This window comes from Mesoplodon mirus (assembly GCF_964341445.2).
Source record: "Mesoplodon mirus genome assembly, chromosome: 14".
NCBI classification, from domain to species: Eukaryota; Metazoa; Chordata; class Mammalia; order Artiodactyla; family Ziphiidae; genus Mesoplodon; species Mesoplodon mirus.
Window position 1 is genome coordinate 23,634,741 of NC_138990.1, and position 72,089 is coordinate 23,706,829.

Consider the following 72,089-nt stretch of genomic DNA (forward strand, 5'->3'; position numbering starts at 1 on the left):
TGTCGTCTACACCATCTAAATGACCAGCTACATAATCACGTCCCCTCCTTTCTACCAAGCTCCTCGGAACCCAAGGGAACCTATGAAAACAAAGCCACAGGAGGAGAGGAAGCTGAACTATGTGCCAGTTAAACTCAACGAGTGGCAGTGAATTTTTGGATCTGACAGGCAAAGCAAAGGCAAAAATAAATGTGTGGAACTACATCAAAAGAAAAAGCTTCTGCACAGCAAAAGAAGCAATCGACAAATGAAAAAGTAATCTGTGGAATGGAGAAAATATTTGCAAACCATATATTTGATAAGGGGTTAATATCCAAAAAATAAGGAACCCATACTACCCAATAGCAAAAAATCAAACAATCCAATTAAAAAATGGGCAAAGGACCTGAACAGACATTTTTCCAAAGAGGACATAAAAATGGTCAACAGGTACATGAAAAAGTGCTCAACATCACTAATCATCACGGAAATGCAAGTCAAAACCACAATGAGATGTCACCTCACACCTGTTAGAATGTCTTTTATCAAAGAGGTAAGAGGTAAATGCTGTTGAGAATGTGGAGAAAGAGAACCCTTGTGCACTATTGGTGGGAATGTAAACTGCACAGCCTCTATGGAAAGCAGTATGGTGGTTCCTCAAGAAATTAAAAATAGAGCTACCATATGATCCAGCAGCCCCACTTCTGGATTTATATGCAAAGGAAATGAAATCATTATCTCAAAGAGATATCTGTATTACCATGTTCATTTCAGCATTATTCACAATATCCAAGGTATGTAAACAACCTAAGTGTCCACTGACAGATGAATGGATAAGGAAAATGTGATATATACATACAGTGGAACACTATTCAGCCTTAAAAAGGAAAAAAAGAATCCTGTCAACCTTTGTGATAATGGAGATGCAACTGGAGGACATTATGCTAAGTGAAATAAGCCAGACAGAAAATTCTTGATACTGTACAGTATCACTTCCATGTGGAATCTTAAAAAAAAAAAAAGTTGAACTCATAGAAACAGAGAGTAAAATGGTGGTTGCCAGGGGCTTGAGGGTGAGGGAAATAGGAAGAGGCTAGTGAAAGGGCACAAACTTTCAGTTATAAGATGAATAAAGTCTGAGGATCTAACGTATAACACGGTGACTATAGTTGATAACACCATATTGTATAACTGAAACTTGTTGAGAGTAGAACTTAAATGTTCTCACCAATAAATTAAAAAGGTAAGTATACGAGGTGATGGATATATGGTAATAACTTGCTGGTGGAAATCCATTCACAGTGTATAAGTATATTAACTAATCACGTTGTATACTTTAAACACATTATAATATTGTCTATTATACCTCAATAAAGTTGAAAAACAACCCAGCTATCAACCTCACTGTATTTCACAGCTGCTTTCTCCCACCCAGTTCTGTGTTCTACCCTTCAGACCCAAAGTGCAAGCCCTCATGTCTCTGAGTCCCGATCCTGTAATGCTTTAACAGGACTGGGTGGGGAGGGTGGAGAGCCCCAAAATATGTCATCTTATCCTTCCAAAGTCTTGACTCATTTTTATTTCTTATGTGGGCTCACCAGCAGAGGGCCCCCTGATACCATTTTTCTTCTCCCCCTACACACAAAACGATTTGAACAAGTGGCCAGAAAAATCAGAATCCACTTGATTGCATAATATAGATCATTTATCATCCTTAAAAGCAATCAGAGGTGCTTGTAAGGTCACAGAACATATGCGTGTATCCTTCTAGATACGAAGACAGGCTGTGTGTCATGCAGGACACGCTAAGGGGTGGAAGGTAGTTTGTAGCTATTCCAAGGAACACCTAGCCTGACTTGACAAACGTTATTTAATATGAAATTCTTGCAAATGATATTTCAGGATTAATATCAAAATGCTTGCTTTTGTAAAGGGTCTGATTTCTTCGCAGGCTAAGTTAGCTGAGAATTTAGTCTTCAATCAAGTTGGAGAACCCAAGGCTATTACTTTGCATGATTTCTTCGTAGGCTAAGTTAGCTGAGAATTTTGTCTTCAATCAAGTTGGAAAACCCAAGGCTATTACTTTGCTTGATTTCGAGTCTAGGTTAATCAGTTAAATCATGTTATTTGCTTCCAGCCTACTTTTAATTAGTCAGTTTGAACTTTATAAATGCAGAGTGTTTTCACCATGTCTCTTTTGGGGGTAAACTATTCTAAATCCATAAACTACCTTATTTCCTATACTGATTTTTGTTTCTCAAGGCATTTAATGAGGAATAAGGACTTTACTTACCTAACTCATTTTCTCTAGGAAAACCCTGTGGTCTGTAAATGTTAATTTACTTAAAATTAAGTTTTGTGTTCTGTCTGATACTGTGTAGACGGATACATGACAAAATCCACAGAACCAAACAACAGAAAGAGTGAGCCCCCACGTGAATTATGGACTTCAGCTAATAATAGCACATAAATGTTGGTTTATTGGTTCTAACAAATATACCACGATAAAGGAAGATAATAATAGGGAAAACTGAGTGATGGGAAGAGGGGTAGTTTTTCTAAAGAGCTAATCTGCTCTAAAAAATAAAGTCTATTGACAGTCTTAAAGTAGAGAGAGAGAGTGCTTCCCTGGTGGCGCAGTGGTTGAGAGTCCACCTGCCGATGCAGGGGACACGGGTTCGTGCCCCAGTCTGGGAAGATCCCACATGCCGCGGAGCGGCTGGGCCCGTGGGCCATGGCCGCTGAGCCTGCGCGTCCGGAGCCTGTGCTCCGCAACGGGAGAGGCCACAACAGTGAGAGGCCCGCCTACCACAAAAAACAAAAACAAAACAAAACAAAAAACTGCAAGCCAGTGAATGTAGTTTTTTGGTAAAAAGTAAAGATGAAGAGCTTGAATCTGGGTCTATTACTGACAGTCTTCAATGTTGAACAAGTCTCTTCTGTAGACTCTGTTCTTATCAGTAGAAAAATGCTCCCAGCCATTGTCAGAGCACTGTATTGGGAAGATGGTGAGATGCTACTGACAAGGCTTTGTGGCTTCCTCAACTGCTTAATTTCAATGCCATCATGCCACAGACGATTCTTATTCAACAAGCAAGAATATTTTATCACCTGTCATGTTAGCCTGGATCATAGTTGGTCCACATAACACAAAGCAGTCATTAGAGGGAGGATGTCAACATCTGAAGGGGAGACTTGCCTTCATTTGGTGCCTTTCCAATAAAATGAAGACTTCTGCAAGTAGTAAAAAGGCAGGTCGTTAAGGAAGATTTCAGTCGATGGCCTGCCAGGTCCTTTCTTCTAAAAAGTGGTGAGCAAGTTTCAGAGCAAGGTCATACATTGCACAGGAATCAAGTGAGAGATGGTAGGGAGAGGCTGTAATTTTCAGTTACTATGTTATGGTGTCTCAAAGGAAAAGATGGACAGAAGTTGATGGTTTCCCTTTTTGTTAGTATAAACCAATGTTTCCCAAAGAGTCATTGGGGAACGCCAGTTTATTAAAATGTTCTAAAAAAATATTAAAACATAACATTACATGTTTAGGAAATGCCTTCTCACCTTTAGCATATCAAGGGCTCTTAGATATCCTTTTTTAAAGAAATCCCTTCAGACATCATTGGACAAGCAATTCCCAAACATACACGGCCACATATCAATTTGAGGAAAACTGGCCTAAGCCTTCACTTCTCACTGTCAAATTTCAACAAATGGGAATCTACTGAACTCTATTTCTTTTTACTGTACTTATATTTATTATTATTATTATTATTATTAATTAAATATTGGTCTGTACGAGTCCTCCTCGATGTGATTACATTCTGCATGATGTGCTTATCCTAGGTGAACTCGTCCTCCCCTGTGAGGTTGTCTGGAAAGTTCCATCTCTGGGACGTGAGCAAAAGCAGGAATATAATGTCCATTGGGCAGTCAGTTAGTTAAAGCAGTAGCTGCTCAGATGCCATGTACCTTAAACCTTGTCACAGAGAGTGAAGAAAAAAGGACCCATCCTGTGTGTTCAAAGACTCTACAGGGACAGAGAGAGTGTGGACTCGGCAGTTATGGAGACTTGCATTTGAATCCTGGATCCACCGGTCACTTACTTACCCTCAGGAGGCCTTGGTCCCCTCCTCTGCAGAATAGGAACAATGTTACCACCTCATATTGCTTTGGGAAGGTTAAAAGAATTCACGAATATAAAGCAACTGATACATAGTAAGTTCTCTTCTTCTCATTCCTTTTCACCTTTTTGTCCCAGGCCTGTAGAACGAGCGGTGGTCAGAAAGTTGAATACATGGGCTAGTTCATATCGTTTGGGAATTAGGCCATCATCTAATCCAGTGGCAATGATTTCAAAATTATACACATGGATATTCAAGAAGATATTGAGCCTTAAATGGGTTTTGTAATGTTCCTCAGGAAAGAATAAATTTATTAAGGAGTGTTGTCTTTGAGCACTGCTTAAGCAGGCAGCCTTTTCTATAATATTTTATTCAGGTGGTACTTTTAGCTTATTACCCAGACATCTAATAATAACTTAATTAATGTTACTATGAAATGAAAATAATTTATAGATGAAACTGAGTATGAATGAGAATTACTTGCAAAGATCATTTGCTTGAAGAGTTGTACAAAGAAACCAATTCCCAGTGTGGTTAGAAGCAGGCTGGGCAAAAGATTTTACCCAGTAAATTAGAAAATATTGACAAAATTTTTAATATTTCCAATTTCTGACATGAGAAACAATATTTCAGTGGTATTATTTTAGGAATTATTAATGTGATCTGCATTCTAAAGAGGAAAATGCTGTCGGCAGTAAAAAGCATTCAAATGACAGTACCCAGTTCCTTCCAGAGTCACAAAGGACGCCAGATTAAATGTTTGCTTTTCTCACATGATCCTAAATTATTACAACAGTTTTGCTTTAGTCATTTTTGAACAGGAATGGTTTTTTTGGTTTTATGGTTTTTTTATTTTTTTATTGAAGTATAGTTGATTTACAATGTTGTGTTAGTTTCAGGTGTACAGCACAGTGATTCATTTATACATACATATACATCTATTTTTTTTCCAGGTTCTTTTCCTATACAGCTTATTACAAAATATCGAGTACAGTTCCCTGTGCTATACAGTAGGTCCCTGTTGGTTATCTATTTTATGTATAGTAGGTGTATGTGTTAATTGCAAACTCCTAATCACTAATGAACTTATATACAAAACAGAAGTAGACCCACAGACATAGGAAACAAATTGAATGGTTACCAAAGGGTAAGGGGGGAGGGATAAATTACAAACAGGAATAGTTTTAAGAGAAGAAAGGAAACAAGAATACGGCTGTGTTGTAGGGAAGGCAAATTTCTGATGGCTTCCCTGAGAATTCATCTAACTTCCACCATTGTTACCTAGCAACTGGTCTCAGAACCAAGCTGTGGGATTTCTCTTTTTTTTTTTTTTTTTTTTTTTTTTTTTTTTTTTTTTTTTTTATTGTACAATGCAGTTTTTTTTTTTATTTTTATTTTATTTTTTTGCTTTATAACAAATATAATCAGTTATACATATACATATGTTTCCATATCCCCTCCCTTTTGCGTCTCCCTCCCACCCTCCCTATCCCACCCCTCCAGGCGGTCACAAAGTACTGAGCTGATCTCCCTGTGCTATGCAGCTGCTTCCCACTAGCTATCTACCTCACGTTTGGTAGTGTATATATGTCCATGCCGCTCTTTCACTTTGTCACAGCTTACCCTTCCCCCTCCCCATATCCTCAAGTCCATTCTCTAGTAGGTCTGTGTCTTTATTCCTGTCTTACCCCTATGTTCTTCATGACATTTTTTTTTTCTTAAATTCCATATATATGTGTTAGCATACAGTATTTGTCTTTCTCTTTCTGACTTACTTCACTCTGTATGACAGACTCTAGGTCTATCCACCTCATTACAAATAGCTCAATTTCATTTCTTTTTATGGCTGAGTAATATTCCATTGTATATATGTGCCACATCTTCTTTATCCATTCATCCGATGATGGACACTTAGGTTGTTTCCATCTCCGGGCTATTGTAAATAGGGCTGCTATGAACACTTTGGTACATGTCTCTTTTTGAATTATGGTTTTCTCAGGGTATATGCCCAGTAGTGGGATTGCTGGGTCATATGGTAGGTCTATTTGTAGTTTTTTAAGGAACCTCCATACCGTTCTCCATAGCGGCTGTACCAATTCACATTCCCACCAGCAGTGCAAGAGTGTTCCCTTTTTTCCACACCCTCTCCAGCATTTATTGTTTCTAGATTTTTTGATGATGGCCATTCTGACTGGTGTTAGATGATATCTCATTGTAGTTTTGATTTGCATTTCTCTAATGAGTAAAGATGTTGAGCATCCTTTCATGTGTTTGTTGGCAGTCTGTATATCTTCTGTGGAGAAATGTCTATTTAGGTCTTCTGCCCATTTTTGGATTGGGTTGTTTGTTTTTTTGTTATTGAGCTGCATGAGCTGCTTATAAATTTTGGAGATTAATCCTTTGTCAGTTGCTTCATTTGCAAATATTTTCTCCCATTCTGAGGGTTGTCTTTTGGTCTTGTTTATGGTTTCCTTTGCTGTGCAAAAGCTTTTAAGTTTCATTAGGTCCCATGTGTTTATTTTTGTCTTTATTTCCATTTCTCTAGGAGGTGGGTCAAAAAGGATCTTGCTGTGATTTATGTCATAGAGTGTTCTGCCTATGTTTTCCTCTAAGAGTTTGATAGTGTCTGGCCTTACATTTAGGTCTTTAATCCATTTTGAGCTTATTTTTGTGTATGGTGTTAGGGAATGATCTAATCTCATACTTTTACATGTCCCTATCCAGTTTTCCCAGCACCACTTATTGAAGAGACTGTCCTTTCTCCACTGTACATTCCTGCCTCCTTTGTCAAAGATAAGGTGACCATATGTCCGTGGGTTTAACTCTGGGCTTTCTATCCTGTTCCATTGATCTATCTTTCTGTTTTTGTGCCAGTACCATACTGTCTTGATTACTGTAGCTTTGTAGTATAGTCTGAAGTCAGGGAGCCTGATTCCTCCAGCTCCATTTTTCGTTCTCAAGATTGCTTTGGCTATTCGGGGTCTTTTGTGTTTCCATACAAATTGTGAAATTTTTTGTTCTAGTTCTGTGAAAAATGCCAGTGGTAGTTTGATAGGGATTGCATTGAACCTGTAGATTGCTTTGGGTAGTAGAGTCATTTTCACAATGTTGATTCTTCCAATCCAAGAACATGGTATATCTCTCCATCTATTTGTATCATCTTTAATTTCTTTCATCAGTGTCTTATAATTTTCTGCATACAGGTCTTTTGTCTCCTTAGGTAGGTTTATTCCTAGATATTTTATTCTTTTTGTTGCAATGGTAAATGGGAGTGTTTTCTTGATTTCACTTTCAGATTTTTCATCATCAGTATATAGGAATGCCAGAGATTTCTGTGCATTAATTTTGTATCCTGCAACTTTACCAAATTCATTGATTAACTCTAGTAGTTTTCTGGTAGCATCTTTAGGATTCTCTATGTATAGTATCATGTCATCTGCAAACAGTGACAGCTTTACTTCTTCTTTTCCAATTTGGATTCCTTTTATTTCCTTTTCTTCTCTGATTGCTGTGGCTAAAACTTCCAAAACTAGGTTGAATAAGAGTGGTGAAAGTGGGCAACCTTGTCTAGTTCCTGATCTTAGTGGAAATGGTTTCAGTTTTTCACCATTGAGGACGATGCTGGCTGTGGGTTTGTCATATATGGCCTTTATTATGTTGAGGAAAGTTCCCTCTATGCCTACTTTCTGCAGGGTTTTTATCATAAATGGGTGTTGAATTTTGTCGAAAGCTTTCTCTGCATCTATTGAGATGATCATATGGTTTTTCTCCTTCAGTTTGTTAATATGGTGTATCACGTTGATTGATTTGCGTATATTGAAGAATCCTTGCATTCCTGGAATAAACCCCACTTGATCATGGTGTATGATCCTTTTAATGTGCTGTTGGATTCTGTTTGCTAGTATTTTGTTGAGGATTTTTGCATCTATGTTCATCAGTGATATTGGCCTGTAGTTTTCTTTCTTTGTGACATCCTTGCCTGGTTTTGGTATCAAGGTGATGGTGGCCTCGTAGAATGAGTTTGGGAGTGTTCCTCCCTCTGCTATATTTTGGAAGAGTTTCAGAAGGATAGGTGTTAGCTCTTCTCTAAATGCTTGATAGAATTCGCCTGTGAAGCCATCTGGTCCTGGGCTTTTGTTTGTTGGAAGATTTTTTATCACAGTTTCAATTTCAGTGCTTGTGATTGGTCTGTTCATATTTTCTATTTCTTCCTGATTCAGTCTTGGCAGGTTGTGCATTTCTAAGAATTTGTCCATTTCTTCCAGGTTGTCCATTTTATTGGCATAGAGTTGCTTATAGTAATCTCTCATGATCTTTTGTATTTCTGTAGTGTCAGTTGTTACTTCTCCTTTTTCATTTCTAATTCTATTGATTTGAGTCTTCTCCCTTTTTTTCTTGATGAGTCTGGCTAATGGTTTATCAATTTTGTTTATCTTCTCAAAGAACCAGCTTTTAGTTTTATTGATCTTTGCTATCGTTTCCTTCATTTCTTTTTCATTTATTTCTGATCTGATTTTTATGATTTCTTTCCTTCTGCTAACTTTGGGATGTTTTTGTTCTTCTTTCTCTAATTGCTTTAGGTGCAAGGTTAGGTTGTTTATTCGAGATGTTTCCTGTTTCTTAAGGTGGGATTGTATTGCTATAAACTTCCCTCTTAGAACTGCTTTTGCTGCATCCCATAGGTTTTGGGTCGTCGTGTCTCCATTGTCATTTGTTTCTAGGTATTTTTTAATTTCCTCTTTGATTTCTTCAGTGATCACTTCGTTATTAAGTAGTGTATTGTTTAGCCTCCATGTGTTTGTATTTTTTACAGCTCTTTTCCTGTAATTGATATCTAGTCTCATAGCATTGTGGTCGGAAAAGATACTTGATACAATTTCAATTTTCTTAAATTTACCAAGGCTTGATTTGTGACCCAAGATATGATCTATCCTGGAGAATGTTCCATGAGCACTTGAGAAAAATGTGTATTCTGTTGTTTTTGGATGGAATGTCCTATAAATATCAATTAAGTCCATCTTGTTTAATGCATCATTTAAAGCTTGTGTTTCCTTATTTATTTTCATTTTGGATGATCTGTCCATTGGTGAAAGTGGGGTGTTAAAGTCCCCTACTATGAGTGTGTTACTGTCGATTTCTCCTTTTATGGCTGTTAGTATTTGCCTTATGTATTGAGGTGCTCCTATGTTGGGTGCATAAATATTTACAATTGTTATATCTTCTTCTTGGATCGATCCCTTGATCATTATGTAGTGTCCTTCTTTGTCTCTTCTAGTAGTCCTTATTTTAAAGTCTATTTTGTCTGATATGAGAATTGCTACTCCAGCTTTCTTTTGGTTTCCATTTGCATGGAATATCTTTTTCCATCCCCTTACTTTCAGTCTGTATGTGTCTCTAGGTCTGAAGTGGGTCTCTTGTAGACAGCATATAGATGGGTCTTGTTTTTGTATCCATTCAGCCACTCTGTGTCTTTTGGTGGGAGCATTTAGTCCATTTACATTTAAGGTAATTATCGATATGTATGTTCCTATTCCCATTTTCTTAATTGTTTTGGGTTCATTATTGTAGGTCTTTTACTTCTGTTGTGTTTCTTGCCTAGATAAGTTCCTTTAGCATTTGTTGTAAAGCTGGTTTGGTGGTGCTGAACTCTCTCAGCTTTTGCTTGTCTGTAAACGTTTTAATTTCTCCATCAAATCTGAATGAGATCCTTGCTGGGTAGAGTAATCTTGGTTGCAGGTTTTTCTCCTTCATCACTTTAAGTATGTCCTGCCACTCCCTTCTGGCTTGTAGAGTTTCTGCTGAGAGATCAGCTGTTATTCTGATGGGGATTCCCTTGTGTGTTATTTGTTGTTTTTGCCTTGCTGCTTTTAATATGATTTCTTTGTGTTTAATTTTTGACAGTTTGATTAATATGTGTCTTGGCGTATTTCTCCTTGGATTTATTCTGTATGGGACTCTCTGTGCGTCCTGGACTTGATTAACTATTTCCTTTCCCATATTAGGGAAGTTTTCAACTATAATCTCTTCAAATATTTTCTCAGTCCCTTTCTTTTTCTCTTCTTCTTCTGGAACCCCTATAATTCGAATGTTGGTGCGTTTAATGTTGTCCCAGAGGTCTCTGAGACTGTCCTCTGTTCTTTTCATTCTTTTTTCTTTATTTTGCTCTGCAGCAGTTATTTCCACTATTTTATCTTCCACCTCACTTATCCGTTCTTCTGCCTCAGTTATTCTGCTATTGATCCCATCTAGAGTATTTTTTATTTCATGTATTGTGTTTTTAATCGATGCTTGATTCATCTTTAGTTCTTCTAGGTCCTTGTTAACTGTTTCTTGCATTTTGTCTATTCTATTTCCAAGATTTTGTATCTGGGAAATAGAATCTTGGATCATCTTTACCATCATTATTCTGAATTCTTTTTCAGGTAGAGTGCCTATTACCTCTTCATTTGTTAGGTCTGGTGGGTTTTTATCTTGCTCCTTCTCCTGCTGTGTGTTTTTCTGTCTTCTCATTTTGCTTATGTTACTGTGTTTGGGGTCTCCTTTTTGCAGGCTGCAGGTTCGTAGTTCCTGTTGTTTTTGGTGTCTGTCCCCAGTGGCTAAGGTTGGTTTAGTGGGTTGTGTAGGCTTCCTAGTGGAGGGGACTAGTGCCTGTGTTCTGGTGGATGAGGCTGGATCTTGTCTTTCTGGTGGGCAGGTCCACGTCTGGTGGTGTGTTTTGGGGTGTCTGTGGACTTTTTATGATTTTAGGCCACCTCTCTGCTAATGGGTGGCGTTGTGTTCCTGTCTTGCTAGTTGTTTGGCTTAGGGTGTCCAGCACTGTAGCCTGCTGGTCGTTGAGTGAAGCTGGGTGCTGGTGTTGAGATGGAGATCTCTGGAAGATTTTCGCCGTTTGATATTATGTGGAGCTGGGAGGTCTCTTGTGGACCAGTGTCCTGAAGTTGGCTCTCCCACCTCAGAGGCACAGCACTGACTCCGGGCTCCTCAATTTGGGATGATGTGTTGTCTATTCATGTATTCCACAGATGCAGGGTACATCAAGTTGATTGTGGAGCTTTAATCCGCTGCTTCTGAGGCTGCTGGGAGAGGTTTCCCTTTCTCTTCTTTGTTCTCACAGCTCCTAGGTCTCAGCTTTGGATTTGGCCCCGCCTCTGCGTGTAGGTCGCCGGAGGGCGTCTGTTCTTCGCTCAGATAGGACAGGGTTAAAGGAGCAGCCTCTTCGGGGACTCTGGCTCACTCAGGCCGGGAGGGAGGGAGGGGCAGGGAGTGCGGGGCGAGCCTGCAGCGGCAGAGGTCGGCGTGACGTTGCACCAGCCCGAGGCGCGCCGTGCGTTCTCCCAGGGAAGCCGCCCCTGGATCCCGGGACCCCGGCAGTGGCGGGCTGCACAGGCTCCCGGAAGGGCGGTGTGGGCAGTGACCTGCGCTCGCACACAGGCTTCTTGGCGGCGGCAGCAGCAGCCCCAGCGTCCCACGCCTGTCACTGGGCTCCGCGCTTTCAGTCGCGACTCGCGCCCATCCGTGGAGCCCCTTTAAGCAGCGCTCTTAATCCCCTCTCCTCGCGCACCAGGAAACCAAGAGGGAAGAAAAAGTCTCTTGCCTCTTCGGCAGCTCCAGAGTTTTCCCGGACTCCCTCCCGGCTAGCTGTGGCACATTAGCCCCCTTCAGGCTGAGTTCTCGCCACCAGCCCCAGTCCTCTCCCTGCGCTCTGACCGAAGCCCGAGCCTCAGCTTCCAGCGCTGCGTGCCCCGGCGGGCGAGCAGACAAGCCTCTCGGGCTGGTGAGTGCTGCTCGGCACCGATCCTCTGTGTGCGGATCTCTCCGCTTTGCCCTACCCAGGTATGTGGGGAGTTTCTTGCCTTTTGGGAGGTCTGGGGTCTTCTGCCAGCGTTCAGTAGGTGTTCTGTAGGAGTTGTTCCACGTGTAGCTGTATTTCTGGTGTATCCGTGGGGAGGAAGGTGATCTCCGCGTCTTACTCTTCCGCCATCTTACCCGGAAGTCCTCTGGGATTTCTCTTGATCCCCACTATGTTTCTTCATCTTGGAGCATCTCTAGCCTCACCTTCAACCCCCTCAACCTCAGTGTCGAGATGACCACGCTCTCAACAGAGCAATCACTTAGGGCTTTAATTGTAAGAGCTTCGGCTGAATCCACTGCCACTGTGTCTTACGAACTGATTTCTCTCCTGTGAGCTCTTCCAGTGGAAGGATTAAGAAATAGAAACCCATCATTCTGTGAATCCCCACGGTATATAATGAAAGTGTTGAAAGTTAGTGATGGTAAAGCCTGCCTGGAATTATGGACGTTTTTTCACTTTCTTTCCCAAACAATATGATAAATCCATTCATGGATTTGACTGATGTTCAAGTAATGACAGATGAATTGATCAATTTTTTCTCTGGTGGAGTTTTTCCTTTTCTCTGGGTATTATCTTATAATTCTTGCCAGGAATTACTTTTTACTCAACAGAAATCATCTTAACCTCCTCAATAAATCAGTTATTGGGTTTTTTTCACATACACTATCAATAAGTTTTGGAAAATTTGTTTGTAGACTTAAATGAAGAATACCTTTGAATAAGTGAGTTTAGGTTTTGGCCATGATCTAAAGATTAGTGTATATTTGGACTAACAATTAATGACACGGGGAATTCAGCACTAGTTCAGGGGATTATCATGCAACACACAATAAAAAGAGGTACATTTTAAAGGATGAAAAATGAATGAGGAAACAATTATCAAGGATTTCGACTGTAGTTGCCTGGACCACGAACTCCTTTATAAAAATATCACATCTCATTCATTTCTGTGTCCTCAGGTCTTAACGGAGGGCATGAGCTCTCATTAATTCAATGTCCACTGCACTGAATTTAGCTAATGAAACCCACAGCACACATACATACACGAGTGCATATTTATTCAAAATAATGTTCAGGTACAGTGGAGGTTACCACTGAAATATGCACATAGTACAATTAGTGAGAGGGAAAGAGAGAAACAATTGACCCTCTCTGCCCATCTTTTATTTTCCTACTTTTGGTAGATATTAATTCAATAAACAGTGCATTTTTCTCCAAACCCTCACTCTTACTCTAAAATGCAAAGTAAAGATGTAGAATTAAATGCAAAGTGACACTTGCCCTTGGCCTCAGGAAAGCAAGAGCCGTCAGTGAGGCCCGTGGCTCCACACTAAAAGGGAGCAGCGACCATTCTACCTGAGCCATCATGTCCTTCCCTGTGGAAACCCACAAAGCCAGGCCAGCTCGTCAGCTCTCAGGAGAAATCTGAATTTTGGGGGAAATCTGGTTTTAAGGCGTTCAGATATGTCAGAATTCTGTGACTAAAACACAGCAGACCTGCAGACTGAACCCAGCTCATGGAACATCTCCCTGCTCCTGGGAGAGCCAGAGAGTTGAGTAAGTAGGAGCTGAAAGCTCAGTGAAAACATGTCCGTCACCAATCCCAGTAACGATCGTAACAATAAACCATTATCTCTCTACTACTAATACAGGTTTAGGTGCACATGACTAGTATAAATTATTGGGATGGAAAGAGAAAAAGATCCTATCCACCTGCCCAAGATTTTATTCCCCAGATATAATGACATACTTTGGCGAGGTGGAGAAAAGAAAAGAACAGACAAATGGGCCGAAATTCAGGCTCTCACCTCCTTAGCCACTGCCCAACAGCATTTAGTAAGCAAAAGAATCAAGTTACTGAATTGTTTGCTTTTTTAAATAAAATACTACCCTTTCTATAATAATGCCACATTTATTTTTATTTGAAATACTTAAGTAGACAAATTAAAAGAAGAGTGCAATGACAAGTATTAGGCCAAGGATTAGGAAAGCATGGCTAGCAGGACCTTCTGTGGTCCATGTGCTACAGCACCTAAAAGAGCACGTAGGGAGCTCTGGGTCAGCAAGGAAAGAGAGAGGTAAACAATAATACACACCTTGTCTTGCTTACTCACAATACCAGCACAGTGTGAACCAGTGCTTATTCCGAGAGGATCACAAGTGCATAATTACATGTGTCTTTAAATAAAATTTGACTCTTATGACTCAACTTTCATGGCATGCAAAAAAAAAAAAAGATTAAAAAGCTATTATGGGGGGCTTCCCTGGTGACGCAGTGGTTGAGAGTCCACCTGCCGATGCAGGTGACACGGGTTTGTGCGCTGGTCTGGGAGGATCCCACATGCCATGGAGCGGCTGGGCCCGTGGGCCATGGCCACTGAGCCTGCGCGTCCGGAGCCTGTGCTCCGCAGCGGGAGAGGCCACAACAGTGAGAGGCCCGCGTACTGCAAAAAAAAAAAAAAAAGCTATTATGGGGACTTCCCTGGTGGCACAGTGGTTAAGACTCCGTGCTCCCAATGCAGGGAGCCCACATTCGATCCCTGGTCAAGGAACTAGATCCCACATGCATGCTGCAACTAAGAGTTCACAAGCCACAGCTAATGAGCCAGCGAGCCGCAACTAAGGTCCAGCACAACCAAATAAATAAATAAATATTTAAAAAATAAAAATATAAAAATAAAATATTCTTAAAAAATGTTACTCTTAAAAAAAAGTTATTATGCACATAAGCCTGGCATACAATTGGTGATCAATATATATTTGTTGAAAGAATGGGTTGTTTTCTTACCATGTCCAGCACAAGAGCATATATGGGTCTTAGACATTTATAACTAAAATTAACAGGAACATACCACTGGGTCTGCTTATGTAACAATTTAAAAGCCATTGATTATAGACTTATTGCAGCTAATAAAATTCAGTCTGAATATAAATATAAAAATATATACAATAAAGAAATACATAGAAATTATAGGTTAAATTGCTTTACTATTATTTGGACCAAAGGTGAAATCTTTGCATACAGAATAAATCTTCTTTTAATAATCCAGGGTGTCTAAAATTATTTTACATTAAGAGTATAGGTAAAATGTTTATCCTTAATAAAATTTGGAAATCTATTGTTTATTTATTTTAAGGAGTTAATCAGTAATATAAATAATTACAGTGTTGGGCTTCCCTGGTGGCACAGTGGTTGAGAGTTCGCCTGCCGATGCAGGCGACACGATTTCGTGCCCTGGTCCGGGAAGATCCCACATGCTGCGGAGCGGATGGGCCCGTGAGCCATGGCCGCTGAGCCTGCGCGTCCGGAGCCCATGCTCCGCAATGGGAGAGGCCTGCGTACCGCAAAATAAATAAATAATTAATTAATTACAGTGTTAATTTCTGTTCATTTTTATATCAGATATCTTCTGAACATCCACATCTATTAAGTTGTTGAATCATGGGTTGGATAGTGGTAAAGATAACGTTCATTTTTGTTTTCTTCCTTACTGAGCAGTAATGTCAGAAGCACTTACGTACAGAATGTGTTTACATTCAACATATGAACAGAGTAAACGATCAAAACCATCAGTTACAATGTGCAGAACATGACACCCAATCCAGACGATTCTCACTGTGACTAAGGAATGATTAATGTCTCACTGCTATGAATCACAGAAGAGGCACCACATGGCCCATTACACTCACATTCACAGACTCACTGTAAAATTGAATTAAATGCTTACAGAGTTATTTATCTCTAAAATAGCAAGATAATTATTAGAAAAAAGCTAGCAAAGAGACCTATCTTTAGTTTCTAGTTTTTATGATATTTATCCCCTAAAAATCTAGGATTCCACAATTTTAAACATAATAGTCCCCAAAAGATAGCGTATGTATCTTAGATGACATCAGGCCTGCTTGGTGATACTGGGAATAAAAGAAATTGTCTTATACAGCATTGTAAATCAGCAGTATTTCAATAAAAAATTTTTTAAAAAAGAAACTGTCTTCCGTGGTTAAGGAGTAAGTCTTCACGTCTGCTGGATTAAAGCTGCAGTATCAAATTTCTCCTAACAGGAGAGCATGATTTCTCTCTGGCAACAAGAGTGGTGGATGAAGAATTGGCTCATCTATTTTCCCCTTCACTTCTAAGTAATACTAATAATACTAATAATATTAGTACTGATACTAATAATAATTCATGTGAATAGCAGGTGGAAAACTAAAGTCCATTCCCAATTATTCATCTTAACTGGGTTTCAATTTCCTTAAATGCATAAAATATTTCTTGTGAGTACGTAGTACAGAATCCTTTATGTTACGAAAGAAAACTACACAGAGTTCAAGAATCTCCTGGGCTAACACAATTTTGTTTTGTCATTAAAATATGATGTTGAAATTCTGAAACCTCTATACACGTGTACTGGAAGTGAACAACTAAGCAAGTGATGGAAGATGATGGAAATCAGGTATCTCACTGTTGGAGTTGGAGGCTGCAGAAAAGTGAGGGGAAGAGGCTCAAATGACCCCTCGGGAGCTGGACTAGATTGGGGGGCATCAGTATGAACTGGTGTTTCAAAACACATTCAGATGGATGTACCGATACAGATGGACCTATGTAGACTATTCATAGATATGTTCATAAACAGTGGTTAGTATTCATACATATTTCCAAACTCTTTTATCTGAAAGGAGCTAGAAGAAATGATATTCCAGAAACAATGAGCTCACCCACAACCATTGTCCATAAAACAAACTAGGGTTCTTTGGCAAAAGGGCTCATTCTACAGCAGGGGTGGGAGATATACAAAATGAGTTTGGAACACCTTGTAGTTGTAGAAGGTAAAGAAATGCTAACACACACACACACACAATTGGGGACATCAAAGGGGCACAGTAGACAACTGTAAAGCTCCTAATTCTAAAGCTGGAACAACTTAAGCAACAAAATAGATAATTCAGTTGAGATAATACTAATATAAATAAATAAATGTTTATTTATTTATTATATCTATATTATATTATATATATATTATATATAATATAATATAATATATATTATTTTATATATATATATATATATATATATATATATACATATATAGGGTAAAATAGACAAATCTTCCATGCAGAAGAATTCCAAGTAATGTATGTAGCTATTCCCCCCAAAAAGAGGTACAGTATAACTCCTCACCCCTTAAACGTAGGTTCCTATAGCAAATTTTCCAAAGAATATAGTGTGGAAAGGGGGAGAGGAGGGGAGGGGAGAGAAACTTTTCAGTGGAGATAACGTGACAACACGACCTCAACCGAGTAATTAGGGTCAACATCACCAGTGGGTTGACAGCATGTATTCTTTTTTTTTTTTTTTTTTTTTTTTTTTTGCGGTACGCGGGCCTCTCACTGTTGTGGCCTCTCCCGTTGTGGAGCACAGGCTCCGGATGCGCAGGCTCAGCGGCCATGGCTCACGGGCCCAGCCGCTCCGCGGCATGTGGGATCCTCCCAGATTGGGGCACGAACCCGCGTCGCCTGCATCGGCAGGCGGACTCTCAACCACTGCGCCACCAGGGAAGCCCCAGCATGTATTCTTGATACGATACGAGAAGAATGGTATTTTACCTCTGTGATCTTCCTCCCCAAAACCTGTAATCACAATCTGATCATGAGAAAAACATCAAACAAACGCAACTGAAGCACATTGTATAAGTTACCTGATCAGTGCCCTTTCAGATGGTTGAGGTCATCAAAAACAGGAAAAAGTCTGAGACACTGTCACAGCCTAGAGGAATCTAAGGAAACATGGGGACTCGATGTCACACGGTATCCTGGACAGAAAGGGTAGAGACTAAGGGTATCTGAATAAAGCATGGGTTTTAGTTAGCAAGAATGTATTTTAGTTCAGAGTGACAACATTACCACACTAATGTAAAATATCAACAATAGGGGAAGCAATGTGGGATATATGGGAACTCTTTTATCTATTCACAAGTTTCCTGTCATTTAAAAATATTCTAAAATAAAAATTTACCGAAAAAATATAGGATGTTGATTTTTCCCGTATTGGAATAATGGTAGATTTTTGGAATCTACCATATTGGAATAATGTAGATTTTTTGTTTGGTGTTCTCCTACATGAGCGCTTGCTTCCTCTCCGTGTTGCTGACATTTACAACCTCTTACTGACTGCAATGCTGAAAACTGGCCCGTGCTGCCAGCCATTTCCCAAATCCTTACTGACGATACCTAGGATATAGACAGTGAATCTCTATTATGCTTTTAATTATATTTACAACAATAAGAAACGTGTTAGTTATCAACGTCAAAATCCAGTACCGGCACATCTCAGAGATACTGCAGGTTTGGGTCCAGACAACCTCAATAAAGCAAATGTTGCAGTAAAGCCAGTCACACAATATTTTGGGTTTCCCAGGGCATAAAAAAGTTATGTTTACTCCATACTGTAATCTATTAGGTGTGCAAAAAACCAAGTAAGCATCCAAAAAACAATATAGATACCTTATTAAAAATACTTTATCACTCGGGGCTTCCCTGGTGGTGCAGTGGTTGAGAGTCCGCCTGCCAATGCAGGGGACGCGGGTTCGTGCTTGCGCATCCGGAGCCTGTGCTCCACAACGGGAGAGGCCACAACAGTGAGAGGCCCTCGTACAGAAAAAAAAAAAAAAAATACTTTATTGCTAAAACATGCTAACCATCATCTGAGCCTTCAGCAAGTTGAGGTAGTAACATCAAAGGTCACTGATCACAGACCTCCATAGCACATGTAATAATAATTTTAAAGTTTGAAATACTGTAAGAATTACCAAAATGTGACTTAGACACATGAAGTGAGCAAATGCTAAAATTGGCCCAATAGACTTGTTTGATACAGACTTGCCACAAACATTTAATTTGTTTTTTAAAAACATTGGAATATCTGCAAAGTCCAATAAAACAAGGTGTGCCTGTGTTACTACTGCCCTCACAAACTTGTCCAGGCTGGATGTTCTCAGGAAACCCATCCATCACATATCCTATTCCTATGTTCTCTGCAAGAGGCCTTTGCAATCAATACAAATGCACATGTAAAACTATTTTCTCAAAAGAGCATAATTTAAAGTTAATGGAGAAAGTTCTCAAAAGGATGCAAGAAAAATGTTACTCTAGTTTTGAAAAATAAAGTCTTTCTACCTTTAAAGTAACATATAGTACAGTCATATAGTCTCACTTGTACTCAGAGAAAAAGAAATCAATATTATTATTAAGTATAACAGAAGTCTTTATTTTCTAACTGTTTAATAGTTTAACTGAAAAAGCACACTCTTTTATATCAAACAATCAAGCAAATATAAAGGGGAGAAATGGAATGTAATCATAACTTGCTAACAGTAAGTAGCATTGAAACTTATTAAAATTAAATTTCTGGAAAGAAGACTAGTAAAGGTCTATGAAAGAAAGTGTCAGGTGTTTACACATTATGAAATGCAAGCATACAATTTTGGCTAACATGTTTTTCTTTATATTACAGCCAATTACCTTAATAAATCTTTTTGTACTGGGCTATGATTTTTGTTTGTTTGTTTTTGCAGTACATGGGCCCCTCACTGTTGTGGCGTCTCCCGTTGTGGAGCACAGGCTCTGGACGCGCAAGCCCAGCGGCCATGGCTCACGGGCCCAGCTGCTCCGTGGCACGTGGGATCTTCCCGGACCGGGGCACGAACCCGTGTCCCCTGCATTAGCAGGCGGACTCTCAACCACTGCGCCACCAGGGAAGCCCTGGGCTATGACTTTTAAAGAAAATTAAAGCATTAAATAATTGTCCCAAAAATGTTTATTTCAGATATCACATTTGTCTTCAATTCAATTCTATAAACCAGGGTCCCTGAAGCAGAAAACTAGGATCAGTGAGAAGATTTTGAAATTTTATCTGGTAAACCTCCGGCCGTTTGCTGATACTACAGCCATCTTTGTTTCCATGGTTTATTTGAAACCCCAGCTAGAAATAAAGATGTGGAGTAGCAATACTAACTCTGTTTCTAAAGACTGAAACAAGAGCACTGCACAGAACTCAGGGTGCTACCAAGGATTGTGTAGAAGTTAAAAGTGGCTCTGGGCCACTTTTTTGTCTTTGTTTCTGTTGTCTATTGCTGGCCAGTGGTTTCAGCAACATCCATTGAAAAGGCTATTCTTCCTGCATTGAATTGCTTCTGCAACTTTATTGACAATCAGTTGAGCATTTTTGTGTGGGTCTATTTCTGGGTTCTCTATTCTGAGCCATTGATCTGTGTCTATCCAGCTGCAATATCACATACTCTTGATCACAGTAGCTATACAGTTAAGTCTTAATATCAAGTAAAGTAATTTAGCGCACCTTATTTTTATAAAGATTGTTTTAAATATTCTAAGGCTTGTGTTTTCCATATAAATTTTAGAATAAGCTTGTATAAGTTTATTTTTTTTAAGTTTTTCTGTGATTTTGAAAAGAATTGCACTAGAACTTGGGGGAGAATTTACATATTTAGTCTGTTGAGTCTTCTAGTCTATAAACATGGCACATCTCTCCATCAGGTCTTTGATTTTTTCCATTGGTATTTTGTAAGTTTCAGCATGTAAATTCTGTACATGTTTTGTTAAGTTATACTTCAGTGCTGATGTTGTTTGGGATAATAGTAAATGATACTGCTTGTTAAACTTTGTTTTCCCCACATTTATTGTACATATGTAGAAATATAATTGACTTCTGAGTATTTATCTTGTGTTCTGTGACCTTGCTGAACTCATTTATTGGTTCTTAGAGTGTTTTGGTAGAATCCTCGGAATTTTCTACATGGATTTTATGGCAGTTTTATTCATGATCCCCCAAACTTGACAGCAACCAAGAAACCAGGATGTCCTTCAGTAGGTGAATAGATAAATGAACTGATACGTCTGCACAATGGAATATCATTCAGCACTGAAAAGAAATGAGCTATCAAGCCATGAACAGTCATGGAGGAAGCTTAAATGCATATGACTAAAGGAACAAAGCCAGTCGGAAAAGTCTGCATACTTTTTGATTCCAATTACAGTGGCTCCCCCTTACCTGAAGGGGATAAGTTCAAGACCCCTAGTGGATGCCTGAAATTGAGGATAGTACAGAATCCTAAGTATTCTATGTTCTATCTTATACATACATACATATGATAAAGTTTAATTTATAAATTAGGGCACAGTAGGAGATTAACAATAACATAATAAAATAGAATAATTATAACAATATACTGTAATTAAAGTTATATGAATGTAGTTCCTCTCTCTCTCTCTCTCAATATCTTATTGTACAAATTCAATGCCTTTTCCATCTTAACTAAGCACTTGTCATGCACTGTGGCTGTAACTTTTGCAGTTTGAGGTGCAACAGCAAAACCAGAACAAATTTCTTCTTCTTTCTTCACAGTTTTCATTGATAGAAAATTAATTCTTACCATAGATCTTAGCAACCTCAACATACTATTTTTTTTCTTTCCTTATTAAGTCAAGAACTTTCACCTCACTTAAAGGAAGCACTTTACAGCTTCTCTCTGGGGTATCCGAATTGCCAGCATTACTACTCTTACACTTTGAGGCCATTATTAAGGAAAATAAGGGTCACTTGAGCCCAAGCCCTGAAATACCTTGACAGTCAATCTGATAACCCAGATGGCTAATAAGTGGTTAATGGGCAGATCTGCTGGACACAGGGATGATTCACATCCAGAGTGGGATGAAACAAGATTTCATCACGCTAATCAGAACAGCACACAATCTGAAACTTATAAATTGTTTACTTCTGGCATTTTCCATTTCATATTTTTAGATTGGGGTTACTGAAACCATGGGAAATGAAACCGTGGATAAGGGGAGACTACTGTACATTCTGGAAAAGGCAGTATGGAGACAGTAAAAAGATCATTGGTGGCCACAGGTTAGTGGGGAAGCAGGGATGAACCAGTGAAGCACAGAGGATTTTTAGGATAGTGAAACCACTCTGTATGACACAATAATAGTGGACACATGTCCTTATACATGTGTCCAAACCCACAGATTGTATAACACCAAGAGTGAACCCTGAGGTAAACAATGGGCTCTGGGTGATGCTGTGTCCGTGTAGGTTCATCCTTTGTAACAAGTGTACCATCCGGTGGGGTGTTGATGATGGTGGAGGCTGTGACTGTGTCAGGGCAGAGGGAGTATTTCAGAAATACTTTCTTCTTCAATTTTGCTGTGAAACAAAAACTACTTCTAAAAAAAAGAGAAGAAAAGAAAAAAGAGAGAAAGTCTATTAAAAAAAGATTTCAACTCTTACCCAAGATCTCCTGAACCTGAATTCTTGTGGTGGGGCCCTAGGGTCTGAAATTTTTAAAGCTCTGTGATTCTGATCATCACCCTGGTTTGGAAATGACAGGCCAAAATTGCAACGGAAGCTGAATGCAATCAACTAAAAACTGTGAAAGTTCAAGTAGAAATTGTATGAGGAAACTAAGACATGATGAAAGACAATGACTTAAGGAAAATGGATCCTCAAAAATCTCACTGTGCATTTTCATTCCTATCTGAGTCAGGTTCAGTATGTATAAGCCAAGTGATGTCTTTCTCAAATTACCAATGTTATTAAAAAGGAAAAGGTGATGCTGGTGACATTGCTTTGAGGACCACACTTTGAGTAGCAAGGCTGCAAACTGTAAGCCCGCTGAGGACAGGGCTCTTTTCCTTCAAGTCACTTGACTATATACCTACCACAGATCAGAATTCCTGGTGCATAGTGGGTGCTCACCATGTGTTTGTGGAATGAATGCTCCCCTCCTCCAGGGAGAATATCCTATTCTGTTTAAGGCCTTTTGTTTGTGTTTTCCCTGAAATCCATGTGTATAGATGATACATCTTTCCCAGTGTTTATAAGAATATACTGGAGGACAGCTTTTTCTTGTTTCCTTCTTTCCTTTCACTAATGATAAATTGCATAAGAGCAGAGGCTATATAACAGTCTGCATGTTTCTCTGTACTCAGGACAGTGCTTGGAACATAAAAGACACTTAGGAAATGTCTATTAAGTAAATGAATGATTTGGAAAGGCAATCCCTGCTTTTCTATCCACCAAAGCTGCAACTGATCTTCCACTGACATGAATTTCACTAACTGCATGCGTGATCACGTATTCTCTGGAGCATGGACAGAGAGATGGTGCATATTGAAGACAAAAGAGGAATGGGTGTCAGGGAGAGCACGTCCTGGAGCAGAAATTCACAAGCAGCGTCATCCTGAGATCAGGCGGAGAGGCTCAAAGGACACGACAAATGAGCAAATGTCTCCCCAGAAGTAGACTCAGTACGTCAGCTGTTGTTATTTTCAACTGGTGCTCTTTGTCATAAAGGACAGCTCCTCTGCCAGGTCAGAATTTGTTTGGCCACCTTCAAGGTCATTGTACCTCCCAGATCTGGCACTGAATCTGGACTCTGGCAAGTCCAGCTTCTTAAAGTGGATTAGGTGGGCCCCACGGAGAGCCCACATCCTGGCTGCATTCAGACGCTTATACCTTAAACCCCTGGTTATATTTCTCTGAGGACAGCCTCCTATTTCGTCCCTCCCTGGATCTGAGTCTACTTCCTGACCTTAGCAGTGGACACTACTTCACACACTGCCATTGCCCATGCCGGGCCTGCTACAGTCACACGCTTTCTGCCATCATCACCTGAAGTATATTCTGGTAGGAAAGACCGAAGTTAACCTGTGGCCAATGTCCAGAAGCAGAAATTGAGTCATAACTGTCAAAAACAAAATGAATGAATGAGTGAATGAATGAATCTCTGCTAAAAGCACTTGAGTCATTATATGAAACTGCATCTCTGTCTTCCCTCAATCAGTTTCTTAAAATTGCTTAAATTAATGTAAATGTAAAACTGTAAAAATGGAGTTATATTGTCAGGCTATGCAACTGTTTTCCAGAGAAGCCGTGAGCTAATCATACAAACCAGACAAGAAAACCACACACAGGCCCTTCTCCTCTATCTGAATTGTTTGACCTCCGTAGCTTTATCTCAGCCAAGGTGGTTGGATGCTGTCATTGTGTATACAGAGAACAAAGAAAACGAGATAAGTGTGAAAGTTCATTTCCAAATCCAGTGTAAGAAAATGGGGGATGATCTGAAGTCTTGCGCAGAGAGAGGTGGACAGTAGTTAAGGAACACTCATTTATTCGATCTTTTACTAGATTTTCATATATCACTGTTTAATTCACTGACACAGCTGGTGGAATATGGGGCCGAGAGAACGGCCAGTTGGTGGAATATGGGGCCGAGAGAACGGCCAGTGGGGCTGTGGCTCTATGGCATGCTCACGCTCTCTCTCTCTCTGTCTCTCCATCCCCTACACTCACACACTTACAGATATACACACAGATATCTGTATCTATCTATATAGATACATAAATATAGCTAGATGTAAATATAGCTACAGATATGCACCTATACCCGTGGATATATAAGGTAGGTGTTAGATATAGATGTCTAGGTGTGGATAGATATTTAAAACGTATATAGCAAAATTTTGCAGCACTGGAATAGCGTACTTTGGTGGGCAAGCAACCTTGCTGGCTCAACTTGTCTGGCTTACCTGCTACCTCCATTGCTGTTGTGGACGACTCCTACAGTCTTTCACTTTGATCCCATTTTTAAGAGGAAAGGGTATGAATTTAAAAATGACTCTCGAAACCTTCCCAAAATATCTCCCTCAGAGAACACCTTGCAGGGAAGCCAGAATCAGCCTCCACCAGAGACCGGGGAGGGAGGCAGCCCCTGAGCACCAGTGAGAGGCCCCTCAAGAAACCATTCCCGCAAAAGTCTGGGCAAACAAAACCCCTCGACCCCTCCTCTCTGCTGCACCTCCAGCGGCTGCACCTGAAAACAACTTCCTGAGACCCTCCCCGTCTCCCCATTCCCTGCTTCCAACCAGAGTCGTGGGAAGTAGGCATTGGACATGACCCTGGGGAATCACGCCCTGCTTCCAGGAGGAGGGGAGCGCGAGTGGCAGCGCCGCGCCCGTGTCGTCAGGCCGGGACCCCGCCGGGCCGCTGGCCGGGAGCCCAGAGCCCAGCCCGGCCTGGTGGCTCCGGCGCGTCCCCTGCGCCCCACGCCCGCCGGCTCGCGGGGCACTTTCCTCTGACGTCCGCCTCCCCGGCTCTGACGATCGCCCGCCTGCCGCCCTTATAAAGGGGTCTGTGGCCAATACCGGATCGATCGCCACTTCGCCGCGCCCACACCTGTCAGCTCCGCGCGCGCCGCGTTCCGGGAGACCCGGGGTGCGGAGTCCCCGGAGCCTGACCCTCCTGGCCCTGCCGCCCTGCGCCCCTGACCACCCCTCCCGTGTCCCGTGCAGCCTCGGCCTCCACGCTTCCCGAGAGGAGCCCGAACCCGCGGAGCGCTTCCCTGCGCGGCGACCTCTCCAGGTAGGAGCGCGTCGGGGCCAGCCCTCCGACGCGGCTCTGGGCCTCCCGCGGGCACGCCCGGCGGGGCGGGTCCCGCAGTCCGGGTCCTCGGGTGCGGGTGCGAGCGGCTGTGAAGTCGGGGCGCAGTAGGGGCGCCGGAGACGCGGGGACACCGGGGGCGCAGGAGGGACACTGGGGCGCGGGAGGGACACCGGGGGCGCGGGAGGGGCAGCGGGGCGCGGGAGGGACACTGGGGCGCGGGAGGGACACCGGGGGCGCGGGAGGGACACCGGGGGCGCAGGAGGGACACTGGGGCGCAGGAGAGACACCGGGGGCGCGGGAGGGACACTGGGGCACAGGAGGGACACCGAGGGCGCGGGAGGGGCAGCCGTCCCTGCCAGCTCTGGCTGAAAAGGCAAAACCCACCCCACCTCCCCACCCGCCGCCGGGGCTCCCTTCGCCTCCCCAGAACCCCAGGTGGGCTGGTTCTTTCGCCCAAGGTCCGTCACCCACCTGCGTGCGCAGATATCCGAGTTTTCCCCCAGAAACTTGTTTGTGTAAATTGGGGAGCATGAATAGACGCGGTCACGCGGGGAAAATAAGAGAGAACAAGAGAATTCCAGAAAGTAAAGGCGTTAGAACTTGGCATGTCTCTTCCAAGCGTCTTGTTTTTAGTGCCTCTGACGCTCCATTATGTTTTAGGCATCTCTGTATTTTAAATCGTTTTCTTGTATGTGCCATTAAGGGGGTGGAGGACAGATCGGAGGAACGGAGGACAGCGGATGGGGACAGTTGATCGGGAGGGAGACCCTCTAAACAACGCAACTCTTCAGTGGCTGCAGTAACTTAAACCTCGGGCACTTCACTTGTTGAAAATTGGAGGCCGTGTGGTTTTGAAATGGATTTCCCTAAAGTTGTTTTTTTTTCCCTCCCAGATATTTGCATGTCACATTACTTCTGGAACAACTCCCTGAAGTTGTTTGAAAGGAGGGGTAGGATAATGAATGAATGAGTATGGGTCAATTCTCAGAATAGTCTTTTACGATACACTTACACTACTGAGCAATTCTAGATTGAATAAGTACATAGTTCCAAAAAGCAAATACAGACACACTGTTTGTAAGTGATTTCTTGACTGTTACTGAGTTAAAACACAAGACAAGGTTAATTTTACATTGCACGAATTTATTTAACACAAAATGATTATTCCGTAAGCAGTATCTCCAATTTTTTCTGTTTCTTGAAAACCCAAAACAAGGTTCAGTTGTTGAATAGAAATAGAGTGTTGGAAAGGACACTTGGCAACCACAGGTGACCATGCGATTTCAATGTACTTCTTCTTTAAGTGGCACAGGATGTCAGGAGCCAGCACTTTCCAGGTGGAAGGGCTGATAGCCATCGTGGTGTTCTACCTTCTCATATTGCTGGTTGGAATATGGGCTGCGTGGAGAACCAAGAACAGTGGCAGCTCGGGGGAGCGCAGCGAGGCCATCATTGTGGGTGGCCGCGACATCGGGCTGCTGGTGGGCGGATTCACCATGACAGGTGGGTTCCCACGCGCCTACCCTGGCAGCCATCCCACCCTAGCTGCTCCAGGGACAAAGCAAATCTTGTTCTTTGTCCTTGGGGGATTCTCCATGTTCACTACTTATATATTTAAAAAATAATTTTTTACATTTATTTAGAACAAAATTAAAACGGTTTCAACTCAGTAGCGCTGGAACTAATGATTTTATAATCAATGACTGGACAGAATATCAGTGAAACAAATCTGGGCTATCTGGGCTGTTGAGCCGGGGGAAGCAGTAAAAACAAAGAGGTGGAGGAATGTGCAGAAGTGCCTTAGCCTGACAAGTTGTGTTTGTGTTCATTAATGTGATACAAGCAGCATCCCCTCCTGTCCATGAAGACAGGCATAAAGTTGTGACTTTGAGTTGTCTTAATGAATACGAACTAGTCAATGAACACTAACTAGTGATTTTAACTAACTAGTTAAAACTGAATAAATCAACGTGGGGGCAACCCAATTCCAAATTGATGGATGTCCTGTTTTGAAACCTTATTCTCCCATGTAATGAAATAATTTACTCACAGGAAGACGATCACATGTTATGAACCCACGGCTCTGAGAAAAACATTCCCAGGAACATTGATATGAAACGAAGAAAGCCAGGGTGTGTCCTAGTAGGAATCCCTCAGTTACCAGCTGTAGCTCTTGCCCATTCAAGCCTCTCTGTGCTAGGAGCAGTCTTTCCTCCTTTGCCCAGAGGTGATTCTGATTAAGTGGTGGCTTGTTTTTCTTTTGTGTTCTTCTCGGTTGTTGAAAATAATATTGAAAAACAACCATTTAAAATTATATCTGTAATATCACCTGCAATGTATTCACTAACAGCACACATTTCATTTTAGACTCTTAGTAAGTTCTTAAATGTTAGCGACATAATCCATACTAACAGGAACTCTCAGTGGATTAATATGAGTGGAGTGCTCAGTGGAAAAATATCCCATTGCAAACCATATCGAGATGATGTCAAATTTCATTCCTGAAGTGCTAGTTAAAATTGATTCACCCTGTTTATCACAAAGTTTTCCAAACCAGTCTGGGAAGACTGCATCCCTATTTGGCCATCTGAAATCTATAATGTAGAATAACTGACAGACGATCGATTCTACCTTTCAGATATTCACATCTTGTTTGTTTAACTCTTCGCCAGCTGTACATGGTTTCATTCATTCTTCATGACATCACTATGGAAGGGCTCTGGTTACGTCAGGACCCAGCCTCCCGTGCTTAGTAAGGACCAGAGCCAGGGCTACACCCAGGTCTGGCAGCCATGCCAGGACCCCTGCAGTGACCACACCCAGCCCTCCACAGGTCTCTCCCCACTTCTTCGTGAAGGTACCCAGGGTGAAAAGAGCTCTCTTTTACCCTGTTTCTAATTTTTTCTACATACACACATATGCAGAAAAAAAAATGTGTTTTGCAAAATATTTTCTGTGATGCACAACATACAAAGTTAGAAAAATACAGAAACATGAAGAATAAAAATCACCCACTTACCTACCACCTGCAGATGTTTACTGAAACGTTCATGTAGATTTTCTTGTTTTTTCTCTTAGTATCCAACTGCTGATGAATACACACCTTCATACCTTCATTTTCAGTTTTCATTAGAGCACAAACATTTCTTCTTCCCTCTAAAGATCCACATATGATACTGTATCTGAACTGCATTAAAGCATTGTAATTATATTTCCTTCAGATTTCTCCTATGACAAAGAAAATAAGAAGAAAAGCAAAATAGAAGGACAGAAGTTTTTGATTTCACTCAAACTGTTGAAAAGAATAAATGAGCTGTTGTATACCAAAGTATTTTGTTCATTGTAAATTATGATAATGTTCTATTACTCTAATTTAATAGTACATTTATTATGTCCATAAAGATAATATTTCAGAATTTATCTTTTATCAGAGTGATTTTTAATCTAATAGGCTATTAAATGTATAGAAAAAATTTGAATTATGATATTTCTTATAAAGTGTCATGCTCGAGCTCAGCTTTTAAAGACTTTTTTTAATCTCTCAGAACTGAAAAGAGCCTTGATCAATATCATAATTCAATTAAAAGCTGAACCATATTATCTAAACCTTGTCAGATTCATTGGTTGTATTATTCGATAAAGAATAAAGATTGAAAATAAAAATGCATATAATTTAAAAGAATTCTTGTTCTCACTCATGAATCTGACATGAAATATACAAACATGCAAAGGACCAGATGGATAAAAATGGAGGGGCTTTAGTCATAATAAGTAACCAAGTCTGCACGTCTATATTATAATATTTGCAATCATTCAGGCACCAGTTTTCTTTCTGGAAGTGGAGAGGAGACCTACACAATGAAAAATGATCACTAATAAGTGTTGTGCTTGTAAGACCATCAGATATTTACTTAATGTAGCAAAACATTGCTGGTGTGGAGTCAAGGGTCCCAGGTGCCAGGCAGAAAGTGAGGTCTCAGGGGCTGTGCCTGTGAGAATCCGTTGCTCCAGGTCCTGGTTACTCGCCCAGTGAGGGGTGGGGGCAGTTTTTAACATTTCAGCAGGGTTTAGGATGAGAAAAGCACATCATAGCATTTGTTATATATCAACACCATGGAAAAGCTACCGTGAAGATGGGGTGGCTGCTAAATACTCATTTGTCCACTTGAGGATTTTGTATATAAGCTCTCCATTTGGGCTTCCCTGATGGCGCAGTGGTTGAGAGTCCGCCTGCCGATGCAGGGGACACGGGTTCATGCCCCGGTCCAGGAGGATCCCACATGCCGCGAAGCAGCTGGGCCTGTGAGCCATGGCCGCTGAGGCTGCGCGTCCAGAGCCTGTGCTCCGTAGCGGGAGAGGCCACAGCGGGAGAGGCCACAGCGGTGAGAGGCCCGCGTACCACAAAACAAAAAACAAAACAAAAAAACCTCTCCATTTAAATGTACTTAAAATTCCTTTGCAGGAAGGTCTTTTCACGTTGACTTTTAAAAATAAGATTAACCCTTGAACGTTCTCTCTTCTTTGCTTTGGATTTGGATTAAACGCCAGATAAATTTTGGCAAGAAACACAAAAGAAACACTTGTCTCTGGCAGTTTCATATACATATTATTTATTTTACTTACATTCTAACCGTGAAACTTCAGGGAATTTTTCAGAGTCAAATTTTATTCCCCACTGCATGATACAGCCCAGAATTCAGTCTCATATTTGATAAGCTTCATGCCAGCCTATGTTCCTCATAATTTTACACAAATTCTACCTAGGGATTATTTTAAATATTTTGACTATACTCGTAAAAGGATATAAACTGCAAAGATCTGAGTGTTCCATTAACTTTAGCTTTTCAGCAAGAATCAACTAGTCTAGTGTCTTCTCAGAGAAAATGATAGAGTTTATAAAGCATTCTTGGCCCTAACTTGTTTAATCAAAATGTCTTTTCTTTGGTTCCATGGCCCTCTTCACCTATTATGCTACAGAAATGTTATTAAATAACATCTGAAGAAGACGTATTTCTTATTATTCTTTATGAAATATCAAGCATCTCACTGAAAGACCCGGAGCAGAACAAAGAATTACAAATGGGCATGCAGCCAATGTTGTAAATTCTCCTGAAGGCTGATCTAGCCCTAAGTGTAGGTCGGGTTCTTGGGAAGACAGAGAAGGAAAAGGTAACTTAAGCTCACTTTAGGGCACCTGGCACCCACCTCCCTCCACTCCCTTAACAGTGAAAGGGAGTGAGTACAACTTCGTTATAATTCAGAATAGATTTGCCAAAATCCTATGCACCCAGCATGCTTAGAGTGACTCTATTGGTGAAAAGCACACACACACACAACCATGCGTGCACATGAGCACACACACTCCCCTCCCACTCCTTGAAGACAATAGTCATGATCAATGAGAAAGATCAATACAATTAAAACAAAAGGCCCTTGATATGAAGACACTTGACCCCATGTTACGGAGGCAGGGGGAAAAGTCATAGTATTACTGAGAAGTAGTCATTTAGTATTATATACTGTATATGATCTCAGACTTTATGATATAATAATATCATTTTAAAATGTTGATGACAATGGATTTAGAAAATATCTGGGGCAACACTGTTCAATGGAAATATGATGTAAGCCACAAATATAATCTGAAATCTTCTACATATCACTTTAAAAAAACATTAAAAAATAGGTGAATTAATGTAAATAATAGAATTGCTTAATGCAGTACATTGAAAATGTTTTACTTTTGCCATGTAACCATTACAAAAACAAAAATGAGAAACCTTACATTTATTTTTCCATGCTAAGTCTTTGAAATCTGATGTGCCTTTTGCATTCTTCCAACACTTCAGACAAGCCATGTCTCCGGTGGCTGTTTCACCAGCCACTTGATGGTCAGGGCCACCGTGTGGGGCTGAGCAGATCTCAGGGATGACAGGTATGACACGTCATCCCCTCACTTCTCATTCTGTTTCAGCCACCTGGGTCGGAGGAGGTTACATCAATGGGACAGCCGAAGCCGTGTATGTTCCAGATTACGGTCTAGCGTGGGCTCAGGCACCAATTGGATATTCCCTTAGTCTGATTTTAGGTAAGCAAAAGTTTACACCTGAGTGACTCAGTCAGCAAAGCATAAAGATCAGGAGTATAAATAACAAGTGAAATAAGTCAAACGATGTGAATAACTATTGTGGGAAATGCTACCAGAAATCCCTAAGTAGCTGTTATCAGAAAGTGGTAACACTAATGTTTAGGTGATTGGATCTCTTGATTATGGAATATGTTTTTAAAAATTCCCTTGATTGTTTTGCTATCAAAACAGTGAATTTCTTAACATAATGATGTTTTTTCTTTCCAAAATATCATGGACATATCGTTAAAAATGAATCAACTTGAATTGTACCTGCATTTCATTTTGTAAATCAAACTAATAAAAGGTCAAGAATATTATATAACAGAGAGTTCCTAAATTTCTTTTGCACTTAGAATACTTTTGTTGGATCTTGTGCTTAATCAAATATCTGAATGCCCTGCTGGGTGACACAAATACATGAAGACATTTTACGGAGTGCAGTGCTGGTCCATGTTTTTCAATCCACATGCCTCTTCCATGCCATGTATGGCCTTGGATGCACACAACGACAATTGTATTAAGAAATTTCCACTTTGTTGCTAAATATTTCTTGGTCCTGTACTCACTGGATTTTGCAGACAGGTTCCTCAACATGTATCAGTGTTCTAAAAAATTCATTTCCCTTCAGAAATTATATATAGTAAAAGGCTGGCAAAGACTACTGTATTAGGAATTTTTCATTTTCTCATTAACGCTTGCTTTCATTTCCTTTAGGTGGTCTGTTCTTTGCCAAACCCATGCGTTCCAAGGGATATGTGACCATGTTAGACCCCTTTCAGCAGATCTATGGAAAGCGCATGGGAGGACTCCTGTTCATTCCCGCACTGATGGGGGAAATGTTCTGGGCTGCGGCCATTTTCTCTGCCTTAGGTAAGGACCAAAGAACGTCGTTCTGTGCGCATCTCTGGTTGAATGAGCATCAGATGCACAGCTTTACTTTCTTCAGCCACGGGCCAGGCCACCCCCAACCTCCAGCACCTGGATTAATGCCACCACCACCCTGCTTTTCTCCCATAAGACCGAATCTGATCACGTCCCTTTCCTGCTTAAAACCAGACCTTTGAACCAGGCTAGGAAGGCTTCTTATGTCTTGGGTTTTTCCTTCTCCCTTCCTCCAGAATGGCAGTTCTGACACTTTGCAAGCACGCTGCCCTCTGCTTAGGACTCACGCCCCTCTCTCCTTTCTAGCCAACCAGGTAGTTTCTTCAGATCCGCTAGAGATGTCACTTCCTCAGGGAAGTCATCTTGAACCTGCTGGATGCCTTTCTTATGGGCTTCCTGAGGCACCAGGAATTCTGTTTCCATTGGATTTATCACTTTGTATGATTATGTGCCTATTTATCTATTTCCCAATTTCCAACCTCACAAAAGGAACTACAATTTCTTGAAGGCAGGACCTGTGTCTTATTAACACATACAGTCCTATCACAAATGAATGAATGAATGAATCACCTATAGCTACATGTTCTTCAAAAGAGAAAAAGGAAAACAACAGTCCTTCCTTTCTCAGTGTAATCCCATTACATCTTAGACTGTTGGGTTGTAGACATATTCAGGGATTTGGAAAATGGACTTAGACTCTTTGGGGTCTAACTTACTATCAAGATCCATCAGTGCTGAGGACAGCCTGTCTTTGGTCCTTGGATTCTCAGCCCACTGATACGACCTAGAAAATGAGAAATTTCAGTGGGAGATCTTCAGGCTCAGTACCCTCCCTGTTCATCAAGGAGAAATCTACACTGTCCTACTGAGTGTTGAGTTCCTTCCTGAAGACCAGCAGAGCTGGACGTGCCTTGTCCTTCCTCAGTGAGCCGTGTGTATGTGTGACACCCAGAACACACGGTGTTACTCTCCATCTCCTCTTACAAATGGAAACAATGGGCTTATGTCCACAGTCAAACTCTAAGTGTACAAAACAAAAGTCAGATAAGATGAATTTCCTTCTCTGTTGCATATTAGACTACAAGCTAGTCTTCTGGTCTCAGTATTATCATCAGATCTGGTCTCTGTAATATCAGATATTAGTTTACACCACTCTTCATTCCTGTCTCTCTAGACTCTTGTATAATCATATCTTATTTTCCTGGTCTCCAACTGTAAAATGAAGGAATGACTTGATGTAGAAAAGAAGAGAACTTGACAGTTTAAAAAAAGCTGTAATAACTCAGTGAAAATGTTGCACTTTCCTGGCACTAAGTAATCATGCTCCACAACCACCACTGCCATATCCTAATGAAATTTTATATAAAAGCACAGCTCCCTTCCCACCTTGCCCTCATTAGCTAAGAAACAATGGTAGTTTATTTGTCACTGGTTTCAACACCAGAAAATGTTGGCTTTAAGAACAAACTGCCTGCTGAGTTATCAAAAAAGGAGTGGGCTGAATATCTAACAGAATACAAAATGTTCACTCTCACTGAATAAAGATCAATTTATATAACAGAGCCCTGAAGGGAGAATAGAATGAATAATCTATTATTTCTAAAGTATTTTGGAAATTTAATAGCTAAACTCAACTTTGCTGCAATTAGTTATTTTTGTAAATATATGTGTCTACATCTGTGTGTGCCTGTCAACACATATGTAAAATACATTAATGTCTCTCTACACACACACATATCAAACAACGTTTATGAAAATATTACTGCTGTTCTTGAAATATGTGCTCTGGTAAAAAGAATGTGTGTGAATTTTAAATTAACACCTCTATTTTCTTCAAAAATAATAGTTGGACATAATTCAAAGTTAGTGTTTATTAGAAATAACTTGGGACAAGATCTTTTACCACCTTACTGTGAATATGTATGAATGAGCATAGTTCACCACTAAAGCTTAGGAGTATCTTAAACTATCTTCTTGGTATAAACAGACAACACCCTTACAGCTTCTTAAAGAAATGTATATTTACACTTTTAACAGCTCAATTCAGATAATTTTTATGACTTTATTTGTAGTATATTTAGTTTTATGGCTGCATGAGTTAATATTTCACAACATATCTGGAAGTATAGCTTTGATTTTACTCACTACAAATAATGGGGTGATTTAGAAAATATTTAGAGAAAAAATTCATCCCAACCTTAATAGTGGGACAAAAGTAGGTGACTTCTTTAAAACCACTGAGTTACGGCCAAATGGCAGCATTTACTAGGACCCTAAATCTTTAGGCTCCCCGTCTAGTGATCTTTCTTCTATAACATACAGCCTCCTTACCTTTTGGATGTGTAGGATTAATAGAAGTTTCACAAAAGGGTGGGAAATTAAACAGTATTCAAAAGAGGTTGGGTAATAATTGGACTTTTCATAATTCGTGGGGTATGACTCTAAAATGTTGCTCTTAAAGTAGAGAACTAGACCAAAGATGAATGACAAAGAATTGTGACTAAAGTTTCAACATGAAGAAAATAATCTCAGGAGAAAAAAAAATAACTTGTTAAATATCCATATAACAATAATTCAGTCAGTTATCCAAAGTCACTTGTAAATAATTGACCTCTTTCCCTTGTCTTCCTCTCCCAATTCCTTACTAGGCATTTCATTTCTCAACTGGTTTTTATGCAAGAAAGTAATTCAATTTTGATACCAAAGCCAAAGCACTAAGAAAAAATTTCTTGAAAAATATTTTGCGTTGTTATCTTAGATCAAAATATACTGCCCTTTAGATAATGGATTTTTCATCTCAGGTGGGCTGCCTATGCCATTAGCACGCCATTGAGAAGTGATAGTAGAATGCAAGACTGCAAGAAATGATTCAAAGAAATCACAGATTTGTTGCATGTATGTTAACGTGGCAGGAATATCATTGCTGCGTTTAATAATACGAAATATAAACTATACCACTTTTGAGAAGAACAGGGAAAGGGTGTGTAGAGCAGCAAGTGAATTCTGAACTGGCAGTCCAAGAACTGCAGCGGTCTAGCTGTCCATACCATAACATTCTATTGGAAATACAGACACCAACAAACACAGTAAACAAAGTCAGAAAGTCAGAAGAGCATAGATTGACTTCTAAGGCAGGTTTACAATTTTGATGCTGAAAATTACTTTAAAACACGATGCTAAAATCTACGACTCTTCAGTGCACTGGCGTCCTAGGGGCAAGACTGGAATGCTCCAGCAAACAAATAAAATAAAAGTAGTCTTTCACAAAGTTGAAAAAGTTGGAAGGAACAAGTTACCAATTTTATTATTTTCTCCTACAAGTTTGTTTCAAACCTTGGTACCTTATACCATGTGTCATCTAATAAAAGCTGGCTGAGGTCAGAGTTAATGCAAAAGAGCAAACGAATGCTGATAGTAAAATGTGGAGATGGGTGGTTATGCTTATCATAAAGGCTTATTTTTCTCATGGATGTGAGTAAATATACTGCATATGTTCAACAAAGTCAGAGTTTCAGGTAGTTGGTGGCATTACTGCAAGATCTTATAGTAGTATTCAGTATAGTATATGTCATGGATCTGTAACCAAATCGTGAATTTCAGGTGTCCCCACATAAATAAGTGAGCAAAGCACTAATTTCAGAAAGAAAGAAGATTTTTAAACATATGTATATATATATATGTATATGTATATAAATGCAGATATGCATGTGCATATTCAGTTTACTGAGATGGAAGAATTTGAATGTGAGACTTCACCTGGGCTGTTCTCATCCAATCCTTCCAGGAGCCACTATCAGCGTGATCATTAGCGCCGATGTGCGCGTGTCCGTCATTGTCTCCGCCCTTATCGCCACGCTGTACACCCTGGTGGGCGGGCTCTACTCCGTGGCCTACACAGATGTCGTTCAGCTCTTCTGCATTTTCGTGGGACTGGTAAGTGGGGCCGTTCACAGACTTTCTTCCTTCCTTCCTTCCCTTCTTCCTTTCCTTCTCTCTTCCATCCTTCCTTCTTTTCTTCCTTTCTCCTTTTGTGAAAGATAATGTGGTATTTTATACTAACTCAGCAAAAATTAACAGAAATGCTATTTTCCCATCATGGGTAATACACAGTAAGTCGTATACTGTTGGCAATTTTTCATTTCTCTGTGGATCAATTGGATGAAAAACCTCTAGTCACGTTGTGAGATTTTGACAGAAAAGTGCCCTCAGTTAAGTCTTAGTAAGGTCTAGGGCTTCCTCTCCTTCATGTCTCCATTTGATGGAAACACATGTGGGATCTTCCTTGAATAACTTCCCTCAGAGTTAAAATTTAAATCTTGACACTAATCTGTATTTGTCTCTTAACCCTTCCTTATATTAGCTTTGGTTAATCCATGAAACTGCTCATGGGACATAGAAATTATTTTCAATCAAATCTTCTTGGTCACTTTAAGAAATGGATATCTTCTTCTAATTCTAAGAAAACACAAAAAGTTTATATATAAACATATGTAAAGTTCTCAAATTCAACGTTTTCTTCCCAAAGGTCTCTGGTGGCTGCTCTGTAGTTAATGTGAAATGGCATCATTAGCACAGAAGCTATGTGCTACTCTAACTCTCCTAAGTCAGCATTTCATGGTGTCCCACAGAGAACATGCTTCCAGGCCCTTCCTTGAACAAGAGGAACACTGAGCTGTGCCATCTACGAGAAAAAAATAATAAACTAAATCTTGCATGTCCCAGACAGTTACACGGCCTAACGCTCTCCCGTGCTCTGGTTGCAGTGGATCAGCGTCCCCTTCGCACTGTCACATTCTGCGGTTGCTGACATCGGGTACACGGCCGTGCACACCAAGTACCAAAAGCCCTGGCTGGGGACCATTGAGCCGTTTGAAGTCTACACGTGGCTCGATAGCTTTCTGTTGTTGGTAAGTGATGCTCTTACCCAAGGAATGCACTCTCACTTGTCCTAAAATCAAACGCACTTCCAAGATTTTAGTGTTTATACGTAACACTAAAATGCACGCTCCTGTCTATTTCTGGGTTGACTGCTTCCTGCTGGAAGAAGGATGGGGCCACTGACAAGTGTCAAAGCAATCACTTCCCTGGGGTTATGTGTGGTGTGTCCACACTTGTGCTGAACACCACGCCCTACTGCCGGATACCTCCCCCAGTCTGAGAGCCACGCCATCTAAAAATTCTATTTTGTATCTTGGATTAAGGCATTAAAATCCAACTTCTTCTGAAATAAGTAATTCATTCAGCCTCTAATTAAATTTGTGGTGTCATAAGGCCTTAACTGCATGAGATACGTAGGGAAGGAAGGTGTCACCCAGGACAGATGCCAAGAAAGAAGGCTGGGAGGTCAGGCAGCTGGGAATGTGCAGAACCTGTGGGTGAAGGTGGTGGCCTTGAGGGGTGGGCATGGAAGAAATCAAGGCAGATCACAGACTGAGGGAGAGGGAGCACCAGAGAACCTCTCCCTCAGAGATTTTGTGATTTTGTGATTTTGCTAGAGGGGTTATGTATTTTAAAAAAACAATGTATTTGATTTCAAAGTAAGCAATAGATTAATTGTTATCAAAATTAAGGGGAAATTGTTTATGTTTGTTCCCTTTTTAGAAGATTCACAATATTTTGTGATTTCATTTTGTGTCTGTGGCACTTTGTTAAATTTTAACACTGAAAGTAGATGTGTCTGCCCCCGTGAAGAACTTACTGGTAAGAAGACAGGAAAACTTGTAAACTAATGTTTCCAGTGGTGGGGAAGAGGGCTTTTTCCCCAATGATTGTTAAGAAATGCATTGGCTGAAATTTTTCTGGCATGGTTTATAGTTATGAATTGAATGGAGAAGGCGATTAAATATTATATGTATGTGTAATTTTACCTTCATGGCTGGTGTATTTTATGGTTATATGGGAGAGATGATGAGACTTAGAAAAACTAGGCAATTTTTTGATTATCAGTCACACCACTGTCTGAGTGACAGATTGAAACAGAGAACCAAGACCCCAAAGTCCTTTCTCCTACACCACACTTTAGTCCTCAGATTTACTCATCTTCAAGATAAGGCATTATATCCAATGGTTGCTACAATTTCTCCCATCTCAAAAACTTGTATGACTAAGTCATGTTCATCCTTCAAATTGTAAGATAAATTGAAATGAAATAATAGATGCGGAATGACTGACTGAATAAATAAACTGTAGATGGGAGCCTTGAAACGTTTCACCAATGGTCTCTGATCTTCCAGTTGCCATGGAAATGACTTGTCAAGTCCTGCTCATGGTACCCTAGAGGCATCTCCCCGTCCCACCCTAAACTTCCCCGTCCCTATATTAGCACTAGATCAAGCTCCTGGATCACCTGGCCCTATTGTGACAGCCCCTCACTGGTCTCCCCGCTGGCAGCCCACCCACATCCCACTCCTCCAAGCCCATTTCTACCTTTCCATCAGAGCTCCTGTTTGTGAGTGGAGGCCAGATTTTACCTGACTTACAAACCTGGATGACCTAAATGTCCATAGACACAGGTATGTAAATTATGATATATCAATTCACATAGTCATTGAAATTTTATTGACGAAATATTCATCAACATGGAAGATGTCAATGATATACTGATTTACAGGTTGCAAAACAAAAGGAAAAGTTTTGGAAGCATATAGATTTGAGGCATGGGGTTATGAATTTTAGAATTTCTTCTTTTGCCTTTGTTTTGTTTTGTTTGTTTTGCTTTTGAGCTTGTATGGCTTTTATAAGAAGGAAATTGTTCTGGAGCCCATATGTGACCGGCACAGATGTGACAATAATAAACAAGACAGATATCCCAGAACTCGGAGCCAGTGAGAGAGACAATCAAAGAAGCAACTTCAATACATTGTGATGTGGGAAGTCCCCTCCTCAATTCACTCACTCACATGATAAATATTTACTGCACACTGACTCTACGCCAGTGAGAGGATTCTCCAGACTCCTCTCTCACCACCCACACACTCCCTGACCTCTACCCATACCAAACACACAGTGGTCTAGTGGCTGCCTCTTTGTTTTTTTTTCTTTTTCATATTGGGTTCTTTCCCAAGAACTCTCCTCCCTCTCCATCTCCACCTAGTGACACCCTCTTGATGCTTAAGGGGACTCAAATGCTGTTTCTGTAGGTTACCATGCCTCTGTCTTCCTCCCACCTTTCCCCTCCCTCTGTTACCCCCAGATGATTGTTTCTCATTATTGTTCCCATATGTACCTCTTTGTAGCATCAACAAATTACACGCAAGTTCAGTGTCTGCAAACTTTTTTATTGTATATCCTCAGTAAGAATGTAAGGCACAGCCCCAAGGTAGGGATAGGAATTATAAAGTGCTTACATGTACTGTACTAGCACTTTGTGTAAATCATTTAATAAAACAGCAATATAACATTTAGGTAGGAGGTAGAAATGAATATAAAGAGAAATTCTAGTATCTTCTTGATGCTCTATATTGTCTTGAGCCTCTGCACACCCCGGTCTAGAAAACACCATAATGCACTGACTCTCCCAGTGGACAGTGATCTCAAGAGCAGGAACCATTTTTCACTCATCTTTGGGCTCTGACAACCATTACATTGCCTGGCACATGATTGGAATCCAGAAATATTCACCGGGTGTTTTGAATCAAATTAAACTTCATGGTTTCAGAGTCTTAATTTTTTGAGATAACTTTGTGGTTGTTAAAACTTCCAGATAAGAACAAATTGAAGGTTTCTGGGTAGTTGTATATCATGCAGCTTAAAGTAGGTAAATTAAGCAAAAAATAATATTGTGCCACATAATTACGAGAGAAAAGAACTTGAGAAATTCTGCGCAACTGAACCTATGACAATGACTTAGTGACAGCAGTGGAGACAAGTGGCACGTAGGACCATTTTCTACACTTCAGATCCATACATGTGACTATTCTGAATGTGATTGTTAAAAAAAAAATCTCATTTTAAAAATACCTAATAGATGCTATCTGCCTCCAATTCATTTTGAGTCCCCGTGGTTCCCACGCAGATGCTGGGTGGAATCCCATGGCAAGCCTACTTCCAGAGGGTCCTGTCTTCGTCCTCAGCCACCTACGCTCAAGTGCTGTCCTTCCTGGCAGCTTTTGGGTGCATGGTGATGGCTCTGCCAGCCATACTCATTGGAGCCATTGGCGCATCAACAGGTAAATCTCTTGCAGCTTCACTAATTGACTCACTCAGGCTTCATCCAAGTCACCAGTTACCGCTCAGCTGCCCTCCCTCCCCCACTTTCCCTCTTCCCCCCACACAATTAATGATTTCTCATATGTTCATATATCTACCTTTGTAATATGTCAACAAATTGTCTTATAGTTCAGACACCATTGTAACATTGAAGATGAGAATTATATATTAAATATATATTTAATTTTATATATATATATATATATATATATATATATATTTCACACCACCATATTCTGTTCAGGTCTTGTGCATAAGACTAACTGTAACCTATTAGAAGCTGGAATATATGAGACAATTTCACTGGACTAGTATATGGACTTCCCACCTAATTAAACTAACATGCCCTATTAGACTAATTAGATTTCCCACTGATTAGACTAGTTTATAGGTTCTGATTTTATTTTGAAAGCTACCTAGTAAATAGGATGACCCCAGATCGATGGATGGATGGATGGCTCTTTGCTTGTGGTGTTTGTTGTTTCTATCCACAGACTGGAGCCAGACTGGATACGGGCCTCTCGACCCCAAGGACAACCAACAGGCAGACATGATCTTGCCGATTGTCCTGAAGTATCTCTGCCCTGTGTACATTTCTTACTTTGGTCTTGGAGCCGTTTCCGCTGCTGTCATGTCATCAGCAGATTCTTCCATCTTGTCAGCAAGTTCGATGTTTGCTCGCAACATCTACCAGCTTTCCTTCAGACAAAATGTAAGAACAGTGTTTTCAACATAATGTTATTGCTCTTGTTCTCATCCTTGCACTTACTGTGTAGGTGTTTCTCTATACTTATTAATAGTCTGCATGAAAATCTGACCCTACTTTGATTCAGCGCTTTATTTATGCTGTACATGAGGTTTTTAATGCATGTTGTCATTCAGGCTAATACTGAAGGGCACTAATCAATATAACTATTTCCCAAGAGGTACAGTCATATTGCAATAATTTAAACGTTTTCTCTTTCTAATGAACGAGCAATGAAACCTAAAATAACTTAGAAAAACTTTGAGTTTAACTAAATACGATAAGAAATTCAGGAACCCTGGCAGAGGCAAAAGATAATGAGTAATTATTTCACGTGTGTTGGTCTCACACCTGTCCTGCTCTTCACTTGAACCCCAAGTCCTCCTTTGTCAGAAAACAGCCTCTCAATCTGATTTTCCTTATTGAATGCAAGGGCGCAGAGCAGCACGATCGGGCTCACTGAGGGGCCCAGAGCCCCCCTCCACCTTCTTCCTTGACTCAGGCTTACCTTTCACTAGGTTTTCTAGGTCATAGTTAACAAAATGGTCCCACTTGTTTTTTAAGGCGGTTACCCTCCAGTAAGAGAGGAAGACAGATAGGCTACAACCTCTCACTGCCACATGAAAAACTATTCCTTAACGTGGAAAGTAAAGAAATCCTCCCCTGCATTATCATTCCCCTACAAGGACCCAGCGCGCATCTCACGTCTCCCTCTGACATATTCAGCGAAGAGCGCGCGAGGGCTCTGCTTACTGCATACGGGTGACTGAAGCGTCTCCCAAGGTCGCCCAGGGAGGCTGCCTAGATTGCTCGCTTCACATGCTGTGGTTTCGGCCGGTTTTACCCACAGACTGAGCCTTTTGAACCAGGGGGATTCTTCTTTTTTTTTTTTTTTAAAGATGATGTTGGGGGTAGGAGTTTATTAATTCATTTTATTTATTTTTGGCTGTGTTGGGTCTTCGTTTCTGTGCGAGGGCTTTCTCTAGTTGCGGCGAGCGGGGGCCACTCTTCATCGCGGTGCACGGGCCTCTCATTGTCGCGGCCTCTCTTGTTGCGGAGCACAGGCTCCAGACGCTCAGGCTCAGCAGTTGTGGCTCACGGGCCTAGTTGCTCCGCGGCATGTGGGATCTTCCCAGACCAGGGCTCGAACCCGTGTCCCCTGCATTGGCAGGCAGATTCTCAACCACTGTGCCACCCGGGAAGCCCCCAGGGGGATTCTTTAGAGCACCTTTAACACACAGGAAGGCATCTCATGCTCCTCCTAGAGGAGCCAGCACGTCCCGAGAAAAACTGACTCGCTGTCGATTTCCTACAGGCTTCCGACAAGGAGCTCGTCTGGGTCATGCGCGTCACGGTGTTCGTGTTCGGAGCTTCTGCAATGACCATGGCCTTGCTGACAAAGACGGTGTACGGGCTCTGGTACCTCAGCTCCGACCTCGTATACATCATCATCTTCCCGCAGCTGCTCTGCGTGCTCTTCGTCAAGGGGACGAACACGTACGGGGCCGTGGCGGGTTACATTTCTGGCCTTTTCCTGAGAGTAACCGGCGGGGAGCCATACCTGAACCTGCAGCCCTTGATCTTTTACCCCGGTTATTACATTGATAAAAGTGGCATATATAATCAGAGATTCCCATTTAAAACCCTTGCCATGGTGACCTCATTCTTATCCAACATTTGCATCTCTTATTTAGCCAAATACCTATTTGAAAGTGGAACGTTGCCACCAAAAGTAGATGTATTTGATGCTGTCGTTGCAAGGCACAGTGAAGAAAACATGGATAGGACAATTCTGGTCAGAAATGACAATATTAAGCTAGATGAACTTGCACCTGTGAAGCCTCGGCAGAGCGTAACTCTCAGCTCGACTTTCACCAATCAGGAGGCCCTCCTCAACGTGGATTCCAGTCCAGAGGGGTCTGGGACTGAAGATAATTTACAATAAACACATCCTCGCTGCTTTCCTAGACGGAGCACTATAGCAGGCTAGTCCCGGAAGGGTGGTTTGCGGCATATGAAATATATTTTAAAAATAACGTTCAGGAGGACAAAAATCCATATAATAGTGTAATTGCACATCCAAGACAAGCCAGAAGGAAGCACCCCTGAAGCAGCATCTTTCTCTCCCTCGTGGACACATCTCATCCTCATTTGATTTCGACTCTCAGTAGTTTTGTTAAGTATTCAAACATGAATAAAACCTCACTCAAAGAATGGAGAGCCAAAAAGAGTGTTCACCTTTATTATGGAAAAAGGAAGTAGATGTGAGAAAGTCAAGGAGACTGGAGAGCCTTGATCCCGACCTTGTTTGCGAATGTCCTGTGAGTCCAGTTTAACTCTCACACTGAAGTTGTGAGAATAAATCCCCATCACTCCAGTGAATGGTGCTGCAAATTAATCAGCTGATTTCCCTGATGTGATGAATAATTTCTTCTTTCATGTTCTTAATTATAACATTCGCTGAATATGCAATTTGTTTTTCTTTTAGTAGCGGTATGTATTATTCTGAGTGCAGGCAAAGCAGACACACACAAAAAATATTGTGTAGTGGCATTTCTTGACATGCAAGATGATAGGAAAGTAGATTCCGTCCTGATAGAGGATCCCTGGTTCCTTTGGGTGTGTCTAAAACTACCATACAACTACCATATGCATTGGGGAAAGTACCTACGGCGAGAAAGTCGTGATTATTGGGCAACCTTACAGCAATAAATCAAGAAGGCCACTAAGTAGAAAGTGACAGGAACAACAGTGAACTTTACCTTCATCGGAAGTTTAGAAAATTTTGCTTCATGAGAAAAGAAGTAATCTGTTGACTTGCTATGTATTAGTATTGGAAGTGAAATTGAGCCATTTGTAAGGTGAGATAGCTACACACCGATCAAGCTTAGTGAGAGGCAAACCACACCTCCTGATAGTAGTAAGATTAGAAAAATGAAACCACTCGATTTTGAATGTTAGTTAATGAGGATGATTTAGTGTCAAGAGAGCTACTCTGTGGCCCTTTTTTGCAAAAACCGGTCTTAGGTACTGGACAAATCACCACTACAAATCGTATATAGTGAATTTTAAAATGCAGAAGAAAGGAGAAAGTAAAATTAAGTCCTAAAAGAAGGACTTAATTTTAACATTTGGTGTCTACATAACTTTCATGAGGTTGGTCATTAAATATTATTTTACTCCTTTTCTGGAGTTAAAAAAATATGTGTATATTTATATGTAATGGTTTGTATCCATTTTCGAATTTTAAATGCTTTCCCATCAGTCACATTATAGAAATAACAGGAGCTGCGTCTACAAAAGCAGAGTGAGCTGATCAGCAGAAAAATTATCTAAGCATTTGATCCAGTTAAAGAAAGGCAGCCTGAATTATTCAAACTAAAGCACTTTTTCCAAAAAATATTTCTTTTTTTGTGATTCATAGACAAAGTGAAAATTCAGTGTTCGACATTAAGTATAAAAGTTGTGTTTGGGAAGCTAGAATTCCTTTTTTTATTGCAATTGTCCAAAAGCATCAAATAATATTCTCCTTTGTTATTAAACATGAATTAAATTTACAGGGTAATTTTTAAAATGTGAAATTAAATAATTTTATATGTTGTCATTCCCATATTTTTAATGCTTTATCCAAGCTTGATGGTAAATGTGACATTGCATTCAGAATCTTTACAAAGCATCGTCTGTAACCTAAATGAAAAGGGAATTTTTTGTACCCATCTCTCTGCTCAGAATGGAGTGCTTGGAAAGGAGCACAGTTTTGGAACCAGTAGGTGTGGGAGTCCCAAGTTTCTCGGACATGGGTTGAGAGAAGAAACAGGGTCAGGAAACACATTTTTTAAAAACTACAAAGGTGGAAATATTTGACAGGTGAAGGTAGTTAATTGATGGGGACTGCAGCTCCTGGCAAGGGTGATACTTCATATGTGCCTCTTTCCAGCACTCTACCTGAATAATTATTTTCACCCTCTCCATCATCATAATTTTTTGTTTCAACCCCTTTAGGCACATGCTTTCATAGAAACACATCACCCATGTTATAGTAGAGTGAAACAGGGAAGTATGGTCTCTACCGATATTATATTTTACAATTTTGTTGGGCAACAGTTGTCCAAATGACCATATTTAAATCCAGTGAAAAAGAATTAATACTAATAGTGAAAATTTCTTCCATTCCATTCATTTTGTAATAGTAGAAAGATAAAGGGGGAAAAGCATTTACCTTTTCCAAGATATTAAAAACTAGAAAACTTAAATAATTTAAGCTAATAAATAATGTTCTGTGTTTATTTAACTTTTTCTTTCCTACTCTCAAACTGGATATACGAAAAAAAACTAGGTTAGGGTAAAATACACCAGTAAATGGCTAAATATTAGGAAGATAATTCTTTTAAAAGAACACAAAAAAAGTTGAGGATCAAAAGGAATGAAACAACAGTCATAGGGTCTTTATTTAGGATCACTTACACACAAATCCCCCAGTGTCTAAGGAAGGAACAAAATTGTGAAACATGGTAGACAACGCTTTATGCTCATCATTTACTCTGTCTTGACATCACGGGTAATGCACGCGGCTTTGTAGTCTTCTGTCTGTCCTCAGTGGGCCTAATTTTCAAAAACCCATTCTCAATGAAAATAAAAGAGCAACATCTCAGACACTGGGTGTATTAACCTTTGGAGGCAATACCTGTGGATAAAGCGTTAGAATAAAACACTTATTTTCACACTTTTACAATAAGTGTAACATGTTTCTTGTGTCATTTTAGTGTTTCTTTTCACACATGCTTTTCAAAATATCAAGCTTGTAGCCGGACTGAAGTGTTAGGAGCAAACTTTCAAACACTCCATGTTAACATCCAACTTCACTGCTACACTTATAAGTGATGAATTTGATGTGACTATCAAATGACTGTAAGCTTGAAATAAGTGAATCTAATGTAATGGCTGTTAGCTTTTTTTATTTGGAAATAATGAACTAGCACTGTATTTTAAACATAAATGTGACTTTTTCTTTTTAGTCTTTAAGAAAATTTACTCTGATATAATGTATAATTTATTGCAAGTTTGCTACTGAATAGACAGATACATATAACAGTTCTAAACATATATTTTTGTCTGTCAAAGTATTATATAAATTGTGCTTAGAATAAGTAGATTTGCAACTGTCTGTGTAAATGTTTTAAATGTAATGGTACTGTATTAAATTGTGCTGGTGCAATTCAGGATATAATTGTCTAGGTTTGGCTTTTGGGGCCCTCTCTTATAAGGAATATAAATGGTGCTGCAAGACAGTAATGCACCGGAACTGAAGTAAACCATCTCATCACCGGAACATATGAAAATGCTAAATGGAAATGCTGCACCTCACATAAATCTTGGGGCAATATATGATATCACAGCTCCAAAAAATGTGAATTATTTTGCTTGGAAAAGAAGTTCTATCACTGTACCCAGTCCTCTCTTTAAATCAAAGAAATCAACAGACATTATATCTATACCGTTAATATCAAGAAGATCTGCTTTTTAAAAACCATAGTAACTGATAATTGTTGATTTAGGATATGCAGCCAATCGTTAGGCGATGAACTTGTTCTTTTTGTGCTCCAAGTATATACTTCATATCTCTTATCTAACTCCCTCAGGAGTCTTTAAAAGTATAATTATATAAACTCTCAGAAGAACCTTTGCCCCTTACACCTCAGTCATAAGCATTTGTGCCTACAGATGTATATACAGGGAGTAGGGGCCTCGAGTAACCTAAAGAATGAATGAAGAAAAGAAAAATAGTTTTGGCAGGAAACTGTTAACCACCTGAGATAACATCAGTTTGGTCTGCCATATGAACACATTTCTGGAGAGCATGTACATTTGCTTTATCATAAATCTATACTATAGGGGAAATTATTAAGAGCTAGAAAAGAGAATTTAGAATATGATATTGGAGCTTGTATCCGCCTTCTTCATTTTGATCATTGTATTAAGAGAGTTTAATTTGACCATCAGCATTCTCCTAAGACAGATATTGTGAGAGAAATCCAGGGAGCTACAGGGTAATGAAAAATGATTATTCCTTCCTTTTTTATACAGTCATCTAAAGAAAAACTCCGAAATAGTGAAAACAGTCATCTCATATTACTCATATTCCCTAAAGTCAAAGAGTGTATGGAAATTTTATGTTGATTTTTAGTTGGAAAATTATGGTTACCTATTTAAAAGAAGTACTGCATTATGTATTTTGAAGCCAAAATACTCTGTTGGTTTAGTAATTTTTGATCTAGAAGTAGTTAAAAACTAGTTAGGACTAAAGGCCTAATGATAGAGTAGTGGGTTTTTTTTTTTGTTTGTTTGTTTGTTTTGTTTTTTTTTTTTTTCTTTTTGCGGTACGCGGGCCTCTCACTGTTGTGGCCTCTCCCGTTGCGGAGCACAGGCTCCGGATGCGCAGGCCCAGCGGCCATGGCTCACGGGCCCAGCCGCTCCGCGGCATATGGGATCCTCCCAGACCGGGGCACGAACCCGTATCCCCTGCATTGGCAGGCGGACTCTCAACCACTGCGCCACCAGGGAGGCCCAGTAGTGGGTTTTAATGAAAGGAGTAATTGGAAATATCCCCCTAAGAGTGCTGTGAATGCAGCTGAAGTGAGCCACAGCACAAGAATCAGACTCCTGGCTTCTGGCCTGAAAATGGATGTAGCTGGGAGAATTACTGAAATCTCTTGGGCTCTGTTTTGTCCTTTTAAGCCTTCTGATTCAGATCATCTTTAATGTCTCTTAAATCTCTAAATTTTGATGACACTCTAATTTGGAAACCCGGGTAGGGACCACAGCATAACTTGGGGTCAGCAGACAGGAGGGAGACCACAGAGTAGGACACATGTGGCTTTGATAGCAGCTCTGCCTTAGACTGAGGGTCCAACAGCTGTGCGATCAGGCCAAATCTCTGAACCTCTGGGGCCTCAGTTTCCCAAATGAGGTTCACAGTTACCTGTCATTAGGCTGAAATTATAGGATACATAAGAGACTACATGGTAGAACACACCTTAAAAATGCAAAGATATAGAACTATAAACAGAGATCTCCAACTGAGAAAATTGTGACAAAGCATATCTAGCTACTTGGGAAACCATTCTGACTTTGAATCTTGTCATATTCAACTAGTTTTAAGCATGGATTCTAAGTTAGGGATGAAGAAAGGAGAGTCATGTTTTAAAGTATATTGAGCTAGAGATCATATTTGCTCTATTGGGCTTTTCAAGGACCTAATTTAACAGAATTTTAGTGCTGCTCTGAGTGCACCAAATTGTGGATCGCATATGAATATGGCTGAACTAGGAGCGGCGAAGTCTATGGAAAGCTGACCTCTATTCACACTGGGATTTTCAGGCAATACCACCTCCCAAGAGTACTTTGTACTGAGAATAAGGAGTAGAAAGTCTACGGGAGGTGTGCAGGTTTGGAAAAGTCATTTTAAAATTCTTTAATTTAGTTGCTCTCTATATTTCTGATCATTCCATTAAAAAGCATCATGATTCAAACAATTCTTTACAAGGTAATAAAAATTATAGATTGAAAAAGCAAATTTTGTTCTTCAAATACCACCCAAAGCTGAACTTCAAAGTCCATAAATGTATATGTCTGGGTGTGAGTGGGAAAGAGTGCTGATGGAAACCAATAAAAATTAACATGAAATTTAAAGACATCAAGGTCAAGAAAGTATTGCAAACCATATTACTCTATATAGGTTAAAATGTCCCAGGCCTAGATGGCCAAGGGCATAAAATATAAGCTATGACTTAAGTGCAGGGAACAATCTGGGTTGAATCCATGCAAGGCAATCACAATCCCACCACATTTGTTTGTGTTCTCGGAGCTTGAAGAGATACAATGGACGCTGCAGCCTCTATTTTCTGCTAATCAACAGTAAGCTGAAATTTAGCCTTCGGAAAAAATCTGACCTACATAGGCTTCCATTTTACAACAACTTTGTTTTCATATACTTTAGTTTTTAGAGTAAAATTTCTATTAAATGATACTACGTTTGGTAAGTATTTCCCACATTTCATTTTTCAGAAAGAACTAGAGATTTTAAAACATAGTATAAAATAAAAACATCTATGTGTGTGTCTGCTTCACGCACATTTGATTCAGTCTTCTATTCCTTTTACACCTAGTATCTACAAAACAATTCTGAGATCAGTTATTTAGAAAGATGGCTAAAAAAAAACCTTTAAAATTCACTTTAGTTTACTCTATCTTCTAATTTACGAAAAAAAATTAGACTTTTAAACAATGATGTCTGAAATAAAAGCAAGTTTTCAACATTTGTTGAAAACGAATTAGGGCTTGTACTTTCTAGCCTTTACCACCTCCTGAACCAAGGAGTTAGGAGACGCAGCCCCTCACTCCTGGTTTTGCTCCTGTTTGATCTTCAATGAGCTAATTGATCTGTCTTGGCCCCAAGTCACTTTCTATAAATGATGATCTATAGGGCATCTCTCTGGCTTGGAATTTAACAACTACATGAGTCTACAGCTTCCCTCCGTATCAGTCCAGACGTACTTCATTACTCATCCTAGAACTATTCAAATTATTTGCTTTCCAATAACTCAGATTCAGTGTTTTCTGTGAACTGAAGACTTATGGAAATGGAAGAGTACCTTGTGGTGATGGATCTGTTCTGTATCTTGATTTGGGTGAAGGGAATTTAGAATGGCTGGCAGAGAAGGGGGACAATGAGCATTGGCTGTGACCCTGAAACCACGTGCGGTGGTGGGGCTGTAGTTGGTACCATTTGCTTGCCTCTTCCAAGTTTCCCCCAGGAAAAGAGATCCACTGGAATCCTGAAAGACTCACTTAAAACTTCTGGACCCCTCAGTAATGCTTGTCTACTCCCTCCTTCCAAGTGGTCCTTCAGAGTACATTGAAAGATACCAGTGAAGGATCCTCACCAACTCCTGAGTCTGCCTACTCAAATATTAGAAATTCCCTACTATTCAACAAACATTCATCTTGTTGGGCAAAATCTGCATTTCCCTTAAACTTGATCTCTGTATCAAACTGCAAAGTTAAGTTTCCTTTCCCACAGTTTTGATTGAAAACAAAACCGTAATTAGAAAAGATACATGCACCCCAACGTTCATAGCAACACTATTTACAATAGCCAAGACATGGAAGCAACCTAAGTGTCCATGGACAGATGAATGGATAAAGAAGAGGTGGTACATATATACAATGGAATATTACTCAGCCATAAAAAGAATGAAATAATGCCATTTGCAGCAACATGGATGGACCTAGAGATTATTATACTTAGTGAAGTCAGACAGAGAAAGACAAATATCACATGATATCACATATATGTGGAATCTAAAAAAAATGATACAAATGAACTTATTTACAAAACAGAAATAGACTCACAGACTTAGAAAACAAACTTAGGGTTACCAAAGGAAAAAGGCGGGGAAGTATAGTTAGGATTTTAGGATTAGCAGATACACACTACTAAATACAAAATAGATAAATAACAAGGACCCAATGTCTAGCACAGGGAACTATATTCAATACCTTGTAATAACCTATAATGGAAAATGATCTGAAAAATTATATATAGATATAGATATAGGTAAAGATATATAACTGAATCACTGTTGTATACCTGAAACTAACAGAACATTGTAAATCAACCATATTTCAACTTAAAAAATAAATAAAAGAAAAAAATAAAATAATTATCATGAGGAAAAAAAGATTACATGGTCAATTACCATTTGACAAATAGAAGTTGTAAGTTTCTTTTTAATTCCGTCAGCCACTTTGGTTGTGACTAGTCTTAATTTTTAGTCCTCTATTAATTTTCTACTATATTAAAATCCCACTCTTTTGTTAAATGTAATTTGCTATAAGAATCATACACAAAAGCCTTTACTACTGTAATCTCAGCTAGAAACCATAGAAATATATAATATATAACTATAAATATATGAATACTTCAATATGTACAATGAACCTGTTGTATTTTATTTTCTAAGTAATGCAAAAAGATAAAGCTATAAGGATAAAGCTATCAAGATAAAACCTATATATCATCTTTTTGACAGTAAATGAAAACGTGGATGGCGACAATATGTTTTCTTCCACAAGGGTAATTTACTGAAAAATTGAAACAGTAATCTAAAAGGAGAGAATTTTTGGGACTTAGCTGCTTCTGTGGCCAGTTTTGCCATTCTGATGATACTGGATGTATTTTTTGACACTTGACTCATTTCAAAAAATGTGAAGCAATATTTCTGCTGAAATTCATATGCTTATGGCTTCGTGAGGTTCTCACAACAATATACCCACTGTGACTGCTAGAAATCTACCACAGCACTAAGCAGTGACACTGGAGGAGATGGGATATTAACCAAAAATCCGCAGAGCCCCAAACTCTAACTCGAGTTGGTAAGGTCAATGTCTCTACTCCTAAGCATTTCACCGAACTGCATTGCTTTACAAGTTCTTGAACTTGATTTTCTTCTGCTCACCCTGAAGTCAGCCAGTCCCAGGAAGAAGGACCTGCCTGAATAGAGGCCGGAGCAGCAGCCTCCATCCCTAAAGACTTCACCCAGCAGACCTGGTGGGTAGGCAGAAACAAAGGACACACCGAGCACAACCAGAAGCTTGGCTGATCAGGTGCTGCTTGACTGTTACATTCTGAGCACAGAAGCCAGAGAGACAGAGAGCTTTCCCTGGGGGACCAACCCTTAATAAGTTCATCACCTGCCTGGGGACAGACACTTAAATGGCAGTGCCGTCACATGGACTTATTTGTCGTCCTCTGTAACTTCCCAGGATGGAGGCCAAAACCCCTGGGTGGGAGCTGCCCACAGGAGGGCCGTGGAGCAGGACAGAGAGAAACTAGGGCTGCATTAGCCCAGAGCAGCATCTTAGCTCCAGGGAGCCCAGAGCAGAGAAGCCACGCTGCTCGGGGAAGGAGCCCCCTGCTTCACTGGGATAGGTTTTGAACTTTGCTCTTCCAGAGCAGCAAAAAAAGGACTCTCTTCAAAAGGGGGTTTCTTCTGCAGGGTATGTTTTTTAAAGACAGTCTACAGACACACGCTCTCCAGAGGAAAGCTTTTGGTGAGCACGAATACCTATGCTGTGCAAACTGCTTCAAGTCGCTTTCAAAATTTGCAGGTGCAGACGATCACCTTTCAGCCTATATTAATCATCTTTGATACCTGCTGATCCCAAATGTAACAGGCAGACTGAGAGGAAAGGTTTTTGGTTGAGTTGCTGTTGTTGTTTTCATTTTCTACTCTACAGATTATGAAACTAGTATAAAGAACAGGAAGCGATACTATGACACCTAAGTGTTAGCATCAGGCTGTAGGGCTTATGAGAAAAGATTATGTACATCTCCAGATATAATACGGAAGTTTATTTTGGAGACGTGATTTTAGTTCATTTAAGTTTGCACAGTGTTTGCAGGCTCCAAGTAGAAGAATGGTTCCCAGACAGATGGCAGGAAAGGCTGACGTCTGGAAAAACAACTGGGCTGTGCACTGTTTCAGTGTGAATGCCAAGGCTAAAAAGTCGTGCCAAAGTTCTGGCTGTTAAACATCCGGAACGTGGCTCTGGAAGCAGGAGGCCTGAGGTGGAGCATCAGAGGAAGGCTGGGAGTCCCTGGGCTAAGTTCTCAGGGAGTGAGGGAGCTGCAGAAAGTTCTGTCCATTATTGATTATCCAACAAGAAGAGGGATGACGAGAGGAAGGTTTTGGCTTCAAAGAAAAAGTCTGGAAGAGGGAGAACAAGGTTTTCAGAGAAGCCGGGCTCTGCGGGTTCATAGCGAAGTTCCAATCTAGAAAACCACAAAGAAAGTCTTAAAGGAGAACCAGGGGCCAAAAGTTAAACAGAGGAAGCATTTTCGGAAGGTGTAAACGTTTCAGTGGATTACGATGGAAAATAAAAGGACTTTAAGATGCCTAGAAACTAATAGAAGGATCCTGGCTGAGGAAGCATGACGTCCTAGGGGAAGGAGAATTTCCCTTAAGGGGGAATTCTCATAATTTCCCCTCTGTTACTCCTCTGGTGAAAAGGTTTTCATAGGTTATACTGTCTCTGCTAAAGGAATCGGGGACTTCTGCATCCACTCCCGGCGCAAGTGTTAAAGGTACAAGCGATATCCATTAATCTGCTCCTGCCGGGGGCCAAGTGGTGCTGGAGGTGAGCTCAGGGGACAAGAAAAGTGGACTTCACTTAACTGTCCCTTCCTCCAGGGAGTCTCCTTCCCCTGGCAAGCTCGGAGGGTTAGGGTTTTACTTCATGAAGCAAGATAATAATCCACTGACCACAATAGCCAATAGTAGCTAGTATTCATTCCTTGTAAAAAATAAGAAAAACACCAATTAAAAAAATAACTATTTATTAAGCCATCACCCTATGCCAGATTCTGGGCTACACCCTTCACACATTTTTAACTTATTAAATACTCCCGACATCCCTGTTAGAGATGAGAATCTGAGGGCCAGAGAGGTTAAAGAAACGCCCCAGGACCGCACCGCCAAACCTAAGGATGATGTTTCAGAAAGAGCAACGTGATGCTGTCCCGCAGGCTGGACTGGGGCGGAGAGGGGAGGGGGGAGGGGCGAGGTTGCTGAGTACCTGCTCAGCTGGGGGTCAGGGGGAGGGGAGTCCAGCTCTCTCCTCGCCTCCGCCTCCGCCTCCGCTCTGAAGCCCCAAAGGCTCGCACAGCCGTGGCTCTGCTTCTCTAACTCTCTGCCCTGGATCTGTTAGAATTTCATTTTTGCCCCAACAGGCCATGCGAACGCCTCTCGCTGGGGTCACCAGCAGCCTCCTTTCAACGAAATCAGACATACCTTTCAGTCTTTGCCTTCCTGGGGACTTCACCTCCTCAGGGACTGCATTTTGTTGCCCACCCGCGCCGCCCCAGTTCCCGCAGCCCCTCCCCCTTCGCGCTCCCTGACAGCACCATTTCCTGGCTCTCTTGCTAGTTTTGTGTCCATCCTACGCCCCGTGCTGTGGGGCCTCCTTTGAAAGCCCCTTCCCCCCCCGGCCCCCCCCACCCAGCTTCCTAAATACCGGATTCTGCCTTTGCCCTTTTTCCTTGTAAATATCCTCACTAGGTCACTGCATCCACCTTTTTGGTTTTACCACCTACACAATATTCCTCAAATCCTGATTTTTAATCCAGAGTTCTCAGTTCTATTCCTACTGAAAACCTCCACAGACATCTCAGATACTTCCTGTTCAAAGCGGAGCTCGTTGAGTTACTTCTCCCTGGATAGTCTTTCCTAATGTATGGCAGCCACACCCACCCAAGCCCCCAGTCAGAGCCTTGGGTCACCACTCACCGTGCAGTCACCAAGCCCCTTCGGTCTTTCTACCCTGGGTTCCTCCCCTGTCCCTGCTTCTCCATCCCCACCACTGACTTACTTCCACTTCACATCCACGCACCTGGGACATTCTCTCCGGCCTCAACTTTCTCAGATCTATACCCTGGGCTCTTACCAGAGACAGCTTTCAGAAATTCGGATCTGATTATATCACTCACTCATCAGATCAAACTGTCCAAAATCTCCAGATCTTGAGAATAAGTACTCTTCAGGGCCTGTGAGTAATAAAATTTAATCCTCAACGTTCCCTAATGATTTTTGCTGAATTGTGTTGTGCATTCATAATAAGAACACCAAGGGCTGGTCCAGGCACAAAATTGGCCCTGAAAATGCCTGTAGAGGCTTGCTTGGAGAGTGACTGCCCTGGTGAGTATACCAGGCATTGCTAGCCAATAGCATCCCTATCAACAGACTAGGACAAACACAAATGTCAACCCAGAACTCTATACCCTATGAAAATATTCAGCATGAATGTATGCAAAATAAAGGTATTCTCAATAAAATAAAACTAAAAGGAACTGTTGTCAGTCACATGCACCAAAACTAATGGTAAAAGAAGCTCTTTAGGCAAAATGAAAATGATATCAGAGGAATCTAATACTTTAGGAACAAGGGAAGAGCAAAAGAAATGGCATATATCTGGGTAAATACAACAAAAGGAGATGATTTTTCACCTAAGTTCTGTAAAATATGTATGTCAGTTGAAAGAGAAGTTATACGATTGTCTGATAGAATTTTCGATGCGTGTGGATACAATAAAAGTGTAAATTATAACATAAGGGAGGAGGAGGAATGCACGCATATGGGTGCAAGTTTTCTGCTTGCACTTGAAGCAGTAAATAGTAGTTCTAAGTAGACTGTTAAAAGTTAAGTTGCATATGGGCTTCCCTGGTGGCACAGTAGTTGAGAGTCTGCCTGCTGATGCAAGGGACACGGGTTCGTGCCCCGGTCCGGGAAGATCCCACATGCCACGGAGCGGCTAGGCCCGTGAGTCATGGCCGCTGAGCCTGTGCGTCCGGAGCCTGTGCTCCGCAATGGGAGAGGCCACAACAGCGAGACGCCCACATACCACAAAAAAAAAAACAACAAAAAAAGTTAAGTTGCATATTGTAATCCCTCGCTCAACCACTAAACATATTGTTCAAAAAGATACAAATGGCCAATAGATAACTTCAAATGGAATACTAAGTAATATTCAAATAATAGAAAAGATACCATGACAAAGAAGATAGAGGAAAGAAAAACAAAGGGATCAAACAAGATAAATAATGAAATTGCAGAACTATGTCCAGCCATGCTCATAATTACATTAAGTGTAAATGTTCTAAAAGTATCAATCATACTGAATTTAAAAAACCAAGGAAACATGCAACCACATGCCAGAAACACTATCAGAAATCCACTTGGAATGTCATTGATATAGATATGTTGAAATAAAAGAAAAACTAAAAAGAAAAAGGCAATGAAAATACTAATTTAAAAGAAAACTAGAATAGCAATATTAAAATGAAAAAACATAGACTTCAGAGCTAGGAAAAGTGCTAGGGAAAACAAGAGACACTCCATAATGTTAAAAGAAAATAAATCTATGTTACCTGCCATATTAACAGACTGAAAAGAAAAAGCATATGATCATCTCAATAGACACAGAAAAAAATTTTTGAGAAAATTAAATATTCTTTCACAATAAAAATTCCCCAGCAGACCAGGAATAGAAGGAAACTGCTTTAATCTGATAAAGAAAATCTACAAAAATCCTACAGCTTAAAACATACTTAATGCTTTTCCCCTAAGTTCAGGAAAGAGGCAAGACTGTGCACTTTTGTCACTTCTATTCAACATAGTTATTTCTGGCAAAGGAAGGAAGGAAGGGAGGGAGAGAGAAAAAAGAAAGAGGAAAGAAGAAAGAAAGAAAGAAAAAGAAAGAAAGAAAGAAAGAAAGAAAGAAAGAAAGAAAGAAAGAAAGAAAGAAAGAAAGAAAGAAAGAAAGGAAGGAAGGAAGAAAAAGGAAAGAAAAGAAGAAAGGGCATACAGAATGAAAAAAAAGAAATACAACTGTTCATATTCACAGAAACATAACTGTTTATGTAGAAATTCTCAAGGAATCTACAAAAATCTCCAAGAATAAATGAATTTAGCATGGCTGCAGGATACAAAGCCAACATACAATACTTAACCATATTTCTATACACTTGAACAATTATAAATTGAGCAATAGTAAACTAAAATTAGTAAAACAGTACCATTTACAATAACACCAAAAGGAAATACTTAGAAATAAATAAAACAATATATGCACAAGATTTACATGCTAAAAACTATGAAATACTGATAACAGAAATCAAAGAAGACCTAAATAATTGGGGAGATATGCTGTGTTCATGGGTTAGAAAAATTATGATAATATAGATAATATATCGATTCTCCCCAAAGTTATACATAGGTTAGCTCAGATGCAATCAAAATCCAAGCAGCGTTTTTTTAAATATACATAAGCTGACTCTAAACTGATATGGAAAAGAAAAGGAAATAATAGAATAGCCAAAAAAACCTTTTCAAAGAAGAATAAAGTTGGAGGACTTACACCACCAGCAATCAACACGTGATATGGGTGGAGCCACATCTGGGAGTGGGATGCGCCTGGACTGGAAGCGTCCCCCAAGCAGGCAGCTGGAGCTCTGTACTCACTAGCTCACTCGCTCATATTCAGTTGCGCTCTCTCCCAGTTTCTTCCACCCCTGTGCTCCCGCACTCCCGCCTGGCTCACGTGCTTTGCGCAGGCTCCCTCTTCCAGGCAGGCCTCTGAGGTCCACACCATGGGCTTCTGTCACATGCCCCGCCCAATTCCCTCACAACCCTCCCCCTCCCCCACCCCTTTCCCATTCTAGTACCAGAGTGTGGTATTAGCAAAAATATAAGACACAGAATAGAGTCCAAAGATAGATTCATGGTAAGATGATCAATTGTTTTCTGACAAATTTGAAAAGGCAATTTAATGGAAAAGATAATTTTTTAAAGAAATGAACAATGGTGGACAGATTGACGATGAAAAAATATAAGAGAATTTGGGGAAATGATGGAAATTTTCTTATCCTTATTGCGGTGCCAGTCACATGGTTCTATGCATGTACTGAAACTCATGTAACTGTACACCAAGAGGAAGTAAATTTTACTGTACATAAGTTTTTAAAAAGCATTTACACTGTTGTCTGTGAAACAGTAATTGCATAATGGAAAGGATCCAGAAGAAAAAGATTCAACCCCAGCTCTGCTTCTTCAAGTTTGTGAGTGTGAATATTTTGATAGTTCTACCCTCATTTTTTTAATCTAAGAAGTAGTAACATTAATACCTTTCTCAAAATGTTGGTGTGAGCGTTACACATGAGGTAATGTGCATAAAATATTTTGTGTAGTAAAAAAGCATTATATAAGTACTGAATGTGATTATGATAAAACATGCATCAGCTGATTAATTTTGTTATAAAGCAGAAACTAACACACCATTGTTAAGCAATTATACTCCAATAAAGATGTAAAAAAAAAACATGCATCAGAAAAAAATTTTTAAAGAATCTTGAATTATTTATTTAAAGGGTATATTAATTAAAATCCAAGCAGGAAAGATGCAACACACTCAAACTGGGTAATTTTAGGAGAGCATAGGTAAGTGAATATTTAAAGGTTGTGGGTAGGGTGCAGGGAAACCCTGAGGAACAGCAAAGTCCCTGGGGGTAGCTAGCAACGCTGACAGGGGTTTCCAGAGGTAATGTTGATTCTGTCATACTTACATTTGAAACCTAAAGGTCACTACCAGTAGCAGGGGGACAGAGGGGGAAATAAAGTTAATTAACAGGAAACAAAGCTCTGGGAGCCCCAATTCTATAGCTGCTCATGAAGCATAAGTTGGTGTAGAGCTCCATATTCTCACACCCAATCTTTGCTCCCTGTCTTTTCCTGCACTGTAGCTGTGTGGGACTGTTTGCCCAGCAGGATGCATCAAACCTTTATTCTTTTGGTATCTGAATCCTTGCGGGTCTGATTTCTGGGTAGGCTGCAGGTTTTCACAGACCAGCACGTTTCGACGAGACAGTAATAAGAGGCTCCCCAGTAAAGCTCTGACCCAGGCATGGTCCTCCTCGTGTAAACGGTATAACAGAAACCTAGATTTCCTTCAGTCACTGAGATCGACCCCGCAGTCATCACAGCCACACCCTCTTCTCTCTCTGTTGGTTCGATAGCCGAAGAAGCCAAAACGGCCAGGAGATGGTCTCAGCTTCCAGCTCAAGGAAAGGATGGTCATATTCCTGGATGGACAGATTCCTCCCTAGGGATCAGATCCTACGCACACACACACACACACACACACACACACATCCAAGGTGTGGGAAGGAATCGAACATTTTTCCAGTGGGGTAACAGCTAGGAGAGTGAGAGTGACCTTTCCCACCTCTGGGTCCATGGTGGATAACACCATGTGTTTTCCACTCATACAGAGCATTTACCACACGGTAAGTGTGCAAACTCACCCCCAACTCTCCCATAACTGAACCCGCTGTGGGCCATGCAGGACTCTACCCGGCCAGGTGCTTCTGGGGTGTGGGACCCCATAGTCAGCTAGGGCTGCTGTAACAAATGCTGTAGGACAGATCCGGAGGCTGGAAGTTCAAGATGCAGGTGCGAGTCGACGGGGTTTCAGGGGAGGGCTCTCTCCCCGGCTTGCACACTGCCCTCTTCTCTCTGTGTCCTCGCACGGCAGAGACCAGAGAGGCAGAAAACCAGCTCTCTCCTCCTTGCAAGGGCACTGGTCCCATCAGGAGAACTCTTCCCTCGTGACCTAGTCACCTCTCGAAGGCCACATCTCCCAGCACCACCACACTGGCCATTATAGTCTCAACATATGGGTCTGGGGACCTTGGTAAAAACCAGAGAACCATGGTTGAGACCCACTGTCACACGTCCTTTGCTGCCCACTGTGTCCCCTGTAGTATGTCGATGGATAGAGATGCTTACAGGTCAGGGAGTCAAATCCACAACTGAAATGTGAGTCCATCCACAAGGGCAGTGGATTGGGGTCTAATACGGCCAGGAACCCTGAGCCCAGGGGCTCACCCCATCCCTTTTCTCTTCCACGCCCTCCTGAGCTCCAGCATCAGACTACTTTTTTTCACTTTTTACATCTTTTTTTGATAAACACAACCAGGAATCATTATTATTTTCATAATATGATAGATGAGAATAAAAAGGTTATCTCTGATTTATGACATTTGATTTTATCTTGATTTTTTAATTTTATCTTGAACTTGATTACCGAGATATTCTCTTTTGATAGCCATATACTTGACGTGTATTTCTACCTGTCATATCCCGCCTGTCAGCCTCTCACTGTGATGACCCTTGGTAAGATTTGAAGTTATGAGTCGCCAGTTCTGTGAAGTTTAGTGATGGCTGAAAACCTAAACCCCTGTAAAAATCAGCACAGAAACATCAGCCAGTAAATAAAACGTAGTTTCTCATTACCTGTGTCTAGTCCTCTCGCTTTATTTTCAAGAACAAAGCTGCCCACTAAATCACAGGGAGCTGGAATTCGACTGGCATTCCATTACACAGGGCCTCCCCCCGGAAATCAGGCCACAGGCACAATAATAAAACAGCCAACTGTACAGGAATGAGAGAGCAGGGAGTATGAGGCCATCACCGCTGCTGCCTGGTTGTATTTTCTGTTTTATTTGTATGGAAACTATTCACACAATAGAAAACATTCATGAGGAAGCAACTTCCCTTCTGTTGCTTCAACAGAAGACAAGATAAAATTCAAACTCACAAATTAGGTCATTACCTTCCTGATGGAGCTTCATCACTGAGGAAATGAATATCAAGGTTTTTAACGATTTGTAAGAAATGCAAAAAAAAAAAAGTAGACATCAGTGTTTTGATTGCAATAAACCTGTGATTAACCTTTCTAGACAGGGAACCAACAGCTTGTGCTAAAGAAAGGGTCTCCAGATAGAAACCATACTTCTCACCCAGCAGGATGCTTTCCATTAAAATAAAATGTTCAATATTTCTGCACACATTAGCTTTACTAATTGAGACTAATCTAATGGAGAAACAGAGATATTTGCAGGCTTTTACTGGCTGCTTAGCAGCATGTTTCTGTAAACAGGTGGCACAGCGGTTGGCCCACCTGGAGATGTACCATCAGACCTTGATGAACAGTGTTCACTCTCATTTGCGTTAATGGCCTCTGACATCATTGTTTCACACTCTACTGCCGGCCTTCTCAGTGGGTATGGATGCCAGCTGCCCTCGGGATGGCTTGCCATTTGCATTAAGTATTCATCACAGAGATAAATAGTCAGGGCCTGGCACAACAACACATTGTGGATTTGGAGAAATCCCAGCAAGTCCCTGGGGGTAGAGTGGAAAGGAATGTAAGGCTTTTGCTTTCAGGAGATTCAGCCCGTCTTTGCAAAGCCCCTGGGGTTCTCATTTCAGTTGGCGCAAGTGCAGACATCTGTTTACATCAAGCTGTGAAACGCACCCTGTCTACCTACATAGACATTCGGCGTCTATTCATTTATTCCACAAATACTCTTCAGTTTCTACACGTATTAGGCACAGCTCAAGAAAGTGTTCCCGCATAGTTTCTAAAGCCAGTGAGAAGAACCGATGATAAACAAATAGCTCCATCTGGACGTAACGTCAGGGAGGACATCCCTGTCCCTTCACGGGAAGTGGGTGTCTTAAACAGGCTCAAACCAAAGTACAGTGGAGAGTCCCCCTCACAGCTGAGCTCTGTGTGGGTTTACAGAAGAGGGGGGCAAACAGGGAATTCCAGACCAGACCTGAAAGTAAAAAGAAAGGGAAATAGAATAGAAAAAAGGAGAAAGAACAATTAAAATGAAAGGAAAAGAGGGAACATGAAAATGAGAAGCAAAGAGAGAAAAATAAGTGAAAGGAGAGGGTAGGTGACCCCTGTAAATGGGGCAGGAACACAGCACCCATGACTGGGGCCCAAGATGCCTCTGTTCGCCAAGATCTTTGTGAGGTGGACGACCTGCACACACACACACACACACACACATGCACACACACATGCACGTACACACACGCAATGATGAATATGAAGTGGACCTTTCATGTCACACAATGAATGTGCTTTTTCCTCTGCCTTCAGGTACTGTTGTGCAAACACCCCTTGTACGGAAAAGTGTGTGTGTGTGACATCGGATTTGATGCCTGCTAGCAGCCTGGGAACTGTATCAACGGATCTGCTTATGTATAGAGGGCAGAGAGACGCCCATTGTGTTTAGAATCTTTAGAATCGTTTAGAATCTCTCCAGAGATCCTGATCTTCAGCTCTGTAATTTTCTTGTGTTTAACATGAATGAGTAACCTTACTTGTGCTGCGAATGGAAGGAGTCAAGTCAGGGTGAATGAAAGCCATTTAGGCAAAACTCAAGTAAAAAAATCTGTGGTCAGAGGTCTCCGTCAGCCTTTAGGAGAAAGAGGGCATTCATTCATTCAAAACTGCAACAAATATTAACTCTGGGCCGCCCTTATGTCAGGATCAGGGTTCAGCTCTTGGGATAGGAGAGCTGAACAAGACTGGCCAGGTCTCTGCCCCACGAGCCCCGACCCTCCGTGCTGTCACCCTCCCCAACCTCTTAGCAAGAATCCAGCCGCAGGAAGAGGAAGCGTGGCCTGCGAGGGTCAGTTTTGAATCGGGCTTAACCCTGAAAACGTAAGTGGTGAGGCCTCTTCTTCTCCTTCTCTTTCTCCCCCCTTTTTTTTTTTTGCGGTACGCGGGCTTCTCACTGTTGTGGCCTCTCCTGTTGCGGAGCACAGGCTCCAGACGCGCAGGCTCAGCGGCCATGGCTCACGGGCCCAGCCGCTCCGCGGCATGTGGGATCCTCCCGGACCGGGGCACGAACCCGTGTCCCCTGCATCGGCAGGCGGACTCTCAACCACTGCGCCACCAGGGAAGCCCTCTCCCCCTTATACTTTTTATTCCGGCAGGATGGATGGGGAGGCTGAAGCTCCTCCCTGGGGCCACTCCAAGCACTGGTGGGAAAAGGTCCGTCCTGCTCTCGGCCACTCTTTCCCTTCCTTTTCCCTGATGCGGACTCTCCTCCATGGTAGGTGTTACAGCTGGCATGGTCATCAGGGAGGTGTGGTGATGGCATCTCGATGGGGAGACCCAGGGATGCCTGGATCCTGCTGTGACCTGACTGCCCCTCCCTCCCTGCCCTGCACGCACCTGTGCAGGTGCAGAGAAGAAGCCAGGCCGTGCACATCTCAGCTTCCAATCCCAGGCACTCAGGGGCCCTTCGTAATCTCCACATTTTTCACAGACTCACACGTGATCACAGCAGTGGCATATTCATCATCTGTTGATCGAAAAAAAGCCTTAATGGTGAAAATTTTTGAGATGTATTCAATAATTTTTAAACTGTTTAAATTATTAAGCATAACAATCTCTGCACATTTAGAAATCGCTCCGCATATGGGAAGAAAAGCTGTGTGTTCGGTCTCCAGGTTGTGCAAGGTGCACACTTCGGGGGCAGATGCCCAGCTTCACGTCGTCCACGGCCCCAGGGTTTCCACCCCCAGGTCTCCAGCTCACCGGGTCTATGTGGTTAGACTGGACTAATTTCCCACTGGTACAGGAGACTCCTGCTTTATCCCCAGATGCTCGGCCTCGTGAAGCCGCCTCAGTGCTCTCCCCTCCTCTGCAAACAAAGGAAGACTGTGGCTTTGCAAGAGGCTCGTGGGGCCAGTTGAGGGTCCATGTCCCTGGTGAGGACATCCCGGAGAGAATAGGACAGCCACTTCCACCCTCAGAGCAGAGCCAAGAGACAGTGTGCTCTGGGCGGGGCACATGGGTGCTTCTTTAATGTTGATTTGCTCACAATTGCTATGGAATAACTGACCCCCACCAAGGGGAGAAAAACAATTTGATCATCTTGCAAGTGAACTGTGTTTTCTTTCCTTTGATTACCCAAACAATGACCTGTTCTGTTAAGTGTGTGTGTGGGGGGGGTGAGCCTTTCTTCTCCCCAAGGAAGTGCAAACTTCCATTCATAAAATAGAAACCATATTTTCACATTTCCCCTTTATCCTTAAGGGAAAGAAGGAAGGAAGGGAAAATCTTATCTATTCCTTTGGTGAGGCATTTCCTTATCCCTTGGGGGAAACTGTTGTACACATCAATTTATACTCTGAGCAAGTCTGTGGGTCAAAAGAACCATGATTTGTCAAAGACAAATCTTCTAACGCAATACATTTTAAAGATAGGAAAAGCTTCCAAAGAAATATACATCCACTTCTAAGAAAGGGATACAGATTAAACCTTCCATCTTTCTTCTGAAGCTCGTGAATAAAATCCACTTGATGAGTACTATGAATATGACTTGCCCAGAGTCTAAATATACTGCTGTTTATTCATTTTGTTTTCTTGCCAAGGAAGCATTCTTCTCAACAGAGCAATAAGTCTAGTTAATGCCAGGAATGATCCTACCCCAAGTTCAGGTAATAATGGCATTGAACAATATGCACCTTAATTCTCTCCTGACTTGAAAGAAATACATCCAAAGGATATTTACTGAGCATCAGCTGTGCACCAGGTTTCAACAGCCGCGGAAATAGGAAGGTAAATAAAACATAATCCCTGTAGGTGTAGGAAAAGCACAGCCTGCCAGGGAAGCACACAGGAGAGGGATCAGGCCAGTCTTGGGGACACTGAGGAAGGCTTCTGGGGCAGGGACATCTCAACTGAGACCTAAAGGAAGAGAAGAAGTTGTGGAGAAGTAAAGCCAGTGCCCCTCAAAACAAGGACCCCCCCCCCCCATGCCAATCGCTGTAGTTATCATGGAGAGAAAAGTACAAAACAGAGAGCAGGCATGAAGAAGCTTTTCTAGCAATCTGAACTACCCTGACATCCAAGCATGAGATCAGTAGGCTTATATTTTATGGCTTTTGTTTCTTCTTTTCTAATAGTTCTTTTTATTGTATTTTACAAAAAGTATTAGTCTGTAATGCCTTGGAAATTTGATCCTTCCAGCTTCCAGTTGAGAACTGTTTCTCCCTCAAACAATTTCGTTGGCTCAACACGACTTAGAAAAATGTCTACAACCCTGCAGTTGTTTCCTTTCCCTACACACGAACAAAGCTTTCAACTTGTTTCCCGTGGCGACCTGCGCAAAAGATGACCGTGGCTTGCACTACCCAAAAAAAGCACGCTCATCATTTTGATTTCTGACCCCTTCACCCCCAATAACACTTGCTAGGATAATTCTCAGTCCAAATTCCCAGATTTTGGAAAACTTTCATGAGGATTCTTTTCTTTCCCCTTTTTGCTCATTTCAAACGAAATCAGGGAAGAGGATGACTGCAGTAAAACTCGGCCATGGTGACTGGAGCTCACTGAAAGCCGGCTGCCTCTGGGAGTTCATGCCGCAGCTGGTTTCCTTCCTACTTCATCCTCCACCTGGAGCTCCAGGTGGCAGGGAGGTTACCAGCTGATGCAGCAAACACACAGCGTATACTCTGATTGTAAAACTTTCTAAAATGCAAACATCTCCTGCAAGTGCCCAGACGGGAAGCTTTTTTTGTTTTGTTTTTTCAAATGTATTCCAGTCATCCGAGAAGCAAACTCCCCATGAGTTTTGCCTGTGGTGATAAAAGGGTTTGAGTCTGTTGCATGAGGGGAAGACCATATGGACAGCTTCTCTGAAAGAGGCAACGAATAGAGTTACATTTCAGGGAATTTCAAAGAATGTTCCTGGGGGAAAAGGAATTAAGGATCGTCTAAGATAACCTGAGTTATTTTATAAAACTAATTTGAAAATAAATCTTCCCTTCTGCTCCCTTCCTAAACATACTATGAAATCAGCATATTCAGCCTGGAATCCATAGTTTTATCGCCAATTCTTTATTGTCAGGATTACGTTGCCAGTACGAGAGGGGTGCCAGAAGAAAAATTAGCACTGGGAGATGGAAACATTTTGACCTACTGCCGAAGTAGGTGGGTGCCACCAACTCCATTTAATAAGAGGACTTTCTTCCAGGTCAGTTTTGACCTTAACTTGCTTTGTCTCACCCTTGATGTCATACATCACACTCACTGCTTCAGCCAGTTTATGGGATTTCTTTCTACTTCTGAATATCTCATTTAAAAGATATTTAAATCTAGGATTACCGCCTTCATATCTGAGATAAAAAGTTCGCTAATTCAAATAAATTAGCATTAATTTTGTCTTATTTTCCAGATTTTTGCTTTTAATATTTTCCTTTTTTCTTTGGCTTCAAATATCTGTTCTACTTGGGCTCCTTAGTCGTATTGACTAAAAAATTAAATGCACAACTTAAAAGTTGAGAGTTATGCTTTATTCAGCGGGAATGTTTAGGACTTCAAGCTTGGGAAGCAACATCTCAAGTAACCCTTAGAGAACTGCTCCGAGGAAACGAGAGGGGGACCCAGGTTATATAGAAGTTTTGCAACAAAGGGCAGGTAGTCAGAACATCAGAAGATTATTGTTAATTAAAGAAAACCAGGTATCTCAAGTTAAGGAATGTAGTGCATTTCTATGTATGGGAAGACACAAGAGTCTGGGCTCTCTGAAATCATTCCTTTGATGTGCACCTCAGCCATCTGGGGCCAGTATCCTGTGCTTTCACATTCTGAGTTCCCTCAGGGTTTTCACATCTTTCCCCAGGGCTCACCTTAGGGAGTGGCTGCAGTGTGATGGCTGCTAGGTGGCAAGTATTCTTTTCCTTCCTGAGTTCCCTCAGGGCTCACCAGCTCACCATCAGAGGTTGGGCTGCAATCTCCAATGACTGTGACATCCTTTGTTTACTGATATGGCAGGAAATATTCCATTTCTCAGTTGATTTGATCATTAGCTGATTAGAATAATTATCTTTCATGTCTGAAATATAACAAATTGTTAATGCTAAAAGACGCATTTTTCAGGTCATTCATTGCAATATCTTCATTCTAAGTTGGAGCTGGAAGGTTTAGAGGACGCAGCGAAAGCTGACTGACCCGGCTTCCCCGGGACCACAATCTCCCTCCTCCTTGTTTCCCCGCTCCAAGATTCAAACATGCTGCTCCCCAAGCACTGCGTTCCTTTCCTAAAAAGCAATAGTTAATGTCGACTGAAAAACAATGCACAAGGTGAGAGTTGTGAGTTAAGTTTTATTTGGGGCAAAATGAGGACTGTAGCCCGGGAGACAGCATTTCAGATAGCTCTGAGGAGACAGCATTTCAGATAGCTCTAACTGCTCCAAAAAGGCAGGGGGAAGGTCAGGGTATGTGTGATTTTGTGAAGGGGGGATACATGCACATATTTTTTTGCAGAAGGTTCTGCTAGGGCTTCCCTGGTGGCGCAGTGGTTAAGAGTCTGCCTGCCGATGCAGGGGACACAGGTTCGTGCCCCGGTCCAGGAAGATCCCACGTGCCGCGGAGCGGCTAGGCCCGTGAGCCATGGCCGCTGAGCCTGCACGTCCGGAGCCTGTGCCCTGCAACAGGAGAGGCCACAACAGTGAGAGGCCTGCGTACCGCAAAAAAAAAAAAAAAAAATAATAATAATAATAATAATAATACTATTCGTGGTGAAGCAGCAGTGGGAGAGGGCAGTGGATCTCCACCAGATGCACAGCAGAACCACTTGGATGGGAGGCGTTTTGTTAAAATGACAGTGTCCAGGCCCCACTCCAAGCCAAATAAATCAAAATTGCTGACGGTGGAGCCTGGTGCTGGTCACCTTTCTAGAGGCTCCTCCCACCCTGGTATTTCCAACGTGCAGCCAGGTTGAGAACCACTGTGCAGTGGAAAGCTCTCCCACTTTGGGTTCAAAACACCTGGGTTTGAAATCTGTGTCTGCTCTTACCTGTGCTATGATTTGGGGTAATTTAATCATTTCTCCAAACCTCAATTTTCTTGTCCCTAAAAACTGGAAGCGTAGTTTGTGAAGGAGCCCAGCACAATAATGGGCAGATAGCACGTTTTCAATAAATAATAGATTCCCTCTCCTGTCCTGTCAGAGTCACAATATTAGAAACATGATTCCTTAGGTCACGTAATCAAAAACATACATATCTGCTTATGTTTTCCAAATAACAAGCTGTGGAGTTTCCTAGAAGAGAAGATGGGTGCTTTTTGCACATATTACATTCATATATGATGGGCTACTAGAAATGTGCCCTCAGACAACCAAGTTAGAGTATGATTTGCCCAATGAACGACAGCTGACCTAGTGCTTAAGCACTAATGCTTAAGAGCTTTTGAAGCTGCCTTTATCAACGGCATACTTAAATTCAAGGCTACGTAGCATTTTGGACAAGTTCCAAAAATGTACAGTAAGACCTCACTTGGCGAGAACGCATCACAAAGCACGTAAGCCTTAGTAACCAGACTGAAACTAAAAAGAGCTTCTGGGCCAAAGTCAAATTTTGAATTATACTCTGACCAACTACCAAGAAGCCCTTACGCGTCTAACTGGAGAGACCACAGAATGTCTTGGCATCCACTATCTCATTCTTGTTTTGTTATTTGATATTTATAATCTATAGCATGAGGGCAAGTTAAATGTCCCAGAAGAGGGAATACACTCAGAAAGTAGAAATACAGGATAGTGATGAAATGTACTTATTCTCAGTCCATGGTTAGGAATTAGGTGATGGTTGTATGCAGGAATGACTACAGTGACTAAACAGATCGATAACATAGTTGAGATGCATGAAAAGCGTCTCACCTGTTTAATAAGACAGGGTGACTCCAAGACCATGGAATACACAGCGACCTGCCTCACTCCAGCTGGTGTTCCCTGATGGACATAACGCTGGTTATTGCATGTTAAACTGCATTCCTTAAAGTTTCTAGAACTTGGACTTTACACTGACTCAGGCTGGCTGTTTTCCCCACCTCGTCCAAGTGCATGAGCCTTTGATGCTGTGATAATTCAGATCACTCAGCTAGTGCTGTGGACTGACTGTTTCTGCCCCCAGAATCCATATGCTGAAGCCCTCGTCGACGATGTGATGGTCTTCGGGTAAGGGTGATTAGGCCATGATGATGAGGCCCTCACGATGGGATTACTGCCTTTATAAGAAAAGACTCCCAAGAGCTTACTCTCTCTCTGTCTCTGCCGTGTGGGCACCCAGGGAGAGGGTGTCCACTTACACGCCAAGGAGAGTGGCCACAGAATGAAACCTACCTTGCCACACCATGATCCTGGACCTCCCAGCCTCCAGAACTGTGATAACTTTCTGTTATTTAAGCCACCCAGTCTATGGTATTTTGTTATGGTCGCCAGAGCAGACCGGTACAGAAGGGCGAATAGTGACAGGGAAGCAAACAGACTGGAGGGGACCCAGGGGGCTATCTGTGACCAGTTCCCCTACCCTAGCTGATGCCACTCAGTGGAATTAATAGAGGTAATTACTTGTGCTTGGATGCACTGCTGGCCATCCTAAATTACAAACATAACTTTAATTAACATTGGTCATATATTACTTGTGATTACTCCTATCTAGAAGAGACTGTCATAAATGCAGGCAGCCAGGAGTGGGGAAGGCTTTTGCTAATAGTACTGTGTGTTTCAGAGAGTTAACAATTAATCATCCACCCCTGTTGTTTACGAAAGGGCCAGCCATCTATCTAAGGTGGGACAACAATTACATACCTTAATAATCAGAACTTAATAATAAAATGCATAACTTTACAACAGAGGAAGTCCAAGAAGCTACCTCTTTCTTTCTTTCTTCCTTCCTTCCTTTCTTTCTTTCTATATTGAAGTATAGTTGATTTATAATATTATGTTAGTTTCAGGTGGATAACATAGTGATTCAATATTTTTATATTTATACTCCATTTAAAGTTATTATAAAATAATGGCTGTATTTCCCTGTGCCGTACAATATATCCTTGTTGCTTATATATTTTATACATAGTAGTTTGTACCTCTTAATCCTCCACCCCTATCTTGTGTCTCCCCCCTTCTCTCTCCCTGCCTGGTAACCACTAGTCTATTCTCTATGTCTATGAGTCTGTTTCAGTTTTGTTTTATTCGTTTGTCTTATTTTTTAGATTCCACATATAAGTGGTAACACAGTATTGTCTTTCTCTGTCTGACTTATTTCACTAAGCATAATACCCTCCAGATCCACCCATGTTATTGCAAATGGCAATTTTTCATTCTTTTTTATGACTAATATTCCATTATATGTATGTATACATACAATATATATTGTTCTATATATATACACAATATATATATATTGTTCTCTCTCTCTCTCTCTCTCTCTCTATATATATATATATATATATATATGTATATATAATTTCTTCTTTGTTCAGTCATCTGTTGACAGACACTTACGTTGCTGCCATATCTTGGATATTGTAAATAATGCTGCTATAAACACCAGGGTGTGTGTATCTTTTCAAATTAATGTTTTCATATTTTCTGGATATATACTCAGGAGTGGAGTTGCTGGATCATATGGTAGTTCTATTTTTAGTGTTTTGAGGAATATCCATACTGTTTTACACAGTGACTTCACCAATTTATATTCCCACCAACAGTGTACTAGGGTTCACTTTTCTCTACATCCTCACCAACATTTGATATTTGTGGTCTTTTTGAAAATAACCATTCTGACAGGTGTGAGGTGTTGGTCATCCATATTTCTTCTTTGGAAAAATGTCTATTCAGGTCTTCTACCCATTTTCAATCAGATTTTTTCGATATCGTTGTCTGAGATGTATTTTGTATATTAAGCCCTTATCAGCTGTATCATTTGCAAATATTTTCTCCCATTCCATGGTTGTCTTTTTGTTTTGTCAATGGTTTCCTGTGCAGTGGAAAGCTTTAAAGTTTAATTAGGTCTCACTTGTTTATTTTCATTTTTACTTAGGATACACACCCAAAAAATATTGCTATGATTTATGTCAGAGTGTTCTGCCTATGTTCTTTTCTAGGAGTTTTATGGTTTCCAGTCTTACATTTAGGTCTTTAATCCACTTTGAGTTTATTTTTGTATATGGTGTGAGAAAATGTTCTAATTTTATTCTGTTATATGTAGCCGTCCAGTTTTCCTGCCACAACTTATCAAACAGACTGTCTTTTCTCCATTGTACATTCTTGCCTGCTTTGTCATAGATTAATTGACCATATGTGTGTGGCTATATTTCTGGGCTCTCTATTCTGTTTCATTGATCTAAGTGTCTGCTTTTGTGCCAGTACCATGCTGTTTTGATTACTGTAGCTTTCTAGTAGTATAGTCTGAAGTCAGGGAGCATGATACCTGTAGCTTTGTCCTTTTTTTCTCCATTGCTTTGGCAATTTGGGGTATTTTGCAGTTTCATATAAACTTTAGCATAATTTGTTTTAGCTCTGTGAAAAATATCACACATATTTTGATAGGGACTGCATTCAATCTGTAGATTCCTATGGATATTCCTTTAGTTAAGTTTATTCCTAGGTATTTTATTCCTCTGATGTAATTTTAAATGGGGTTGTTTTCTTGCTTTCTCTTTCTGATAGTTTATTATTTTAAAAAAAGCAATAGATTTCTGTGTATTAATCTTGTATCCTGCAACTTTCCTGAATTCATTTATTAGTTCTAATAGTTTTTGGGTGGAGACTTTAGGGTTTCCTATATATAGTATCATGTAATCTGCAAATAATGACAGTATTGCTTCTTCCCTTCCAATCTGGATGCATTTTATTTCTTTTTCTTGTGTGATTGCTGTGCCTAAGACTTCCAGCACTGTGTTAAATAGAAGTGGCAAGAGTTGGCATACTTGATTTGTTCCTGATTTTAAAGGAAAAGCTTTTAGCTTTTCACCATTGTGCCTAAAGTTAGCTGTTGGTTTGTCCTAAATGGAATTTATTATGTTGAGATATGTTCCCTCTATACAAACTTTTATGCGAGTTGAATTTTGTAAGATAATTTTTCTGCATATATTGAAATGATCATGTCATTTTTATCCTTCCTTTTGTTAATGTGGTGTATCACATTAATTGACTTGCTGATGTTGAACCATTCTTGCATCCCTAGAATAAATCCCATTTGATCATTGTGTATGTGAAATTTTTTTAGCATATTGCTAAATTCGGTTTGCTAATATTTTGTTGAGGAATTTTGCATTGATATTCATCAGAGATGTTGGCCTATAAATTTCTTCTTTGTGGTGTCTTTGTCTAGTTCTGGTATCAGGGTAATGATATCCTTATAGAATGACTTTGGGAGTGCTCACTCCCCTGCAATTTTTTTGAAATAGTTTGAGAAGAATAGGTATTAGCTCTTCTTTATATG

The 72,089-nt window shown here is 40.8% G+C and overlaps 1 protein-coding gene across 1 annotated transcript; it reads left to right on the forward strand.

Annotated features, from left to right (window-relative positions):
- Positions 1-32,263: 32,263 nt before the first annotated feature.
- On the forward strand, positions 32,264-43,321 carry SLC5A7 (solute carrier family 5 member 7; the record flags this gene model as incomplete). The annotated part of the gene is made up of 6 exons (XM_082642789.1): positions 32,264-32,411; positions 36,208-36,356; positions 37,187-37,330; positions 40,438-40,591; positions 41,126-41,343; positions 42,692-43,321. Exons 1-6 carry the CDS (start codon positions 32,279-32,281, stop codon positions 43,319-43,321), a joined length of 1,428 nt encoding a protein of 475 aa, XP_082498915.1. The 5' UTR covers positions 32,264-32,278.
- Between the last annotated feature and the right edge of the window lie 28,768 nt (positions 43,322-72,089).